This window comes from Rhipicephalus microplus, chromosome 7 (assembly GCF_043290135.1).
Source record: "Rhipicephalus microplus isolate Deutch F79 chromosome 7, USDA_Rmic, whole genome shotgun sequence".
NCBI lineage: Eukaryota > Metazoa > Arthropoda > Arachnida > Ixodida > Ixodidae > Rhipicephalus > Rhipicephalus microplus.
Window position 1 is genome coordinate 170,680,292 of NC_134706.1, and position 72,089 is coordinate 170,752,380.

At 43.9% G+C, this 72,089-nt stretch overlaps 1 protein-coding gene, 1 long non-coding RNA gene and 2 other non-coding genes across 4 annotated transcripts; 1 reads left to right on the forward strand and 3 right to left on the reverse strand.

Moving 5' to 3' along the window:
* Positions 1–16,412: 16,412 nt before the first annotated feature.
* TRNAG-GCC (transfer RNA glycine (anticodon GCC)) lies at positions 16,413–16,482 on the reverse strand. The gene has a single exon. It is a non-coding gene; the product is annotated as a tRNA-Gly (tRNA).
* A 3,732-nt stretch (positions 16,483–20,214) lies between these two features.
* Positions 20,215–20,284, reverse strand: TRNAD-GUC (transfer RNA aspartic acid (anticodon GUC)). The gene has a single exon. It is a non-coding gene; the product is annotated as a tRNA-Asp (tRNA).
* A 31,751-nt stretch (positions 20,285–52,035) lies between these two features.
* LOC142767922 (uncharacterized) lies at positions 52,036–54,387 on the forward strand. Its single transcript, XM_075870161.1, has one exon. The coding sequence runs from the start codon at positions 52,036–52,038 to the stop codon at positions 54,385–54,387; it is 2,352 nt and encodes a 783-aa protein (XP_075726276.1).
* Positions 54,388–61,267: 6,880 nt separating this feature from the next.
* Positions 61,268–62,601, reverse strand: LOC142767129 (uncharacterized). The gene is made up of 2 exons (XR_012884771.1): positions 62,369–62,601; positions 61,268–61,349 (listed from the first exon to the last, which is right to left on the reverse strand). It is a non-coding gene; the product is annotated as an uncharacterized LOC142767129 (long non-coding RNA).
* Positions 62,602–72,089: the final 9,488 nt, after the last annotated feature.

Below are 72,089 nucleotides of genomic sequence, written 5' to 3' on the forward strand. Positions count from 1 at the left end.
GAAAGTATACGAGAAGATATTAGAACAAATTGTATTGTAAATAGAAAGAAAAGTGGGTGAAAAGATTGCTTGCCATGGGCAGGATCTGAACCTACGACCTTCGAATGACGTGTTCATTGCTCTACCACTGATGTACCACGACAGCTATCCCGCCAGCCACTTTATAGGGTTTATTTGTGAAATAAACGTGGGAGTGTCAGTCAGCGTCACCAGCAGCCATGGCGGCGAGTGTGGTGCACACTTTTTGAGGCTTTTTGGCGTCACGTAGCACGTGAACGTGTTACGAATGGGCAGCTGACCAATGGTCTCTTGTATACAACCTAAAGGCACGAAGTCTGCCAGTACGAGACCCTCGTTAATAAGTAAAGAAAACGTGTATACATAGGTGCTCGTTTTTCCGTGTTTTTACACAATAATAATGAGTTCTCACAGACAATAATGCCTAGGAAATTATAGGCGAAGATCGTAGACCAAATTATAATTTAAATACGAAGAAACGTTGGGAAAAAGATAACTTGCCGTGGGCAGGATTCGAACCTGCGACCTTCGAATGACGCGTTCTATGCTCTCCCACTGATTTACCACGACAGCTATCTCCCCAGCCACTTTATAGGGTTTATATGTGAATTAAACGTTGAAGTGTCATTCAGCGCCACCAGTAGCCATGGCGGCGAGTGTGGCACACTCTTTTTGAGCCTAATTGGCGTCACGTAGCACGTGAACGTGTTACGAGTGGGCAGCTGACCAATAGCCTCTCGTATACAACCTAAAGGCACTAAGTCTGTCAGTACGAGACCCTCGTTAATGAGTAAGGAAAGAAGTGTATACCCAAGGGCTCGTTTTTCCGTGTTTTCACACAATATTAAGGATATCTAACATACAATGATGCCAAGGAAAGTATACAAGAAGATATTAGACCAAATTGTAATGTAAATACGAAGAAATGTGGGCGAAAAGATTACTTGCCATGGGCAGGATCTGAACCGGCGACTTTTGAATGACGTTAAATGCTCTACCACTGATTTATCACGACAGCTATCCCCCCAGCCACTTTATAGGGTTTATTTGTGAAATCAACGTGGGAGTGTCAGTCAGCGTCACCAGTAGCCATGGCGGCGAGTGTGGTACACTCATTTTGAGGCTGTTTTGCGTCACGTAGCACGTGAACGTGTTACGATGTTACGAGTGGGTAGCTGACCAATGGTCCCTTGTATACAACCTAAAGGCACGAAGTCTGCCAGTATGAGACCCTCGTTAATGAATAAGGGAAGAAGTGTATACCTAAGGGCTATTTTTCCGTGTTTTTACACAATATAATTGAGATGTAACAGACAATAATGCCTAGGAAAGTATGGGCGAAGATATTAGACCCAATTTTAATGTAAATACGAAGAAAAGTTGCGAAAAAGATAACTTGCCGTGGGCAGGATCCAAATCTGCGTCCTTCGAATGACGCGTTCGATGCTTTACCACTGAGTTACCACGACAGCTCTCCCCCGGCCACTTTATACGGTTTATATATGAATTAAACATTGAAGTGTCAGTCAGCGCCACCAGTAGCCATGGCGGCGAGTGTGGCACACTCTTTTTGAGCCTAATTGGCGTCACGTAGCATGTGAACGTGTTATCAGTAGGCAGCTGACCAATAGTCCCTCGTATACAACCTAAAGGCACTAAGTCTGCCAGTACGAGACCCTCGTAAATAAGTAAAGAAAACGTGCATACCTAAGGGCTCGTTTTTCCGTGTTTTTAAACAATAAAAATGAGATCTAACTGACAATATTGCCAAGGAAAGTATAGGGCAAGACATTACACCAAATTGTAATGTAAATATGAAGAAAAGTGGGTGAAAAATTAATTTGCTGTGCGTAGAATCTGAGCTTGCGACCTTCGAATGATGCGTTCGATGCTCTACCACTAAGTTACCACGACAGCTATCTCCCCGGCCACTTTATAGAGTTTATATGTGAATAAAATGTAGGAGTATGAGGCAGCGCCACCAGTAGCCATGGCGGTGAGTGGGGCACACTATTTTTGAGCCTGTTTGGCGTCACGTGGCACGTGAACTTGTCACGAGTGGGCATCTGACCAATAGTCTCTCGTATACAACCTAAAGGCACTAGGTCTGCGAGTACGAGACCCTCGGTAATGAATAAGGAAAGAAGTGTATACCTAAGGGCTTGTTTTTCCGTGTTTTTATACAATAATAATGAGATCTAAGAGACAATAATGCCAAGGAAATTATAGGGGAAGATATTAGACCAAATGGTAATGTAAATATGAAAAAAAGTGGGTGAAAAGATAACTTACCTTTGGAAGGCTCCAAACCTGTGACATCCGAATGACGCGTTTTATGCTCTACCATTGATTTACCACGACAGCTATCCCCCCAGCCACTTTATAGGGTTTATATGTGAATTAAACGGGGAAGTGTCAGTCAGCGCCACCAGTAGCCATGACGGCGAGTGTGGCACACTCTTTTTGAGCCTAATTGGCGTCACGTAGCACTTGAACGTGTTACGAGTGGGCAGCTGACCAAAAGTCCCTCGTATACAACCTAAAGGCACTAAGTCTGTCAGTACAAGACCCTCGTTAATGAGTAAGGAAATAGTGTATACCCAAGGGCTCGTTTTTCCGTGTTTTCACACAATATTAAGGAGATCTAACAGACAAAAATGCCAAGGAAAGTATACGAGAAGATATTAGACCAAATTGTAATGTAAATACGAAGAAAAGTGGGCGAAAAGATTACTTGCCATGGGCAGGATCTGAACCGGCGACCTTCGTATGACGTGTTAAAATGCTCTACCACTGATTTATCACGACAGCTATCCCCCCAGCCACTTTATAGGGTTTATTTGTGAAATAAACGTGGGAGTGTCAGTCAGCGTCACCAGTAGCCATGGCGGCGAGTGTGGTACACTCTTTTTGAGGCTGTTTTGCGTCACGTAGCACGTGAACGTGTTGCAAATTGGCAGCTGACCAATGGTCCCTTGTATACAACCTAAAGGCACGAAGTCTGCCAGTATGAGACCCTCGTTAATGAATAAGGGAAGAAGTGTATACCTAAGGGCTCGTTTTTCCGTGTTTTTACGCAATATTATTGAGATGTAACAGACAATATTTCCAAGGAAAGTATAGGGGAAGATATTAGACCTAATTGTAATGTTAATACGAAGAAAATTGTGTGAAAAAGAACTTGCCGTGGGCAAGATCCAAATCTGCGTCCTTCGAATGACGCGTTCGATGCTTTACCACTGAGTTACCACGACAGCTATCCCCCCGGCCACTTGATAGGGTTTATATGTGAATTAAACGTTGAAGTGTAGTCAGCGCCACCAGTAGCCATGGCGGTGAGTGTGCCACACTCTTTTTGAGCCTAATTGGCGTCACGTAGCACGTGAATGTGTTACGAGTAGGCAGCTGACCAATAGTCCCTCGTATACAACCTAAAGGCACTAAGTCTGCCAGTACGAGACCCTCGTTAATAAGTGAAGAAAATGTGTATACCTAAGTACTCGTTTTTCCGTGTTTTTAAACAATAAAAATGAGATCTAACAGACAATATTGCCAAGGAAAGTATAGGGCAAGACTTCAGACCAACTTGTACTGTAAATATGAAGAAAAGTGGGTGAAAAGATAACTTGCTGTGCGTAGGATCTGAGCTTGCGACCTTCGAATGACGCGTTCGATGCTCTACCACTGAGTTACCCCGACAGCTATCCCCCCGGCCACTTTATAGGGTTTATATGCGAAATAAATGTAGAAGTATGAGTCAGCCCCACCAGTAGCCATGGCGGTGAGTGGGGCACACTCTTTTTGAGCCTGTTTGGCGTCACGTAGCACGTGAACTTGTTACGAGTGGGCAGCTGACCAATAGTTTCTCGTATACAACCTAAAGGCACTAAGTCTGTCAGTACAAGACCCTCGTTAATGAGTAAGGAAAGAAGTGTATACCCAAGGGCTCGTTTTTCCGTGTTTTCACACAATATTAAGGAGATCTAACAGACAATAATGCCAAGGAAACTATACGAGAAGATATTAGAACAAATTGTATTGTAAATACGAAGAAAAGTGGGTGAAAAAGAACTTGCCGTGGGCAAGATTTAAATCTGCGTCCTTTGAATGACGCGTTCGATGCTCTACTACTGAGTTACCACGACAGCTATCCCCCCGGCCACTTTATAGGGTTTATATGTGAATTTAACGTTGAAGTGTCAGTCAGCGCCACCAGTAGCCATGGCGGCCAGTGTGGCACAGTCTTTTTGAGCCTAATTGGCGTCACGTAGCACGTGAACGTGTTACGAGTAGGCAGCTGACCAATAGTCCCTCGTATACAACCTAAAGGCACTATGTCTGCCAGTACGAGACCCTCGTTAATAAGTAAAGAAAACGTGTATACCTAAGGGCTCGTTTTTTCGTGTTTTTACACAATAAAAATGAGATCTAACAGACAATATTGCCAAGTAAAGCATACGGGAAGACATTAGACCAAATTCTACTCTAAATATGAAAAAAGTGGGTGAAAAGATAACTTGCTGTGCGTAGAATCTGAGCTTGCGACCTTCGAATGACGCGTTCGATGCTCTACCACTGAGTTACCCCGACAGCTATCCCCCCGGCCACTTTATAGGGTTTATATGCGAAATAAATGTAGAAGTATGAGTCAGCCCCACCAGTAGCCATGGCGGTGAGTGGGGCACACTCTTTTTGAGCCTGTTTGGCGTCACGTAGCACGTGAACTTGTTACGAGTGGGCAGCTGACCAATAGTTTCTCGTATACAACCTAAAGGCACTAAGTCTGTCAGAACAAGACCCTCGTTAATGAGTAAGGAAAGAAGTGTATACACAAGGGCTCGTTTTTCCGTGTTTTCACACAATATTAAGGAGATCTAACAGACAATAATGCCAAGGAAAGTATACGAGAAGATATTAGAACAAATTGTATTGTAAATACGAAGAAAAGTGGGTGAAAAAGAACTTGCCGCGGGCAAGATCTATATCTGCGTCCTTTATATGACGCGTTCGATGCTCTACTACTGAGTTACCATGACAGCTATCCCCCCCGCCACTTTATAGGGTATATATGTGAATTAAACGTTGAAGTGTTAGTCAGCGCCACCAGTAGCCATGGCGGCGAGTGTGGCACACTTTTTTTGAGCCTAATTGGCGTCACGTAGCACGTGAACTTGTTACGAGTGGGCAGCTGACCAATAGTCTCTCATATACAACCTAAAGGCACTAAGTCTGCCAGTACGAGACCCTCGGTAATGAATAAGGAAAGAAGTGTAAACCTAAGGGCTCGTTTTTCCTTGTTTTTATACAATAATAATGATAACTAAGATACAATAATGCCAAAGAAAGTATACGAGAAGATATTAGACCAAATTGTAATGTATACGAAGAAAAGTGGGCGAAAAGATTACTTGCCATGGGCAGGATCTGAAACTACGACCTTCGAATGACGTGTCACAATGCTCTACCACTGATTTATCACGACAGCTATCCCCCAAGCCACTTTATAGGGTTTATTTGTGAAATAAACGTGGGAGTGTCCGTCAGCGTCAGCAGTAGCCATGGCGGCGAGTGTGGGACACTCTTTTTGAGCCTAATTGGCGTCACGTAGCATGTGAACGTGTTACGAGTAGGCAGCTGACCAATAGTCCCTCGTATACAACCTAAAGGCACTAAGTCTGCCAGTACGAGACCCTCGTTAATAAGTAAAGAAAACGTGCATACCTAAGGGCTCATTTTTCCGTGTTTTTAAACAATCAAAATGAGCTCTAACAGACAATATTGCCAAGGAAAGTATAGGGCTAGACATTAGACCAAATTGTACGGTAAATATGAAGAAAAGTGGTTGAAAAGGTAATTTGCGGTGCGTAGAATCTGAGCTTGCGACCTTCGAATGATGCGTTCGAGGCTCTACCACTGAGTTACCGCGAGAGCTATCTCCCCGGCCACTTTATAGGGTTTACATGTGAAATAAATGTAGGAGTATGAGTCAGCGCCACCAGTAGCCCAGGCGGTGAGTGGGGCACACTCTTTTTGACCTTATTTGGCATCACGTAGCACGTGAACGTGTGACGAGTGGGCAGCTGACCAATAGTCTCTCGTAAACAACCTAAAGGCACTAAATCTTGCCAAGGAAAGTATAGCGGAAGATATTAGACCTAATTGTAATGTAAACACGAAGAAAAGTGGGTGAAAAAGAACTTGCCGTGGGCAGGATCTGAACCGGCGACCTTCGAATGACGTGTTCAATGCTCTACCACTGATTTATCACGACAGCTATCTCCCCAGCCACTTTATAGGGTTTATTTGTGAAATAAACGTGGGAGTGTCAGTCAGCGTCACCAGTAGCCATGGCGGCGAGTGTGGTACACTCTTTTTGAGGCTGTTTTGCGTCACGTAGCACGTGAACGTGTTACGAATGGGCAGCTGACCAATGGTCCCTTGTATACAACCTAAAGGCACGAAGTATGCCAGTACGAGACCCTCCTTAATGAATAAGGGAAGAAGTGTATACCTAAGGGCTCGTTTTTCCGTGTTTTTAGACAATAATATTGAGATCTCACAGACAATAATGCCAAGGAAATTATAGGGGAAGGTATTAGACCAAATTTTAATGTAAATACGAAGAAAAGTTGGGAAAAAATATTTTGCCGTGGGCAGGATCCAAACCTGCAACCTTCGAATGACGTTAAATGCTCTACCACTGTGCTACTATGACAGCTCTCCCCCCAGCCACTCTAAAAGGTTTATATGTGAATTACACGTTGAAGTGTCAGTCAGAGCCACCAGTAGCCATGGCGGCGAGTGTGGCCCACTCTTTTTGAGCCTAATTGGCGTCATGTGAACGTGTTACGAGTAGGCAGCTGACCAATAGTCCCTCGTATACAACCTAAAGGCACTAAAGCTGCCAGTACGAGACTCTCGTTAATAAGTAAAGAAAACGTGTATACCTAAGGGCTCGTTTTTCCGTGTTTTTACACAATAAAAATGAGATCTAACAGACAATATTGCCAAGGAAAGTATACGGGAAGACATTAGACCAAATTGTACTGTAAATATGAGGAAAAGTGGGTGAAAAGATAACTTGCTGTGCGTAGGATCTGAGCTTGTGACCTTCGAATGACGCGTTCGATGCTCTACCACTGAGTTGCCCCGACAGCTATCCCCCCGGCCACTTTATAGTGTTTATATGTGATTTAAACGCGGAAGTGTCAGTCAGCGCCCCAGTAGCCATGGCGGCGAGTGTGGTACACCCTTTTTGAGCCTGTTTGGCGCCATGTAGCACGTGAACTTGTTGCGAGTGGGCAGCTGACCAATAGCCTCTCGTATACAGCCTAAAGGCACTAAGTCTGTCAGTACGAGACCCTCGTTAATGAGTAAGGATAGAAGTGTATACCCAAGGGCTTGTTTTTCCGTGTTTTCACACAATATCAAAGAGATCTAACAGACAATAATGCCAAGGAAAGTATACAAGAAGATATTAGACCAAATTGTACTGTAAATATGAAGAAAAGTGGGTGAAAAGATAACTTGCTGTGCGTAGGATCTGAGCTTGCGACTTTCAAATGACACGTTCGATGCTCTACCACTTAGTTACCCCGACAGCTATCCCCCCGGCCACTTTATAGGGTTTATTTGTGAAATAAACGTGCGAGTGTCAGACAGTGTCACCATTATCCGTGGCGGCGAGTGTGGTACACTCTTTTTGAGGCTGATTTGCGTCACGTAGCACGTGAACGTGTTACGAATGGGCAGCTGACCAATTGTCCCTTGTATACAACCTAAAGGCACGAAGTCTGCCAGTACGAGACCCTCGTTATTGAATAAGGGAAGAAGTGTATACCTAAGGGCTCGTTTTTCCGTGTTTTTACAAAAAATAATGAGATCTCACAGACAATAATGCCATGAAAATTATAAGGGAAGGTAGTAGACCAAATTTTAATGTAAATACGAAGAAAAGTTGGGAAAAAGATAACTTGCCGTGGGCAGGATTTGAACCTGCAACCTTCGAATGACGTTCAATGCTCTACCACTGAGTTACCCCGACAGCTATCCCCCCGGCCACTTTATAGGGTTTATATGTGAATTAAATGTATGAGTATGAGTCAGCCCCACCAGTAGCCGTGGCGGTGAGTGTGCCACACTCTTTTTGAGCCTAACTGGCGTCACGTAGCACGTGAACGTGTTACGAGTAGGCAGCTGACCAATAGTCCCTCGTATACAACCTAAAGGCACGAAGTCTGCCAGTACGAGAACCTCGTTAATGAATAAGGGAAGAAGTGTATACCTAAGGGCTCGTTTTTCCGTGTTTTTACACAATAATATTGAGATGTAACAGACAATAATGCCAAGGAAAATATAGGGGAAGATATTAGACCAAATTGTAATGTAAATACGAAGAAAAGTGGGTGAAAAAGAACTTGCCGTGGGCAGGATCTGAACCGGCGACCTTCGAATGACGTGTTCAATGCTCTACCACTGATTTATCACGACAGCTATCTCCCCAGCCACTTTATAGGGTTTATTTGTGAAATAAACGTGGGAGTGTCAGTCAGCGTCACCAGTAGCCATGGCGGCGAGTGTGGTACACTCTTTTTGAGGCTGTTTTGCGTCACGTAGCACGTGAACGTGTTACGAATGGGCAGCTAACCAATGGTCCCTTGTATACAACCTAAAGGCACGAAGTATGCCAGTACGAGACCCTCCTTAATGAATAAGGGAAGAAGTGTATACCTAAGGGCTCGTTTTTCCGTGTTTTTAGACAACAATATTGAGATCTCACAGACAATAATGCCAAGGAAATTATAGGGGAAGGTATTAGACCAAATTTTAATGTAAATACGAAGAAAAGTTGGGAAAAAATATTTTGCCGTGGGCAGGATCCGAACCTGCAACCTTCGAATGACGTTAAATGCTCTACCACAGAGCTACTATGACAGCTCTCCCCCCAGCCACTCTAAAAGGTTTATATGTGAATTACACGTTGAAGTGTCAGTCAGCGCCACCAGTAGCCATGGCGGCGAGTGTGGCCCACTCTTTTTGAGCCTAATTGGCGTCACGTGAACGTGTTACGAGTAGGCAGCTGACCAATAGTCCCTCGTATACAACTTAAAGGCACTAAAGCTGCCAGTACGAGACTCTCGTTAATAAGTAAAGAAAACGTGTATACCTAAGGGCTTGTTTTTCCGTGTTTTCACACAATATCAAAGAGATCTAACAGACAATAATGCCAAGGAAAGTATACGAGAAGATATTAGACCGAATTGTAATGTAAATACGAAGAAATGTGGGTGAAAAGATTACTTGCCATGGGCAGGATCTGGACCTGCGACCTTCGAATGACGTGTTCAATGCTCTACCACTGAGCTACCACGGCAGCTATCGCTCCGCCACATTATAGAGTTTATATGTGAATTAAACGTGGAAAGTCAGTCAGCGCCACCAGTAGCCATGGCGGCGAGCGTGGCACACTCATTTTGAGCCTAATTGGCGTCACGTAGCACGTGAACGTGTTACGAGTGGGCAGCTGACCAATAGTCTCTCGTAAACAACCTAAAGGCACTAAATCTGCCAGTACGAGACCCTCGTTAATAAGTAAAGAAAACGTGTATACCTATGGGCTCGCTTTCCCGTGTTTTTAAACAATATATTGATATATAACAGACAATAATGCCTTGAAAAGTGTAGGGGAAGATATCACACCAAATGGTAATGTATATGAAGAAAAGTGGGTGAAAAGATAACTTGCCGTGGGAAGGCTCCAAACCTGCGACCTTCGAATGACGCGTTCGATGCTCTACCACTGATTTACCACGGCAGCTATTCCCCCAGCCACTTTATAGGGTTTATATGTGAATTAAACGTGGGAGTGTCAGTCAGCGCCACCAGTAGCCATGGCAGCGAGTGTGGTACACTCTTTTTGAGCCGGTTTGGCGTCACCTAGCTTGTGAACTTGTTACGAGTGGGCACCTGACCAATAGTCCCTCGTATACAACCTAAAGGTGCTAAGTCTGCCAGTACGAGACCCTCGTTAATGAATAAGGGAAGAAGTGTATACCTAAGGGCTCGTTTTTCCGTGTTTTTACAGCATATTATTGAGCTGTAACAGACAATAATGCCAAGAAAAGTATAGGGGAAGATATTAGACCTAATTGTAATGTAAATACGAAGAAAAGTGGGTGAAAAAGAACTTGCCGTGGGCAGGATCCGAACCTGCGACCTTCGAATGACGCGTCCGATGCTTTACCACTGAGCTACCACGACAGCTGTCCTCCAGCCACTTTATAGGGTTTATATGTGAATTAAACGAAGAAGTGTCAGTCAGCGCCACAAGTAGCCATGGCGGCGAGTGTGGCACATTCTTTTTGAGCCTAATTGGCGTCACGTAGCACGTGAACGTGTTACGAGTGGGCAGCTGACCAAAAGTCCCTCGTATACAACCTAAAGGCTATAAGTCTGCCATTAAGAAACCTTCGTTAATGAGTAAGGAAAGAAGTGTATACCCAAGTTCTTGTTTTTCCGTGTTTTCACACAATATTAAGGAGATCTAACATACAATATTGCCAAGGAAAGTATACAAGAAGATATTAGACGAAATTGTAATGTAGATACGAAGAAAAGTGGGTGAAAAGATTACTTGCCATGGGCAGGATCTGAACCTACGACCTTCGAATGACGTGTTCATTGCTCTACCACTGATTTACCATGACAGCTATCCCCCCAGCCACTTTATAGGGTTTATTTGTGAAATAAACGTGGGAGTGTCAGTCAGCGTCACCAGTAGCAATGGCGGCGAGTGTGGTAGACTCTTTTTGAGGCTTTTTGTCGTCACGTAGAATGTGAACGTGTTACGAATTGGCAGCTGACCAATGGTCTCTTGTACACAACCTAAAGGCACGAACTCTGCCAGTACGAGACCCTCGTTAATGAATAAGGAAAGAAGTGTATACCTAAGGGCTCGTTTTTCTGTGTTTTTACACAATAATACTGAGATCTCACAGACAATAATGCCATGAAAATTATAAGGGAAGGTAGTAGACCAAATTTTAATGTAAATACGAAGAAAAGTTGGGAAAAAAATAACTTGCCGTGGGCAGGATTTGAACCTGCAACCTTCGAATGACGTTCAATGCTCTACCACTGAGTTACCCCGACAGCTATCCCCCCGGCCACTTTATAGGGTTTATATGTGAATTAAATGTAGGAGTATGAGTCAGCCCCACCAGTAGCCATGGCGGTGAGTGTGCCACACTCTTTTTGCGCCTAACTGGCGTCACGTAGCACGTGAACGTGTTACGAGTAGGCAGCTGACCAATAGTCCCTCGTATACAACCTAAAGGCACTAAGTCTGCCAGTACGAGACCCTCGTTAATAGGTAAAGAAAACGTGTATACTTAAGGGCTCGTTTTTCCGTGTTTTTAAACAATAATAATGAGACCTAACAGACAATATTGCCAAAGAAAGTATAGGGCAAGACATTAGACCAAATTGTACTGTAAATATGAAGAAAAGTGGGTGAAAAGATAACTTGCTGTGCGTAGGATCTGAGCTTGCGACTTTCAAATGACACGTTCGATGCTCTACCACTTAGTTACCCCGACAGCTATCCCCCCGGCCACTTTATAGGGTTTATTTGTGAAATAAACGTGCGAGTGTCAGACAGTGTCACCATTATCCGTGGCGGCGAGTGTGGTACACTCTTTTTGAGGCTGATTTGCGTCACGTAGCACGTGAACGTGTTACGAATGGGCAGCTGACCAATTGTCCCTTGTATACAACCTAAAGGCACGAAGTCTGCCAGTACGAGACCCTCGTTATTGAATAAGGGAAGAAGTGTATACCTAAGGGCTCGTTTTTCCGTGTTTTTACAAAAAATAATGAGATCTCACAGATCATAATGCCAAGAAAATTATAGGGGAAGGTAGTAGACCAAATTTTTGTGTAAATACGAAGAAAACTTGGGAAAAAATTAACTTGCCGTGGGCAGGATCCCAACCTGCAACCTTCGATTGACATAAATGCTCTACCACTGAGCTACCACAACAGCTTTCTCCCCAGCCACTTTAAAGGGTTTATATACGAATTACACGTTGAAGTGTCAGTCAGCACCACCAGTTGCCATGGCGGCGAGTGTGGCGCACTCTTTTTGAGCCTAATTGGCGTCACGTGAACGTGTTACGAGTAGGCAGCTGACCAATAGTCCCTCGTATACAACCTAAAGACACTAAAGCTGCCAGTACGAGACCCTCGTTAATGAATAAGCGAAGAAGTGTATACCTAAGGGCTCGCTTTTCCGTGTTTTTACACAATAATATTGAGATGTAACAGACAATAATGCCAAGGAAAGTATAGGGGAAGATATTAGACGAAATTGTAATGCAAATACGAAGAAAAGTGGGTGAAAAAGAACTAGCCGTGGGCAAGATCCAAATCTGCGTCCTTCGAATGACGCGTTCGATGCTTTACCATTGAGTTTCCACGACAGCTATCCCCCCGGCCACTCTATAGGGTTTATATGTGAATTAAACGTTGAAGTGTCAGTCAGCGCCACCAGTAGTCATGGCGGCGAGTGTGGCACACTCTTTTTCAGCCTAATTGGCGTCACGTAGCACGTGAACGTGTTACGAGTAGGCAGCTGAACAATAGTCCCTCGTATAAAACCTAAAGGCACTAAGTCTGCCAGTACGAGACCCTCGTTAATAAGTAAAGAAAACGTGTATACCTAAGTGCTCGTTTTTCCGTGTTTTTACACAATAATAATGAGATCTCACAGACAATAATGCCAAGGAAATTATAGGGAAGGTAGTAGACCAAATTTTATTGTAAATACGAAGAAAAGTTGGGAAAAAGATAACTTGCCGTGGGCAGGATTCGAACCTGCGACCTTCGAATGACATTCAATGCTCTACCACTGGGCTACCACAACAGCTATCCCGCCAGCAACTTTATAGGGTTTATAAGTGAAATAAACGTTGAAATGTCAGTCAGCGCCACAAGTTGCCATGGCGGTGAGTGTGCCACACTCTTTTTGAGCCTAACTGGCGTCACGTAGCACGTGAACGTGTTACGAGTAGGCAGCTGACCAATAGTCCCTCGTATACAACCCAAAGGCACTAAGTCTGCCAGTACGAGACCCTTGTTAATAGGTAAAGAAAACGTGTATACTTAAGGGCTCGTTTTTCCGTGTTTTTAAACAATAAAAATGAGACCTAACACACAATATTGCCAAGGAAAGTATAGGACAAGACATTAGACCAAATTGTACTGTAAATATGAAGAAAAGTGGGTGAAAAGATAACTTGCTGTGCGTAGGATCTGAGCTTGCGACTTTCGAATGACACGTTCGATGCTCTACCACTGAGTTACCCCGACAGCTATCCCCCCAGCCACTCTAAAAGGTTTATATGTGAATTACACGTTGAAGTGTCAGTCAGCGCCACCAGTAGCCATGGCGGCGAGTGTGGCCCACTCTTTTTGAGCCTAATTGGCGTCACGTGAACGTGTTACGAGTAGGCAGCTGACCAATAGTCCCTCGTATACAACCTAAAGGCACTAAAGCTGCCAGTACGAGACTCTCGTTAATAAGTAAAGAAAACGTGTATACCTAAGGGCTCGTTTTCCCGTGTTTTTACACAATAAAAATGAGATCTAACAGACAATAATGCCAAGGAAAGTATACGAGAAGATATTAGACCGAATTGTAATGTAAATACGAAGAAATGTGGGTGAAAAGATTACTTGCCATGGGCAGGATCTGGACCTGCGACCTTCGAATGACGTGTTCAATGCTCTACCACTGAGCTACCACGGCAGCTATCGCCCCGCCACATTATAGAGTTTATATGTGAATTAAACGTGGAAAGTCAGTCAGCGCCACCAGTAGCCATGGCGGCGAGCGTGGCACACTCATTTTGAGCCTAATTGGCGTCACGTAGCACGTGAACGTGTTACGAGTGGGCAGCTGACCAATAGTCTCTCGTAAACAACCTAAAGGCACTAAATCTGCCAGTACGAGACCCTCGTTAATAAGTAAAGAAAACGTGTATACCTATGGGCTCGCTTTCCCGTGTTTTTAAACAATATAATGATATATAACAGACAATAATGCCTTGAAAAGTGTAGGGGAAGATATCACACCAAATGGTAATGTATATGAAGAAAAGTGGGTGAAAAGATAACTTGCCGTGGGAAGGCTCCAAACCTGCGACCTTCGAATGACGCGTTCGATGCTCTACCACTGATTTACCACGGCAGCTATTCCCCCAGCCACTTTATAGGGTTTATATGTGAATTAAACGTGGGAGTGTCAGTCAGCGCCACCAGTAGCCATGGCAGCGAGTGTGGTACACTCTTTTTGAGCCGGTTTGGCGTCACCTAGCTTGTGAACTTGTTACGAGTGGGCACCTGACCAATAGTCCCTCGTATACAACCTAAAGGTGCTAAGTCTGCCAGTACGAGACCCTCGTTAATGAATAAGGGAAGAAGTGTATACCTAAGGGCTCGTTTTTCCGTGTTTTTACAGCATATTATTGAGCTGTAACAGACAATAATGCCAAGAAAAGTATAGGGGAAGATATTAGACCTAATTGTAATGTAAATACGAAGAAAAGTGGGTGAAAAAGAACTTGCCGTGGGCAGGATCCAAACCTGCGACCTTCGAATGACGCGTCCGATGCTTTACCACTGAGCTACCACGACAGCTGTCCTACAGCCACTTTATAGGGTTTATATGTGAATTAAACGAAGAAGTGTCAGTCAGCGCCACAAGTAGCCATGGCGGCGAGTGTGGCACACTCTTTTTGAGCCTAATTGGCGTCACGTAGCACGTGAACGTGTTACGAGTGGGCAGCTGACCAAAAGTCCCTCGTATACAGCCTAAAGGCACTAAGTCTGCCATTAAGAAACCCTCGTTAATGAGTAAGGAAAGAAGTGTATACCCAAGTGCTCGTTTTTCCGTGTTTTCACACAATATTAAGGAGATCTAACATACAATATTGCCAAGGAAAGTATACAAGAAGATATTAGACCAAATTGTAATGTAGATAAGAAGAAAAGTGGGTGAAAAGATTACTTGCCATGGGCAGGATCTGAACCTATGACCTTCGAATGACGTGTTCATTGCTCTACCACTGATTTACCATGACAGCTATCCCCCCAGCCACTTTATAAGGTTTATTTGTGAAATAAACGTGGGAGTGTCAGTCTGCGTCACCGGTAGCAATGGCGGCGAGTGTGGTACACTCTTTTTGAGGCTTTTGTCGTCGCGTAGCACGTGAACGTGTTACGGGTAGGCAGCTGACCAATAGTCCCTCGTATACAACCTAAAGGCACGAAGTCTGCCAGTACGAGACCCTCGTAAATGAATAAGGGAAGAAGTTTATACCTAAGGGCTCGTTTTTCCGTGTTTTTACACAATAATATTGAGATGTAACAGACAATAATGCCAAGGAAAATATAGGGGAAGATATTAGACCAAATTGTAATGTAGATACGAAGAAAAGTGGGCGAAAAAATTACTTGACATGGGCAGGATCTGAACCGGCGTCCTTCGAATGACGTGTTCAATGCTCTACCACTGATTTATCACGACGGCTATCCCCCGGCCACTTTCTAGGGTTTATTTGTGAAATAAACGTGGGAGTGTCAGACAGTGTCACCATTATCCGTGGCGGCGAGTGTGGTACACTCTTTTTGAGGCTGTTTTGCGTCACGTAGCACGTGAACGTGTTACGAATGGGCAGCTGACCAATTGTCCCTTGTATACAACCTAAAGGCACGAAGTCTGCCAGTGCGAGACCCTCGTTAATGAATAAGGGAAGAAGTGTATACCTAAGGGCTCGTTTTTCCGTGTTTTTACAAAAAATAATGAGATCTCACAGACCATAATGCCAAGAAAATTATAGGGGAAGGTAGAAGACCGAATTTTTGTGTAAATACGAAGAAAACTTGGGGAAAAAATAACTTGCCGTGGGCAGGATCCCAACCTGCAACCTTCGATTGACGTAAATGCTCTACCACTGAGCTACCACAGCAGCTTTCTCCCCAGCCACTTTAAAGGGTTTATATGTGAATTACACGTTGAAGTGTCAGTCAGCACCACCAGTTGCCATGGCGGCGAGTGTGGCCCACTCTTTTTGAGCCTAATTGGCGTCACGTGAACGTGTTACGAGTAGGCAGCTGACCAATAGTCCCTTGTATACAACTAAAGGCACTAAGTCTGCCAGTACGAGACCCTCATTATTAAGTACAGAAAACGTGTATACCTAAGTGGTCGTTTTTCCGTGTTTTTACACAATAATAATGAGATCTCACGGACAATTATGCCAAGGAAATTATAGGGGAAGATAGTAGACCAAATTTTATTGTAAATACGAAGAAAAGTTGGGAAAAAGATAACTTGCCGTGGGCAGGATTTGAACCTGCGACCTTCGAATGGCGTTCAATGCTCTACCACTGAGCTACCACGACAGCTATCCCCCCCCCGCCACTTTATAGGGTTTATATGTGAATTAAACGTTGAAGTGTCAGTCAGCGCCACCAGTAGCCATAGCGGCGAGCATGGCACACTCTTTTTGAGCCTAATTGGCGTCACGTAGCATGTGAACGTATTACGAGTAGGCAGCTGACCAATAGTCTCTCGTATACAAAATAAAAGCCCTAAGTCTGCCAGTACGAGACCCTCGTTAATAAGTAAAGAAAACGTGTATACCTAAGGGCTCGTTTTTCCGTGTTTTTAAACAATAAAAATGACATCTAACCGATAATATTGCCAAGGAAAGTATAGGGCAAGACATTAGACCAAATTGTACTGTAAATACGAAGAAAAATGGGTGAAAAGATAATTTGCTGTGCGTAGAATCTGAGCTTGTGACCTTCGAATCATGCGTTCGAGGCTCTACCACTGAGTTACCACGAGAGCTATCTCCCCGGCCACTTTATAGGGTTTATATGTGAAATAAATGTAGGAGTATGAGTCAGCGCCACCAGTAGCCCCGGCGGTGAGTGGGGCACACTCTTTTTGAGCCTGTTTGGCCTCACGCAGCACGTGAACTTGTTACGAGTGGGCAGCTGACCAATAGTCTCTCGCATAACCCCTCAAGGCACTAAGTCTGCCAGTACGAGACCCTCGGCAATGAATAAGGAAAGAAGTGTATACCTAAGGGCTCGTTTTTCCGTGTTTTTATACAATAATAATAATATATAACAGACAATAATGCCAAGAAAAGTATAGGGGAAGATATTAGACCAAATGTTATTGTAAATATGAAGAAAAGTGGGTGAAAAGATAACTTACCTTGGGGAGGATCGAAACCTGTGACCTTCGAATGACGCGTTCGATGCTCTACCACTGATTTACCACGAATGCTATCCCCCCAGCCACTTTATAGGGTTTATATAGGGCTTAAACGGGGAAGTGTCAGTCAGCGCCACCAGTAGCCATGGCGGCGAGTGTGGCACAATCTTTTTGAGCCTAATTGGCGTCACGTAGCACAAGAACGTGTTACGAGTGGGCAGCTGACCAATCGTCCCTCATATACAACCTAAATGCACTAAGTCTGCCAGTAAGAAATCCTCGTTAATTAGTAAGGAAAGAAGTGTATACCCAAGAGCTCGTTTTTCCGTGTTTTCACACAATATTAAGGAGATCTAACATACAATAATGCCAAGGAAAGTATACGAGAAGATATTAGACCAAATTGTAATGTATACGAAGAAAAGTGGGCGAAAAAGAACTTGCCGTGGGCAGGATCCAAACCTGCGACCTTCGAATGACGCGTTGGATGCTATACCACTGAGCTACCACGACAGCTGTCCTCCAGCCACTTTATAGGGTTTATATGTGAATTAAACATGAGAGTGTCGGTCAGCGCCACCAGTAGCCATGGCGGCGAGTGTGGCACACTATTTTTGAGCCTGATTGGCGTCACGTAGCTTGTGAACCTGTGACGAGTGGGCAGCTGACCAATAGTCTCTCGTAAACAACCTAAATTCACTAAATCTTGCCAAGGAAAGTATAGGGCAAGATATTAGACCGAATTGTAATGTAAATACGAAGAAAAGTGGGTGAAAAAGAACTTGCCTTGGCCAGGATCCGAACCTGCGACCTTCGAATGACGCGTTCGATGCTTTACCACTGAGCTACCACGACAGGTTTCCTCCAGCCACTTTATATGGTTTATATGTGAATTAAACATGGGAGTGTCGGTCAGCGCCACAGTAGCCATGGCGGCGAGTGTGGCACACTCTTTTTGAGCCTATTTGGCGTCACGTAGCACGTGAACGTGTTACGAGTAGGCAGCTGACCAATAGTCCCTCGTATACAACCAAATGCACGAAGTCTGCCAGTACGAGACCCTCGTTAATGAGTAAGGGAAGAAGTGTATACCTAAGGGCTCGTTTTTCCGTGTTTTTACACAATAATATTGAGATGTAACAGACAATAATGCCAAGAAAAGTATAGGGGAAGATATTAGACTAAATTGTAATGTAAATACGAAGAAAAGTGGGCGAAAAGATTACTTGCCATGGGCAGAATCTGAACCGGCGACCTTCGAATGACGTGTTCAATGCTCTACCACTGATTTATCACGACAGCTATCTCCCAGCCACTTTATTGGGTTTTTTTGTAAAATAAACGTGGGAGTGTCAGTCAGTGTCACCAGTAGCCGTGGCGGCGAGTGTGGTACAATCTTTTTGAGGCTGTTTTGCGTCACGTAGCACGTGAACGTGTTACGAATGGGCAGCTGACCAATGGTCCCTTGTATGCAACCTAAAGGCACGAAGTCTGCCAGTATGAGACCCTCGTTAATGAATAAGGGAAGAAGTGCATACCTAAGGGCTCGTTTTTCCGTGTTTTTACACAATATTATTGAGATGTAACAGACAATAATGCCAAGTAAAGTATAGGGGAAGATATTAGACCTAATTGTAATGTAAATACGAAGAAAAGTGGGTGAAAAAGAACTTGCTGTGGGCAGGATCCGAAGCTGCGACCTTCGAATGACGCGTTCGATGCTTTACCACTGAGCTACCACGACAGCTGTCCTCCAGCCACTTTATAGGGTTTATATGTGAATTAAACATGAGAGTGTCGGTCAGCGCCACCAGTAGCCATGGCGGCAAGTGTGGCACACTCTTTTTGAGCCTATTTGGCGTCACGTAGCTTGTGAACCTGTGACGAGTGGGCAGCTGACAAATAGTCTCTTGTAAACAACCTAAAGGCACTAAATCTTGCCAAGGAAAATATAGGGCAAGATATTAGACCTAATTGTAGTGTAAATACGAAGAAAAGTGGGTGAAAAAGAACTTGCCTTGAGCAGGATCCGAACCTGCGACCTTCGGATGACGCGTTCGATGCTTTACCACTGAGCTACCACGACAGCTTTCCTCCAGCCACTTTATATGGTTTATATGTGAATTAAACATGGGAGTGTCGGTCAGCGCCACCAGTAGCCATGGCGGCGAGTGTGGCACACTCTTTTTGAGCCTATTTGGCGTCACGTAGCACGTGAACGTGTTACGAGTAGGCAGCTGACCAATAGTCCCTCGTATACAACCTAAAGGCACGAAGTCTGCCAGTACGAGACCCTCGTTAATGAGTGAAGAAAGAAGTGTATACCTAAAGGCTCGTTTTTCCGTGTTTTTACACAATATTATTGAGATGTAACAGACAATATTGCCAAGGAAAGTATAGGGGAAGAAATTAGACCAAATTGTAAAGTAAATACGAAGAAAAGTGGGCGAAAAGATTACTTGCCATGGGCAGGATCTGAACCTGCGACCTTCGAATGACGTGTTCAATGCTCTACCACTGATTTATCACGACAGCTATCTCCCAGCCACTTTATTGGGTTTATTTGTAAAATAAGCGTGGGAATGTCAGTCAGTGTCACCAGTAGCCGTGGCGGCGAGTGTGGTACACTCTTTTTGAGGCTGTTTTGCGTCACGTAGCACGTGAACGTGTTACGAATGGGCAGCTGACCAATGGTCCCTTGTATACAACCTAAAGGCACGAAGTCTGCCAGTATGAGACCCTCGTTAATGAATAAGGGAAGAAGTGTATACATAAGGGCTCGTTTTTCCGTGTTTTTACACAGTATTATTGAGATGTAACAGAAAATAATGCCAAGGAAAGTATAGGGGAAGATATTAGACCAAATTTTAATGTAAATACGAAGAAAAGTTGGGAAAAAGATAACTTGCCGTGGGCAGGATTTGAACCTGCGACCTTCGAATGACGTTCAATGCTCTACCACTGAGCTACCACGACAGCTATCTCCTCCCGCCGCTTTATAGGGTTTATAAGTGAATTAAACGTTGAAGTGTCAGTCAGCGCCACCAGTAGCCATATCGGCGAGTGTGGCACACTCTTTTTGAGCCTAATTGGCATCACGTAGCATGTGAACGTGTTACGAGTAGGCAGCTGACCAATAGTCCCTCGCATACAACCTAAAGGCACTAAGTCTGCCAGTACGAGACCCTCGTTAATAAGTAAAGAAAACTTGTATACCTAAGGGCTCATTTTTCGTGTTTTTAAACAATAAAAATGAGATCTAATCGATAATATTGCCAAGGAAAGTATAGGGTAAGGCATTAGACCAAATTGTGCTGTATTTATGAAGAAAAATGGGTGAAAAGATAATTTGCTGTGCGTAGAATCTGAGCTTGCGACCTTAGAATCATGCGTTCGAGGCTCTACCACTGAGTTACCACGAGAGCTATCTCCCCGGCCACTTTATAGGGTTTATATGTGAAATAATTGTAGGAGTATGAGTCAGCGCCACCAGTAGCCCTGGCGGTGAGTGGGGCACACTCTTTTTGAGCCTGTTTGGCGTCACGTAGCACGTGAACTTGTTACGAGTGGGCAGCTGACCAATAGTCTTTCGCATAACCCCTAAAGGCACTAAGTCTGCCAGTACGAGACCCTCGGTAATGAATAAGGAAAGAAGTGTATACCTAAGGGCTCGTTTTTCCGTGTGTTTATACAATAATAATGATATATAACAGACAATAATGCCAAGGAAAGTATAGGGGAAGATATTAGACCAAATGTTATTGTAAATATGAAGAAAAGTGGGTGAAAAGATAACTTACCTTGGGGAGGATCAAAACCTGTGACCTTCGAATGACGCGTTCAATGCTCTACCACTGATTTACCACGACAGCTATCCCCCCAGCCACTTTATAGGGTTTATATTGTAACGAACAAATACAGTGCCGGAAGCTAAAACAGCTATTTATTAATGGCGAACTTGTGCCCGTCAACTAAACACACAAAGGTCGTGAGCTCACTGGTCAAAACCTCGTCAACTTCTCTTGCGTCTCGCCTCGAGCTGCTCCTCGAAAAACCACCAGCGTTCCTTGTCCAGCGCGTGATGTGGAGACACCTGCAGCCAGCGTTGCATGGCGTGTTGGCGCGTTTAGCTTGGCGCGTTTAGCTTGGCGCGTTTGGCTTGTCAGTTGGTGTGGCAGCTCCTCGAAAAACCACCAGCGTTCCTTGTCCAGCGCGTGATGTGGAGACACCTGCAGCCAGCGTTGCATGGCGCGTTGGCGCGTTTAGCTTGGCGCGTTTGGCTTGTCAGTTGGTGTGGCAGAATTCATAAGAGCAGGAAGCGGGGCAAGACTTCGGTAGGTGCCTAACAACATGCGGCATTAGTCCCCCTCCCGAAACGCATCGTCCCGATGCGTACGCTGACGTCGAACAGTTTTGTAAAGGAGTATTTATCTGATGTTTGAGCACATATATCAGTTGTCTCGTTCAGTGCCTTTCGTAGTACGGTTTCATTCGTACTACATGTACGACTTCTGGGCGATTCCTGCGTCGGGTTGAGCACACTTGCCCTTCAGGAATTACTTCGTAGTTTAGCGTGCCTAACTGGCGAAGTACTTTGTAAGGGCCGAAATAGCGCCGCATCAGTTTTTCCGATAGGCCAGGTGCGCGTATAGGTGTCCACACCCACACTTTGTCTCCGGGGTTGTACTGTACGTCTTTCCGCTTCAGATTATAGCGACTTGCATCGGAGCCTTGTTGCAAAATGATACGATGTCTTGCCAATTGCCGTGCCTCTTCTGCCCTTTCTATGTAGTCACTGATGTGTGGGTCACTCTCATTCGAATCGTTGATAGGTAACATCGCGTCTAAGGTCGTTGTGACCGTCCGACCATAAACAAGTTGAAATGGCGTGAAATGTGTCGTTTCCTGTACTGCGGTATTAGACGCAAATGTTGCATAAGGCAAAATACTGTCCCATGTCTGGTGCTCAACGTCCACATACATCGAGATCATGTCGGCGAGAGTTCTATTGAGCCTTTCGGTTAATCCGTTTGTTTGCGGATGGTATGCTGTAGTTTTTCTATGATCGGTGTGGGTGAGCTTCATAACAGACTGCATCAAACGGGCAGTAAATGCTGTTCCTTTGTCTGTAATGACAACCTGTGGTGCGCCATGTCGAAGTACAATCTGAGTGACGAAAAACTGGGCTACTTCGTTCGCCGTTCCTTTCGCGAGAGGTGATGTCTCAGCATATCGAGTCATGTAGTCTGTTGCTACCACAATCCAGCGCTTTCCCGATGAAGAGAGAGGAAATGGACCAAGCAAATCCATTCCCACTTGCTGAGATGGCCCTTTTGGTGGCTCTATTGGTTGCAACAGACCCGCTGGTTTCGATGGTGGTATTTTACGTCTCTTGCAATCGCGGCATGACTTAACATAATGGTGCACCGAATCCCTTAATTTCGGCCAATAATACTTGCGGCGAATTCTGGCCAAAGTGCGACTACTACCCATATGGCCAGCCGATGGGTCGTCATGACACGCTTCTAAGATTTCTGCTCGCAGTGATGATGGTACAAGAAGCAGAAACGTCTCACCGGTGTTTACGAAGTTGCGCTTGTATAGGACGTCGTTCCGGACGACATAGGATGTCAAACCACGGACGAAAACTCGTGGTACCTCAATTTCGTGACCCTCCAAGTATTGGATAAGCGGGCGTAGTTCCGGGTCCTCTTGCTGAAGACGAGCCATGTCCGACACATTCAGAACTCCAAGAAATGGGATGTCTTGTTCTTGGTCAGATGATGGAGACTCAACAGGTGCGCGAGACAGGCAATCCGCGTCATTGTGCTTGAGACCGGACTTGTAGACCACAGTGATGTCGTGTTCCTGCAGACGCAGGCTCCATCTAGCAAGTCTTCCTGAAGGGTCCTTGATGTTTGCCAGCCAACACAATGAATGATGATCACTGATTGCTCGAAACGGTCTGCCGTAGAGGTATGGGCGAAACTTGCTGATGGCCCATATAACTGCGAGACACTCTTTCTCTGTCGCTGAGTAATTAGACTCAGCATTCGATAGAGTGCGGCTCGCGTAAGCAATGACCTTTTCTTCTCCATTCTGCCACTGAACGAGGATGGCACCGAGGCCAACGTTACTCGCGTCGGTATGTATGTCTGTATCGGCCTCTTCGTCAAAATGTGCAAGTATTGGAGGAGACTGCAAACGGCGTCGCAACTCTGAGAAAGCCGCTTCTTGTTCCTCCCGCCAAGAGAATGGTACACTTTCTTTTGTTAGCCGTGTCAAAGGCTCAGCGATTTTAGCAAAGTTTTCAACAAAGCGTCTGTAGTAGGCACATAGTCCCAGGAATCGTCTGACGGCCTTTTTGTCTTGCGGTTTCGGAAATTTTTCAACTGCTGCAATCTTTTCCGGGTCTGGGCGGATGCCTTCCGCACTAACTATGTGCCCGAGGAACCGAAGCTGACGAAATCCAAAGTGACACTTTTGCGGTTTGATGGTCAGTGCTGCCACGCGAATGGCATCCAGTACCATTCTCAGTCGGTCGATGTGCTGGTCGAAGGTTGAAGAAAAAACCACTACATCGTCGAGGTAGACGAGACACGATTGCCACTTGAGTCCGGAGAGCACAGTGTCCATCATCCTTTGGAAGGTAGCGGGAGCAGAGCACAAACCGAAAGGGAGCACTTTGAACTCGTATAGTCCGTCTGGGGTCACAAACGCCGTCTTCTCGCGATCTCGTTCGTCCACCTCGATCTGCCAATATCCACTTTTTAAGTCCAATGATGAAAAGAAATGAGCATTGCGTAACTTATCCAAGGCATCATCGATCCGCGGAAGGGGGTAAACATCGCGCTTTGTGACTTGGTTCAGCTTTCTGTAGTCAACGCAAAACCGCAGAGTGTTGTCCTTCTTTTTGACTAGCACTACCGGTGATGCCCACGGACTGTTGGATGGCTGGATTACATCATCGTTGAGCATTTCCTGCACTTGGTTCTTGATGGCTTCCCTTTCTTTTGGCGCTACTCGGTATGGGCGCTGATGCACAGGTCTCACGTGTTCTTCGACCACGATACGGTGCTTTGCGGCGGGAGTACGTCCGACTTTCGACGAGGTGGAGAAGCACTCGGCGAACTCTGTGATGAGGTCCGCAATCTGTTGCTTCTGAGATGACGAGAGCTCTCTGTCAATGTCTACTGACTGGAGTACGTTATCTACTGTCTCTGAAGCTTTGTCAAGAGTGCAAACATCTGAGACTTGCACGTACTCATGCAGCGATGCTACGGATGTTCCCTTCGCAACATGCTGCAGCTCATTTCGAAAGTTAGTTAATAGGACATACGCACATCCATCACGAAGGCTCACCAGGCCTCTTGCCATGCATAGTCCTTTTTCTAGTAGCAGTCCGATGTTTCCGTCAGCTAATCCGTCACAGTCACGAAGAACTTCACTCCTCACAAGAACGGTCACACTGGAACGTGGCGGCACGGTTACATCTTCGTCCACAATGCGGAGAGGTAGAACGATTGGTTTTTCCGCATGACAGAAGGCGATGGCATTCTCCGTAGAAAAGGAAACCTGGGACTCTTGCAAGTCAATGACTGCACTGTTTGTTTGCAAAAAGTCCATGCCTCTAATCAGTTCCCGGGAGCACTCAGGAAGCACAATAAAGCTGCCGACATACACAAATCCTCTTATTCCTATCCTTGCGGTGCATAACCCCACGGGGCTAACTAAGTGCCCTCCAGCGGTACGTATCTGAGGTCCGGTCCACTCGGTCATCACCTTCTTAAGCTTCTTTGCGAGAGCATTACTGACAACGGAATAGTCTGCACCAGTATCTATTAGCGCAACGGCCTCGACGTCGTCGATCGTGACTAATATCTCGGAGGTAACGTCGCTACTACTGCACTTGACCGTCGTTGCGTAACTGCCACCGTCCTGTCGGGCTAACAATGGAGGGTCTTCAGTTGTCAGTATATCAGCGGCCTCACCTCCAGAGGTCGCTGGCTCTAGTTTTCCCGCCGCGGGCTAGGTGAACGTGATCTTCGGAGATTTGATGACGGACGAGGACTCGGCGACCGATAGCGCATCGGTGCTGTCGAACGCGACTCCCGTTGTTGCGTGTCTTGAGGGGAATAGCGTGAAGACAAGTATTCTTCGATTTCGTAGGGCCGTTCACCGTTCCGTGGGCATGGTGCATTGACTGGAAAACCACGCAGTCCCGCTCGACGATACTGGCACGCCCGGTAAAGGTGACCTGCTTCTCCGCAGTGGTAGCAAAGGGGCCGCCGGTCTACAGTGCGCCATACATCGCTCTTACGTGGTCTTGCTTACGGCATGGGTAGCGGCGTACTCGGAGAAAACGTCGGAGGCATCACAGCAGTCGCAGCCGTCCGATTCATGCGTCCGAGGTCCTGTCGTACAGCTTGCGCGTACGACAACTGAGGCGGAGGCTCCGGTTGTGCGCGCTGTAGAACCTGAGGTTGTGGTTGTAGAACCACTTGCCGCACTTCTTCGCGCACAACGTCGGCAAGTGAGGACATCGCTGGATGAGCTTGAGTCATTTGTATTTTCTGAAGTTCTTCCCTTACGACAGCCCTCACCATTTCACGCAAGAGATCAATGTTACTCGTGAGGGTTGTCGACGCCGCGCTAACAGATGAGACGCTTACGTCCCGGTTGTATTGGCGCGCGCGCTGCTGCAGGGTCTTTTCTATCATGGTTGCCTCTGATCTGAACTCAGCAAGAGAGCGCGGTGGATTACGCACCAGGCCTGCAAAAAGCTCCTCCTTCACTCCACGCATCAGGTGCCGCAACTTCTTTTCCTCAGCCATGTTCGGGTCGGCCCGGCGGAACAGCCGAGACATGTCTTCAATGTACATGGCGACGCTCTCGTTGTTCCGTTGGTTCCGCGTCTGAAGAGCGGCCTCTGTCTTTTCTTTGCGGTCCGTGTTTGGGTACGTAGCAAGAAACTCTCTTCGAAAGTCGTCCCACGATAATAAGGACGCTTCGTGGTTTTCGAACCACGTACGTGCAGAATCTTGCAGTGCCACGTAGACGTAGCGAAGTTTCCTGTCTTCGTTCCAACCGTTCAGTCTGGCAACGCGTTCGAAACCGTCAAGCCAGTCCTCGGAATCCTCGAAAATATCACCATGAAATACCTCTGGTATGTGGGGTGGGTCCATGACGATATGCGATGGAAGTGAACTCGCTTGGGTGGCCATTGCAGGGGCTCCGGAACTTACGTCCTCCGCTGGTCTCGAAGAATCGAAGAGGGCACCAAACTCGGGCTGCTCACCTCGTAGCCGACGACTCGTTCGTTGGTGTACGGGAGTCAACAGCGCTGGCTCCAACCTTCGGGGTTCTGGGCTATGTTCCCTATGCTGAGATGGGCTTGGAATCATTACCCCGCACCTCCACCAGTTTGTAACGAACAAATACAGTGCCGGAAGCTAAAACAGCTATTTATTAATGGCGAACTTGTGCCCGTCAACTAAACACACAAAGGTCGTGAGCTCACTGGTCAAAACCTCGTCAACTTCTCTTGCGTCTCGCCTCGAGCTGCTCCTCGAAAAACCACCAGCGTTCCTTGTCCAGCGCGTGATGTGGAGACACCTGCAGCCAGCGTTGCATGGCGTGTTGGCGCGTTTAGCTTGGCGCGTTTAGCTTGGCGCGTTTGGCTTGTCAGTTGGTGTGGCAGCTCCTCGAAAAACCACCAGCGTTCCTTGTCCAGCGCGTGATGTGGAGACACCTGCAGCCAGCGTTGCATGGCGCGTTTGGCTTGTCAGTTGGTGTGGCAGAATTCATAAGAGCAGGAAGCGGGGCAAGACTTCGGTAGGTGCCTAACAACATGCGGCAATATGTGAATTAAACGGGGAAGTGTCAGTCAGCGCCACCAGTAGCCATGGCGGCGAGTGTGGCACACTCTTTTTGAGCCTAATTGGCGTCACGTAGCACGTGAACGTGTTACGAGTGGGCAGCTGACCAATAGTTCCTCGTATACAACCTAAATGCACTAAGTCTGCCAGTAAGAAATCCTCGTTAATTAGTAAGGAAAGAAGTGTATACCCAAGAGCTCGTTTTTCCGTGTTTTCACACAATATTAAGGAGATCTAACATACAATAATGCCAAGGAAAGTATACGAGAAGATATTAGACCAAATTGTATTGTATACGAAGAAAAGTGGGCGAAAAGATTACTTGCCATGTGCAGGATCTGAACCGGCAACCTTCGAATGACGTGTTCAATGCTCTACCACTGATTTATCACGACAGCTATCCCCCCAGCCACGTTATAGGGTTTATTTGTGAAATAAACGTGGGAGTGTCAGTCAGCGTCACCAGTAGCCATGGCGGTGAGTGGGGCACACTCTTTTTGAGCCTGTTTGGCGTCACGTAGCACGTGAACGTGTTACGAATGGGCAGCTTACCAATGGTCCCTTGTATACAACCTAAAGGCACAAAGTGTGCCAGTACGAGACCCTCGTTAATGAATAAGGGAAGAAGTGTATACCTAAGCGCTCGTTTTTCCGTGTTTTTACACAATAATAATGAGATCTCACAGACAATAATGCCAAGGAAATTATAGGGGAAGGTAGTAGACCAAATTTTAATGTAAATACGAAGAAAAGTGGGTGAAAAAGAACTTGCGTGGGCAAGATCCAAATCTGCGTCCTTCGAATGACGCGTTCGATGCTTTACCATTGAGTTACCATGACAGCTATCCCCCCGGCCACTTTATAGGGTTTATATGTGAAATAAACGTTGAAGTGTCAGTCAGCGCCACCAGTACCCATGGCGGCGAGTGTGGCACACTCTTTTTGAGCCTAATTGGGGTCACGTAGCACGTGAACGTGTTACGAGTAGGCAGCTGACCAATAGTCCCTCGTATACAACCTAAAGGCACTAAGTCTGCCAGTACGAGACCCTCGTTAATAAGTAAAGAAAACGTGTATACCTAAGTGCTCGTTTTTCCGTGTTTTTACACAATAATAATGAGATCTCACAGACAATAATGTCAAGGAAATTATAGGGGAAGGTAGTAGACCAAAGTTTAATGTAAATACGAAGAAAAGTGGGGAAAAGGATAACTTGCCGTAGGCAGGATTCGAACCTGCAACCTTCGAATGACGTTAAATGCTCTACCACTGAGCTACCACGACAGCTCTCCCTCCAGCCACTCTAAAGGGTTTATATGTGAATTACACGTTGAAGTGTCAGTCAGCGCCACCAGTAGCCATGGCGGCGAATGTGGCCCACTCTTTTTGAGCGTAATTGGCGTCACGTGAACGTGTTACGAGTAGGCAGCTGACCAATAGTCCCTCGTATACAACCTAAAGGCACTAAAGCTGCCAGTAGGAGACCCTCGTTAATAAGTAAAGAAAACGTGTATACCTAAGGGCTCGTTTTCCGTGTTTTTACACAATAAAAATGAGACCTAACATACAATATTGCCAAGGAAAGTATACGGGAAGACATTGGACCAAATTGTACTGTAAATATGAAGAAAAGTGGGTGAAAAGATAACTTCCTGTGCGTAAGATCTGAGCTTGCGACCTTCGAATGACGCGTTCGATGCTCTACCACTGAGTTACCCCGACAGCTATCCCCACGGCCACTTTATAGGGTTTATATGTGAATTAAATGTAGGAGCATGAGTCAGCCCCACCAGTAGCCATGGCGGTGAGTGGGGCACACACTTTTTGAGCCTGTTTGGCGTCACGTAGCACGTGAACTTGTTACGAGTGGGCAGCTGACCAATAGTCTCTCGTATACAACCTAAAGGCACTAATTCTGTCAGTACGAGACCCTCGTTAATGAGTAAGGAAAGAAGTGTATGCCCAAGGGCTCGTTTTTCCGTGTTTTCACACAATATTAAGGAGATCTAACAGACAATAATGCCATGAAATGTATACGAGAAGATATTAGAACAAATTGTAATGTAAATACGAAGAAAAGTGGGTGAAAAGAGTACTTGCCATGGGCAAGATCTGAACCTAGGACCTTCGAATGACGTGTTCATTGCTCTACCACTGACTTACCACGACAGCTATCCCCCCAGCCACTTTTTAGGGTTTATTTGTGAAATAAACGTGGGAGTGTCAGTCAGCGTCACCAGTAGCCATGGCGGCGAGGGTGGTACACTCGTTTGAGGCTTTTTGGCGTCACGTAGCACGTGAACGTGTTACGAATGGGCAGCTGACCAATGGTCTTTTGTATACAACCTAAAGGCACGACGTCTGCCAGTAGGAGACCCTCGTTAATGAATAAGGGAAGAAGTGAACCTAAGGGCTCGTTTATCCGTGTTTTTACACAATATTATGCCAAGGAAATTATAGGGGAAGATAGTAGACCAAATTTTAATGTAAATACGAAGAAAAGTTGGGAAAAAGATAACTTGCCGTGGGCAGGATTCGAACCTGCGACCTTCGAATGACGTTCTATGCTCTACCACTGAGCTACCACGACAGCTATCCCCCCAGCCACTTTATAGGTTTTATATGTGAATTAAACGTTGAAGTGTCAGTCAGCGCCACCAGTAGCCATGGCGGTGAGTGTGCCACACTCTTTTTGAGCCTAATTGGCGTCACGTAGCACGTGAACGTGTTACGAGTAGGCAGCTGACCAATAGTCCCTCGTATACATCCTAAAGGCACTAAGTCTGCCAGTACGAGACCCTCGTTAATAAGTAAAGAAAACGTGTATACCTAAGGGCTCGTTTTCCCGTGTTTTCAAACAATAAAAATGAGATCTAACAGACTATATTGCCAAGGAAAGTATAGGGCAAGACATTAGACCAAATTGTAATGTAAATATGAAGAAAAGTGGGTGAAAAGATAAGTTGCTGTGCGTAGAATCTGAGCTTGCGACCTTCGAATGATGCGTTCGATGCTCTACCACTGAGTTACCACGACAGCTATCTCCCTGGCCACTTGATATGGTTTATATGTGAATTAAAATGGGAGTGTCGGTCAGCGCCACCAGTAGCCATGGGGGCGAGTGTGGCACACTCTTTTTGAGCCTATTTGGCGTCACGTAGCACGTGAACGTGTTACGAGTAGGCAGCTGACGAATAGTCCCTCGTATACAACCTAAAGGCACGAAGTCTGCCAGTACGAGACCCTCGTTAATGAGTAAGGGAAGAAGTGTATACCTAAAGGCTCGTTTTTCCGTGTTTTTACACAATATTATTGAGATGTAACAGACAATAATGCCAAGGAAAGTATAGGGGAAGATATTAGACCAAGTTGTAATGTAAATACGAAGAAAAGTGGGCGAAAAGATCACTTGCCATGGGCAGGATCTGAACCGGCGACCTTCGAATGACGTGTTCAATGCTCTACCACTGATTTATCACGACAGCTATCCCCCAGCCACTTTATAGGGTTTATTTGTGAAATAAACGTGGGAGTGTCAGTCAGTGTCACCATTATTCCTGGCGGCGAGTGTGGCACAGTCTTTTTGAGCCTAATTGACGTCACGTAGCACGTGAACGTGTTACGAGTGGGCAGCTGACCAATAGTCCCTCGTATACAACCTAAAGGCACTAAGTCTGCCAGTACGAGACCCTCGTTAATAAGTAAAGAAAACGTGTATACCTAAGGGCTCGTTTTCCCGTGTTTTTAAACAATAAAAATGAGATCTAACAGACAATATTGCCAAGGAAAGTATAGGGCAAGACATTAGACCAAATTGTAATGTAAATATGAAGAAAAGTGGGTGAAAAGATAAGTTGCTGTGCGTAGAATCTGAGCTTGCGACCTTCGAATGATGCGTTCGATGCTCTACCACTGAGTTACCACGACAGCTATCTCCCCGGCCACTTTATATGGTTTATATGTGAATTAAACATGGGAATGTCGTTCAGCGCCACCAGTAGCCATGGCGGCGAGTGTGGCGCACTCTTTTTGAGCCTATTTGGCGTCACGTAGCATGTGAACGTGTTACGAGTAGGCAGCTGACGAATAGTCCCTCGTATACAACCTAAAGGCACTAAGTCTGCCAGTACGAGACCCTCGTTAATAAGTAAAGAAAACGTGTATACCTAAGGGCTCGTTTTTTGTGTTTTTAAACAATAAAAATGAGATCTAACCGATAATATTGCCAAGAAAAGTATAGGGCAAGGCATTAGATCAAATTGTACTGTATTTATGAAGAAAAATGGTTGAAAAGATAATTTGCTGTGCGTAGAATCTGAGCTTGCGACCTTCGAATCATGCGTTCGAGGCTCTACCACTGAGTTACCACGAGAGCTATCTCCCCGGCCACTTTATAGGGTTTATATGTGAAATAAATGTAGGAGTATGAGTCAGCGCCACCAGTAGCCCTGGCGGTGAGTGGGGCACACTCTTTTTGAGCCTGTTTGGCGTCACGTAGCACGTGAACTTGTTACGAGTGGGCAGCTGACCAATAGTCTCTCGCATAACCCCTAAAGGCACTAAGTCTGCCAGTACGAGACCCTCGGTAATGAATGAGGAAAGAAGTGTATACCTAAGGGCTCGTTTTTCCGTGTTTTTATACAATAATAATGATATATAAGAGACAATAATGCCAAGGAAAGTATAGGGGAAGATATTAGACCAAATGTTATTGTAAATAGGAAGAAAAGTGGGTGAAAAGATAACTTACCTTGGGGAGGATCAAAACGTGTGACCTTCGAATGACGCGTTCGATGCTCTACCACTGATTTACCACGACAGCTATCCCCGCCAGCAACTTTATAGGGTTTATATGTGAATTAAACGGGGAAGTGTCAGTCAGCGCCACCAGTAGCCATGGTGGCGAGTGTGGCACACTCTTTTTGAGCCCAATTGGCGTAACGTAGCACGTGAACGTGTTACGAGTAGGCAGCTGACCAATAGTCCCTCGTATACAACCTAAATGCACTAAGTCTGCCAGTAAGAAATCCTCGTTAATGAGTAAGGAAAGAAGTGTATACCCAAGAGCTCGTTTTTCCGTGTTTTCACACAATATTAAGGAGATCTAACATACAATAATGCAAAGGAAAGTATACGAGAAGATATTAGACCAAATTGTATTGTATACGAAGAAAAGTGGGCGAAAAGATTACTTGCCATGTGCAGGATCTGAGCCGGCAACCTTCGAATGACGTGTTCAATGCTCTACCACTTATTTATCACGACAGCTATCCCCCGAGCCACTTTATAGGGTTATTTGTGAAATAAACGTGGGAGTGTCAGTCAGCGTCACAAGTAGCCATGACGGCGAACGTGGTACACTCTTTTTGAGGCTGTTTTGCGTCACGTAGCACGTGAACGTGTTACGAATGGGCAGCTGACCAATGGTCCCTTGTATACAACCTAAAGGCGCGAAGTCTGCCAGTATGAGACCCTCGTTAATGAATAAGGGAAGAAGTGCATACCTAAAGGCTCGTTTTTCCGTGTTTTTACACAATATTATTGAGATGTAACAGACAATAATGCCAAGTAAAGTATAGGGGAAGATATTAGACCTAATTGTAATGTAAATACGAAGAAAAGTGGGTGAAAAAGAACTTGCCGTGGGCAGGATCCGAACCTGCGACCTTCGATTGACGCGTTCGATGCTTTACCACTGAGCTACCACGACAGCTGTCCTACAGCCACTTTATTGCGTTTATATGTGAATTAAACATGAGAGTGTCGGTCTGCGCCACCAGTAGCCATGGCGGCGAGTGTGGCACATTCTTTTTGAGCCTGTTTGGCGTCACGTAGCTTGTGAACCTGTGACGAGTGGGCAGCTGACCAATAGTCTTTCGTAAACAACCTAAAGGCACTAAATCTTGCCAAGGAAAGTATAGGGCAAGATATTAGACCTAATTGTAGTGTAAATACGAAGAAAAGTTGGTGAAAAAGAACTTGCCTTGGGCAGGATCCAAACCTGCGACCTTCGGATGACGCGTTCGATGCTTTACCACTGAGCTACCACGACAGCTTTCCTCTAGCCACTTTATATGGTTTATATGTGAATTAAACATGGGAGTGTCGGTCAGCGCCACCAGTAGCCATGGCGGCGAGTGTGGCACACTCTTTTTGAGCCTATTTGGCGTCACGTAGCACGTGAACGTGTTACGAGTAGGCAGCTGACCAATAGTCCCTCGTATACAACCTAAAGGCACGAAGTCTGCCAGTACGAGACCCTCGTTAATGAATATGGGAAGAAGTGTATACCTAAGGGCTCGTTTTTCCGTGTTTTTACACAATATTATTGAGATGTAACAGACACTAATGCCAAGGAAAGTATAGGGGAAGATATTAGACCAAATTGTAATGTAAATACGAAGAAAAGTGGGCGAAAACAGTACTTGCCAAGGGCAGGATCTAAACCGGCGACCTTCGAATGACGTGTTCAATGCTCTACCACTGATTTATCACGACAGCTATCTCCCAGCCACTTTATTGGGTTTATTTGTAAAATAAACGTGGGAGTGTCAGTCAGTGTCACCAGTAGCCGTGTCGGCGAGTGTGGTACACTCTTTTTGAGGCTGTTTTGCGTCACGTAGCACGTGAACGTGTTACGAATGGGCAGCTGACCAATGGTCCCTTGTATACAACCTAAAGGCACGAAGCCTGCCAGTATGAGACCCTTGTTAATGAATAAGGGAAGAAGTGTATACCTAAGGGTTCGTTTTTTCGTGTTTTTACACAATAATATTGAGATGTAACAGACAATAATGCCAAGGAAAGTATAGGGGAAGATATTAGACCTAATTGTAATGTAAATACGAAGAAAAGTGGGCGAAAAGATTACTTGCCTTGGGCAGGATCTGAACCGGCGACCTTAGAATGACGTGTTCAATGCTCTACCACTGATTTATCACGACAGCTATCCCCCCAGCCACTTTATAGGGTTTATTTGTGAAATAAACGTGGGAGTGTCAGTCAGAGTCACCCGTAGCCATGGTGGCGAGTGTGGTACACTCTTTTTGAGGCTGTTTTGCGTCACGTAGCACGTGAACGTGTTACGAATGGGCAGCTGAACAATGGTCCCTTGTATACAAACTAAAGGCACGAAGTCTGCCAGTACGAAACCCTCGTTAATGAATAGGGGAAGAAGTGTATACCTAAGGGCTCGTTTTTCCATGTTTTTACACAATAATAATGAGATCTCACAGACAATAATGCCAAAGAAATTATAGGGGAAGGTAGTAAACCAAATTTCAATGTAAATACGAAGAAAAGTTGGGAAAAAGATAACTTGCCGTGGGCAGGATCCGAACCTGCAACCTTCAAATGACGTTAAAAGCTCTACCACTGAGCTACCACGACAGCTATCTCCCAGCCACTTTATTGGGTTTATTTGTAAAATAAACGTGGGAGTGTCAGTCAGTGTCACCAGTAGCCGTGGCGGCGAGTGTGCACTCTTTAAAAAAATTGAGTGACGTACTCTCCATTTAGGTAGAAACGGCGATGTCCGCAATGTTCGTCTTCAGATGGAGCAAAATTGCTCTATCCGCCACGGAGAAACGTGTTTCTCCATCGTCAAAATCAACATGGCGGACGCCAAGCCAGTGAAGCGAGCGCTAGATTTAGGCCTATCAACGACATCGAATCTCGACAAATAAACAGCATGCGCGACTGGGCAACGTAAAAACGATACCGTTCAGCATTATATGAAATTATATCGAAAATAAGACGAAGCGGCCAGACCCGTGGTGACAAGAACCACGCGTAACAACAACGCTGATCGCGCATTTCACTCGCTCGTGCATTTACACGGCATGCAGTCACAAGAATACCGGAAATACTGCAAAATGATTGTCACACAACAAGTAAACGTAAGGCTGTCTTTATTTCTCAAAGCATCAGCCAGTGTAGCGGCGTTGTGCGCGTGTTTACGAGGGCAATTGGCGATGACTTTTGTCGACAACGAGCTGTCGAGAAGAACGGTCCCACTTTCGTGTTTCAGCTCACCTTCATTCATGCGGCTCATAATCCTTCGCAAATTTGCACTTCACATACACACGGTCGCACAGGGCATCATCGCTGCTTTCGCAGACACAATTTTCTCTAAACGTGTACGCTCCATGTGAACAACTTATTGCGCAGCAGAAATGCACCAGCACACGTATGGGTGACTACATAGATAAATGTACGTCGTTATGTATACGATGTGGATCTCCGATAGCACTATACCCTTGAAGTAGAAAGTAGCTAGCGCCACCTGGAGAAAAGTTACATTACTGAAAGGAGTAATTCACTAGATGGATGTTTCACAGTATAACATCACCACCACAGCCATGAAGTAAAATAGTAACTCGCGCCACCTAGAGGAAAATATTGATACTAAAAAAAATTCACGATGCAAACAAAGGAATAAGGTTACAGAGAATGATTATTTATCAAAGATTACATGCAATAATAGAGTTGGGTGTTATTTTGCGTCTTACAATGTAGACAGCAGTTTACTCAACCTGTTGTATATATGTACCACACACAATCAACCACACTTAGTGATAGTTTCATACATGTGAATACACAAAATTCAACACTTAATCGAAGTTGCATACACGTTAATTCATATTAGTTAAACACGACATTACAACACAGCACGCGTATACAACATAAGTACATCGAACAGCCAAGCACATTCACCAACGCGCTATATAAGTACTCGAAGCGTTCCGGTTTATATAGGCAGGAATTACGACTGCCATAAAGGAGCCGGTGGGGCGCATGTTTTGTGTCTATTATTCTTGTTTAATGAATATGTTGAGGGCAAGTTGATATCACTTCTGCCATTATTCTGCAAGTGGCACATACTTTTTAATTAAAAAGTGATTTTTACTACACGGTGTAATTGCGGAGCTGTTACATCATGTTCACGCAACCGATGGGTGAGCGCTTTATTTGAGGATAAACTATCAAGTGGATCGAGTTAATGTGCGTACTTTGAAATATGCACAGAACTAACGACATGAGCACACATAAAAGCGTTACCCTAAAAGCATGCGTACATTCATGGTTTTATTTGGCCGCAATGCGTCAGGTCGTTATCGTGAGTGAAAATGACTCACTCCCACGTACCTCGCGTGAATCCAAGCTGCAAATAGTCGCCCGCAACTCGCTACGTCGAGTGTTGCAGATCGATTCAGAGCGCTGGCTAGGCATAAAAAGCGATGTAATATCATCCGCCAGCAATGCCGATCATTTATCGAACGACTTGCGGCGCGCAGAAGGTGCTTGAAAAGCGGTACTGTGCTACTTCGACTGTGCTTCGTCATTGTTAATTGAGAGAGTTGCGAAAGTAATCGCAAAATTGTGTTACCTAGAAATGAAGGGCACACCTGTAAGAACAAATAGACGCACAGCTATAGGCGTGCGTAAGGTTTTCATTCATGGAGAACGGCGGCGAAGGTTCGTCGCAGCGTCCCTCCCCCTACTATGTCAATGTATGAGGCTGGCTTTGCACCCCCCACTGAGTCGCAGCGCCCCCGTCCCTACTACCCTACTACATAAACATATGGTGTTGACTTTTGCATCCCCCCTAGTGGGCACCCCCTCCCCCTTCTGAACCACCCCCTCCACCTGGGCGCATGCCCACGCGTACAGCTAAAACTATATCTGATCGGGCAATAATACCTTACCAGAGTATTGCACAGATTTTGCTAAGCCAATGAGATTTCAGTGAGAGAAACCAATGGGCTGTAAGATTACTGTACAAGACTGGGAGCACATTGATGATTTTGCACAATTAAGGCAAAGGAAGGCAGCTAGTAATGCGATTCTCCTTGGTCTTAAGGTCTGAAAAAACAATCCTGTACCGAAACCATTTTTTTATATATTGGGAGAAGTGGTGGGGCAGGTGATTGCATGCTGAAGAGTTACCACTTTGAAAAATTAATACTGGCTTATTTTCATGTTTGTATGAATAACAATGCTCTACATGAAGTAATTAAAAATTAATATTATTCCATTGATTATGTTAACTTACACCTAAAACTAGACGTGGAAGTGCTGACCGTGCTTGAATTATTGAATTAACTAGGAAAGCAGAAATTTAAGGGCTCATATTTTTTATTAGACACAATTAGACACAATATTAGTTCTCAATATTATTTGTTAAGTCAGGAAATTTGTAAAATCCAGAGAGAAATTTTTTGGTCCTTGTATATTTATAACTGTAACGCAGTGATGCCCAAAAGTAACCACAGCATTGCACTTGCCATCAACCCATACCTGGTGTGAAAAGTCAGTGAGGGTGGGTGGCACAGGCCTTCACATGCAGGGCCTAAAGTCAAGGGCAGCCTTGGTGGGGGGGAGGTGTATTCCCCTTCCCACTGTTAAAGAAGAGGCTCAGTCCCCCCTAGAGCTCGTCAACTGCAGCAGAACAGCACCCATTCGATAAGTGCTGTAGTTTACTTTTTTGGCAGTGGTACCTTGTGTAAGGTGGCAAAACTGTAGCTCTCCAATTTTATTAAAAATGATTTAGTCGTGATTGTTGAGCTCAGGTGATGCAACCAAAATAGGAAAATTTGTATCATCATATTTCTGCATTCATTTCCTTAAGACACTGCACATGATGGGCCACGGCCTTCCTCAACTGAGCTTCTTGGCTCACCATACTACTGTTTTGTCTGGCATATGCGTGTGAAGCTACATGTTCATAAATTAGTTTGAAGTTTCACCTTAGTCTATTAACATTACCAGTCAATTTTCATTTGGTCAATTCTGCATTAAGAGTCTGGTCTTATACCAAAGCCACACACATTTGACTAATTTTTAGGTAAGTAGGCATGGAAATAGAACATAACATTGTCGTGCCTGAGGTTCTCGACGAAGCGTGTGAATTAACATTATAGCTTCATTATTTTTTTCAAACTTGAATGTGTCTAATCCCTATCATTCCAAGTTATTTTAGGAAAAGCCATTCCAAAGTGGAAATTTTAAATTGTTTGATTGAATGCACACAGTATACAAGTGCCCAAAGAACATTGGGAGAAGTGCAGTAAAACACGTTCATTCAACCTCGAAGAAAACTGCAAGACTGCTCAAATTCAGTGAGCTCCGAATAAATGGGTGTGACTGTTCAAACGACAGAAATCGAAGAAGCCTGGATGATTTAATGAGCTGCAGCAGCACGAAAAGATGCAACCAGGAGACACTGTGGCATTCAATCATTGCATAAACTTTAATAATGCACAGCAACACTAAATGCAAGCAAAACACAGATTACAATACACGTTTCATTCAGAAATGCACCCTATTATCATGACCCATTAAATACACTTTTTATACTCAAATGTAAGTTTGCAAAAAAAAAGAAAGTACTCTACCATAACCAGTTAACAAAAATTTGATTATGAATATTTGTTCTCACAAGTCATTCTAAAGCAGAAAGCACATGAATCGCTGTCGCTGACAGCTTCACACTGTGCAGTCCAAGCACGTTCTCTAGAATAGAGTAAAACCCCTTAAAGGCAGAGTCGTAGCAAATATCTAGTACCCAGTGAAGGCAGAAGCACATAAGGATTGCTTGAATGGGGTTATCTGCCTTCAAAAGCTGGTTTTCTGTAAGCACCATGCATGGCCCCAAGTATTCATCATTATCCAAAATGACACAGGGATCTGCGCTGAACCACGGTGCCTGAAAAAGTTTAATATTGATATGTAACACAGTACAAACATATCTGAATACAAAAATATCTTTCCAATAAACTATTTAGTGAAAGGAAAGATGATGAAATGTTGATCATTGGTTCATCAATTCGCATAACACATCATGAATACTCACACTTTTGTTTTTCATAATCTTATCACATGGTACATGAATATTCTTTTTTCAGCCATAAATTCTTCATTACACACACAAACAGCAGCATGAACTTCTCTAAATACCCTAACATTTACACCTTAATTGCCGTTTCATCATATTGTCTAGCCTAAAATTGTGTATTAGATCTAGGAAATACTACCTATACAGTAGACCAAGGGGTTCTCAAGCATATTCTCAGAAATTCCGTCCAACTCAATTAAATCCCCCTTGGAACCTACCCTCTCCTCCACCTTCAAGCAATCATTCTTCTTTCACTTTCGTAAGCCCGAAATTCAAAAAAAGCAAGAGCCCACAAAAAAGTTATTCACTGACATGAACTGCACTTTCTTTCCTTTCCACATTCCACAAGAAATCGATCTTCCAGGTGGAGAATAAATTTCTCGCACATTCATGTTATGTACTGAGGTGTGCTATTGAGAGTAGGGCGTGATTAATGAAGGTTGCGTAGATGAATCACCACTCAGGTTTGCCAAGTGACTAGGCGAACCTGTAGTGGGTGGCTTGATGAGTGTAGAACGAGGAAAAATTGATTAGCTGCTCAGGAAACACAAAGGAAGCGCTTGTGCAGGAACCGTACCAAAGGTTAGGAGTTCTTTTTTTAATGTGGGGGGGGGGGGAGACGGCATTCATGACAAGTGGGTTGATTCAGAGGGGCAGGTAGGCATGAAGCTTAAGCGGTGTGCTTTGAATATGCTTGCTCTCAGGGTGCAAAGGAGGGAGGGGGCAGGCACCAATTTTTCTCCGGACCTTCAGCTAACTTCCTTCGAGTCTGCAGAATCCCATGGTTCTGTAACCACCACTTTGAGAAATCATCCAGACCCTTTTTATGATAAGTGTGGTCAGTAAAATTTTATGACAGCAGAAGTGATGCATGAATAATTTGCAACATACAAATTTCCCTTTTACGTTTGCAATTAGTATACTTCTTCCTTCTGAATTAAAACATTTTCTGCAAGCCTCAAGTGCTTAGTTGTGCAGCCCTTTAATGACTGCTCCCAGATTATGCAAAACACGTGTACACATGAAATTAAGATAGTAAGGCCTATCCAAGACCTGTACTAGACCAAGCAAAAAATCAGTATGGTGCAATTATTTCAGGGAAAGTGGCTATGACAATATTTGTTATGTTACATCGTTTGGCTCAGTATGCATTGTCTTTTATGGGTATTACGGTTCATTAATCTATATAAATCACTTATTTGCTGTGTGCCGTATAACATCATAAGTTGACACTAGAACTGTGTCGCAAGTAGTTAAATTCTGCTAGTTAATACCTTGCACGCAGACCTATCATGTCAGGCTTCAAAGTGTCTCATGTTTTCTTGTTCTAAGGTACCTTAAGTGTTAGTCCAGTAGCAGTACTCCAACAAAACTGGACGGATAGGAAGAGAGAGAGAGATAAAAAGAAGAGGGAAGAAGAGAGGTTAAACAGAAGAATTATCACCCATATTTCACGCTTCAAAGGTAATCTGCTAGCCTGACCATGCAACCGCGCCATTTAGTGACTAAGGATACAGGAACAGGATTAGACAACTGTCTTTTCACTTGTCCCTTTTCATGTAGGCTATCTCGTTTTTGCCAGCTGGACAACATAGTAGTACACCATCGTGAAGTTACTTACAGTGCAACACCAGAAAAAATACAGGACAGGGAAAGAGCAAGAGAGAAAGAAAAGACGGCGCCGTCTTTTCTTTCTCTTTTGCTCATTCCCTGTCCTGTATTTTTTCTGGTGTTGCGCTGTAAGTTCACGATGGATCCTAACCAATTGGCCCAACTTACCGTCTTACTATAGTAGTACACAGTGGGCTATGCATTGAGTGCAATGACTTTGCTTGAACATTATGAGTATGATGAGTATCAACGCACAAACTTTTACAATTCAAGCTCAGTATATAGCTGCACTTCTCTGATTAGCAGCAAAAATACCTTGACTAGTACCGGTATATGCAAATGTCAATAAGTGAATTGCACCTCAAGAGAGCAGAAAGAAGGAATGTAGCTACGCAGAAGGAGCTCAAGCTGGTTGCCCACTTTCATGAAACGCACATGGCTGTGAGAACTTGCTGTCATGCTTTTTAAATTGTTTTCCATATATGGTAAAGCTTCCTGCTCTAAAGTTGGGCAGCAGGTTCAAATTACAAGCACAATTCAAGAAAAAGTAAGTAATATTTATAGAACTATGCAATGATTAGGGTATATAAAGCAGTATTGTGCAATTATACAACACTTCAGCTTTATTATGATTGCAGAAAGTGCGAAGGTGCCGTTTCACCGTTAAATATTCATGAAAGGGGATAAAAGCTTTGGAACCTGTACAGTCCATACTCCCTATGTGGAAACTGGAACGCTTCTGGGAGCAAAGTCCACCTCAAACAATATTAATGGGACCCCATCACGGCAGGGTATTACAAACTAGAGAACTGTGGAAAGTAATATAGAGCTTTGACAATGACTTACCCTTTGTTTGAGGAATGATGACAACTTTTCCTTAACAGTGCGGGGAAGAGCCGTGAGGAATGCAAGAGTTGTCAGCACTGCAATATAAATATGTGTTACATACACTTTAAATACTTTTTTAGTGCAGGAAAGGCCCCTGTGTTCGTACATTTTTTGTCATCCTCACTGGTTCCTTCGGCCATTCCCAGCAGCTGTGAGGTTATCGGCTCCATCTTTTCCCTCATCATGTTTACTACTGTGTCAACATGCTTCTGTGCTGCATGCACAATAGTTTTTATTGGTGGCTTCCCACCAAGCAATTTGAACTCGTGAAAGATCTGAAATAAGAGATGCAGAAGAGTATTGATACGGCGAGATCCACAAAGCATCTGAAACTTGCCAGCTCAGGTCTTTCAAGTGCCGGATACTGTTGCAGCAATTCATACATTGATGGTCTTGAATCTTTCACCCAATGCCGCCGAGCATGAAATGTGCGGGTCATTGAGTCTGTGAGTTTTTCCAGAGATATTGTTGCACCCTTCATTTCTTGCTGCATTGATTTTATGTGCATTTCCACACTCTGCTCATCTTCAGTGGACTGAATACTTTTCAGATGATCCTGTAACAAAGCGAAGCATTCTATAACTCTTGAGTTGCAAACGTGTCTTCAAAACACACTTTTACTAGTAACTTCGCAGCTGCCTCCTGACGTGATCATGTAGTGCAGAACTACATGAACGTTTAAAATTTCAAGATCCATCCAGTGAAAGCAGGCTGCAAGCAAGTAAATGAACTACTTTACTCTTATGTAACAAGTGCATTTGCTCCTCAGCTTGCATATACCGTTTTTCCTGCATTAATAATATCATGAAGGCACTCGAAAAACAAGAGGAAGTTTTCTCTTTGACACGAGCACATGCTCAGATGGCTATGCTAAATTCGTTTTGCCCCATGTTACGCCAAGCGACGATGACAGCGTACGATCACAGCCTATGACAGTATGGCACTCTAATAGTGCTACGTGCTTAAAATCTAGAATGTACTGACTTCACTGTAGAGGCGTTTTGCCGATGTAGATGATGATGACGTTGATGGATGACCATGCTTTCCATATTTTTGGCGCATTTCTGCCACCTCCCCATCATTCAAAAACTTCTTCCTTTCAAATTTGCACTTGAATTTCATGCCATGGTGCCATGAATCCTGTATTTTGAAAAACAGTATATCAAGATATGGGCAAATTTGTTAATTTCCAAATTCCAGAAAATAAACATCAGTGTAACAACCATTTCCTAAAGCTAGGTTTATTTTGTTGACTTTTTGTGAAAAATTCCAAAGTATTCCAATATGTTTTTAGTACAGCTAGTTTACAGGCCTAAGCTACAATTAGAAACAGAAGCTGTGCAAAAAATGCAGGCAACAGTTACTTTGACAGACCCACTAACTTACAGAACACAATGCTTCATACATAATATGACTTGCTCATCATGAATTAAAAACGTAATATATTTTCAAAAAAGGTGTAATAGTGACCCCTTCCTTATTTATTTAAAGAATTGTGGTTGTATGTGCCTTAATAAGTGCAGAATAAATATCACAAACATTTGTACATGAGAGTTCCAAGTCTTTTGTCACTACTTTTACAATGTCACAATGGTAAGTTTTCTGTAGATATCTCATAGGTGAAAATAAATATTGGGGATCTGAAACCTACATATCCAAATCCCAGTGAGTCTTTCAAGACGGCATGGTGAAAAACAAGCTGCCGTGCAGCTTCCTCGTAAAGCTTTCCTGGATACCTGTACAGGGAACCAAAAGGAACAAGTGATGGAAATTACGTATTAGGCATGTTTGACACAGTCCCATAGATATAGGTATGCATGCCAGACCTAAGCTTCCATATTGAGATCTTGGTAAGATGCAGTTTAACTCATGGCGATTTTGGTCTAACTTTTCTGTTTCTACATTTCACCACACCCTTGATTGCTTTATATAAAGAGGAAACACTGTTATGTCTACATAACCTTCACTATTTTTGCTGTCACCACTTCTAAGGTGACATTCAGATGCAAGTTCACAAAAAATGCCATCCATGACTTAGATGTGCCTGCTTTTCCCACATTACACATGACTGCTCATGTTACATTCTCAGAGATGCATGCAGACAAGCTTCAGTTGTGCTATTTTCAGATGTTGTGCTGATACATTAGGTTTATCTCTCAAACTCCTCTTAATACTTCTTTCTGTCACATTGTAGATGTACGTCTCATATAATAATGGTCTCGTCATAAAGAATGCATTTTTAATGGATGTAAAATCTCCCATTCCACTATTCTGTGAAAAACTTGAAGCAGGGCCGTTCAGTTTAAATTCTTACATTCTATCTACTGACTCATTGTACTGTTTTGTTTCCTCACTACATATCTTATTTCACTGAAAAGTCATTTTTACTACAACTCCACAGGGATAATCACAATTCTACAACATTTTCTGTTGTCTTATGACATAAATAAATACTCGCTATATATTGACACATTGTTGAACTTGCATGAAATGGTTAGGACGGGAGAGAATGTTTACAAAAAGGCAGGAAGGTTAACTAAGGTTGAGCCCTGTAGGCTCAGCCCAAGTTAACGGGCTGGAAACTTACACACGGGGTCGGAAACTAAAGAGGAGGAGACAATGTCACTGTTGCAGCCGATGTAACAGTTACGCATAACCTAAAAGCACTACTACGCAACATCAATAAGTTTGGCAGGGCATACTGTAACAGAGCATGATGATAAGCAACAACGTACTTACATAGTGTAACGAAAAAGGTCAAAGCTGAGCCACTCAATAATGCGACGACGGAGGGTTGATGTGACTTCTGACCTTTTGGTCACCTTTGAAAGGTTATAGAGGATATCTTTGGGAACTGTGGGAAAAACATAGTTCTTGGGATCCAGTGTAGCTTCTTTTTGCACTGTTGGAACTGCAGGCCTAGAAGTATCAAGATAACCTATGAAAGCAACCTGTCTGCTCAAGAGTAAGTGACGAAAAAATCATCTCAACACCAATGTAACTCTGTTACAAATAACTGCTTCTAATGATAATATTATACCTATGCTAAAGTTATAACTTCTTTTGCTATGCCAACAGATCTGATACCAGATGATTTTCTTTATATGGGGCAGCAATATCACTGAATCATGCACGGACAAAACAAATGAGGTTGCACAGAAATGCAATTTTATGTTGTGTTCGTATTTAGGCCAACTGTTATAAACATAATTAGAATTACTGTCTATTAAAATATTTACCATGAACATGTCATCAGAAGTTGAGTATTATGGTACAGGTGGTATCTACAATAGTAAAGAGCACTAATAGACTGCATAGATCCAGAAGTAGCATGCCTGGGGATGAACCTATGCAGCTTTATTTTCATGATGTCGTTAAACAACATACTGAGTGGCACTCTGGATGTGTAGCTTTGCAGTTTCATTAACAGACTATCAAAAAGGTTCAGTGATAACGCTGCACCTTCTTGCCCAAGAATCTGCTACATTGAAGTGTGTAGCAAGTGTAAGTGACAAACTAACTATGTGATATATCACACTCAATGTTGGCACTACATATAAACAGACATTACTCTGGACTCAAATTTCACAAAACGTACCTTTAAAAACTGCTATTCTTTTTTTCTGTGTTATCAAGAACTGTTTTATCCCTTCAAAGTGTTCAACATAATTCACCATTTTTAGAAGTTACAGCACACCGTTGCACAGCTGGAATGACCACCAGAAACCCGCACTTACGTTTGTAAACTACCCATCACAGGTGGTTTGTGAATACATACTTAACTTTCGTCATTACCCCACTAAGGCCTGCTCACCTGTGCCCATACATTCTAAATTTGGCCATTAGCGGAAACAAACAGGAACTTGGACGCTTTCTACATCCCATAGAATTACTCTGCGCAATGCAAAAGCATGTTATTGCAGCGGTGCTTCACGATTTGGAGGGCGAAATTGAACTTGTAGTGTGTTTGTATAAATGAGTGCATGTTGTATGTTGTGTGCTGTGCTATTTTATTTTATAATATGAAGCTATTGAAAAATGCGCTGGTGTGGTACTCTCCTAAGTGATGAAAAGAACAATGGTGCTTAAATTGCTCACTCTAGAGCCTATTCAGGCATCTTGGTTGGCTGCCGCTACATTCTTGTAAATATTCATTAAATCAGCCTCTCTCCTTCATCACAACATTCATATATTATACCTTCACACATTTTGGGATCATATGATTCCTCATGGAATGTATTTCTTACGTTACTTCAGCCGTCACAAGTGGATGTTGTGTTGGCAGTTCTGGGGGCTCCAGCTGCACTGCTCTTATCTTTGAGCTTGGCGTCAAAATTGTGCCTTCTTCCCAGTCCAGAAATTCGCCAAGTTCAGTGTCATACACCTGCACATAAATGCCCAAGAAAGCATGCGTACATTGCCAAACAATCATTGCATGAAATATATGAAGATCAGAGCCCATGGTGAAATTTGGAAGGCAGAAATATTTACTTAAATGAAATTCAGAGGCTTTGTGTGTCGAAATCTAGATAAATATATTGTGGTGTTGAGGTCGATTGATTTCCAGATTGATTAATTCATACCATCTAAGATCCTGTAACATGCAAGTAAATGTAAACGAGGTAACAATAACAGGGAAAAAACAGCTCTTGCTGACTTTTTTCGGGGGGGGGGGGAGGCTAAATATTGACACCTTGGCTCGCATTGTAAATCGCATTAACTAGCTATAAGCACATTACAGCACTTATGAAAACATGTTAAATTGAAATACACCGCGGCTTTTTTACGAGTGCACAAAAAGCAAAAAAAAAATCTTATACGCACTACTGTGTGTTCTGTCTTGAACAGAGTGCAATAAACTGAACTTTCAAATATATATATTGTTAAAAGCTCACCAGCTCTAGCTGCTCTGCGAGAGAAAAATTAAGATTCCATGATATCATTTCAGCTATATGCCAGTAGAACACATGATTATAAAGAAAGTAAAGAAGAGTTTGCGAGCAACCTGTTTTTGACATGCAATGAAGAATACCTCACCTGGAAAAGAAGATTCTCCGTTGTTTTTGCTTCTGGGAACCTCGTAAGAAACGCGCTCTTTACTGTTTCCAGGTTGTGATCTTCTGGAATATGTAGTGGACGGCAGAATTTGCCAAAAAATGCAACGCATCTGAGCATTTTACAGCGTCTAAAAAGCAAAAAATAAGACAAACTAGCCAGTGAGGTGACCGACGCAAATTTTAACGTTAGTTATAGCGCAAGAACGAAACGACGACACAGCTGAGACAAGAAGGACACGAGCGCTAACTTCCACTGGAGTTTCTTGCGCAGAACACAGAAATATATAGAGGAGACAGTAAACCATGTAACAAAAACCATATGGCACAAATCGCGAAGAAAAGTCTGTAAGGAAACGAACCAGAAAAGTAAAGATACTATAACTACTTGCCCGCACCGAAACCTTCGAGGAACCTTAGTTCCTTCTCGGACAGAGACACGGAGGGCTTGCTAATGCAAGACACCTGTTCGCATGCCATCTGCGCGGCCTCGACATCAGGTGCACTCATCTTGTGCTTAATTGTACAGCGTCGCTGTTTTCTTGAAAAGGGGCACACATGCAATTGCACTCTGCGCCCTGCTGAGCAAGAAAACCATCTTTCCCGTTTTTAAAATTGTTAGCGCGTGTTCTGTCAGTCGATCGTTCAGACACCTTCCGGTCGTTTCGACATAACAAGCACCGCATGAAAGGGGGGTCCTCTAGACAACTTCCCGGGAGCTTACCGCATATATCTGTTTCTATGTTGAACTCTGCATTCCATTGTTGACTGCGTTGTCAGGGGGTTTGTAGATTTGCTGAGGCCGATTAATAAAAACGGTGCCGAGAACGGGACACGAACTCCAACTCGTTTTCCGATTTTCTTGAGCCTGAGTGATATCTGGTGTTTGTATGGAATCACGGCTAACCTTTCACGCTCTGTATCCGTGTTGCTCGGATTATGTCGCTGCTTCTGCTCTGCCTTATTAGTCCGCATGATAGTCTCAGCAGCGGAAGCAATAAACGCCTCGGGGAAACCCGAAACCTCAAGCCGGGAAACTTGAGCTTTGAAGCTCGCAGTGATATTGTGGGCACACGACTTATTTAAGGCATTCTCAAGACAGGTTTGTGCTATGCCTCGCTTAACTAACTTGCTGTGAGCTAAAAAACAGTCTTAAATCCAAAAAGCGTAATTTTCTCATTCTCGGGCATTTCATGTCTCAACACAAGATGCTCTAAACAATCTTCAAACAACCTATCGTTTGAGTCGCAATCGAGTGGAGCATAGAAGGGTTACAATTTAGAAGAACCAAGAAATCATCCACGTATCTGAATACTTTGACGACATGCGAGCCTTCTAACTTTTTCTGCAGTTTTTTTTTGCCCATTTTTGCCAATAGAAGATCACTGAGTAGAGCTGCTATACATGAGCCGATTGAAACACCCCCTTTTTTAGCTCACAGCACATCTGTTGGTGTTTGCTTGCTTGCTTGATCCTTTCCTTTTTGTCTTTCACCCACTAAGGGGGATTGGCCAAGAGGCCGGTGGTTAATGCAAGTCAATACCTTTAGGTTTTTTAGACTAGGGGAACAGGATTACTTTGTTTTGACTGTGACGAAATTAATTTGGCGCAATGTATAAAAAGGGGGGGGTGAGGAGAGAAATAATATAATTTGTTGAATAGTATCTGAGGTGTAATCGTTATATGAAATTCTTCTGAAGGTTAAATCATTGCAGTGTAACAGCTATATATTAAATGGTAGATTGGCTAGTGAAAATCGAGAGCTGATCAATGACTCAGCAAACATGAACCACGTGTTTAGAAAACTTTACTTCTATTTCTTCCGCTCACAGCAAGTTAATTAAGCGAGGCATAGCACGAACCTGTCTTGAGAATGCCTTAAATAGGTCGTGTGCCCACAATATCACTGCGAACTTCAAAGCTCAAGTTTCCCGGCTTGAGGCTTCGGGTTTCCCCGAGGCGTTTATTGCTTCCGCTGCTGAGACTATCCTGCGGAATAATAAGGCAGAGCAGAAGCAGCGACATAATCCGAGCAACACGGATACAGAGCGTGAAAGGTTAGCCGTGATTCCATACAAACACCAGATATCACTCAGGCTCAAGAAAATCGGAAAACGAGTTGGAGTTCGTGTCCCGTTCTCGGCACCGTTTTTATTAATCGGCCTCAGCAAATCTACAAACCCCCTGACAACGCAGTCAACAATGGAATGCAGAGTTCAACATAGAAACAGATATATGCGGTATGCTCCCGGGAAGTTGTCTAGAGGACCCCCCTTTCATGCGGTGCTTGTTATGTCGGAACGACCGGAAGGTGTCTGAACGATCGACTGACAGAACACGCGCTAACAATTTTAAAAACGAGAAAGATGGTTTTCTTGCTCAGCAGGGCGCAGAGTGTAATTGCATGTGTGCCCCTTTTCAAGAAAACAGCGACGCTGTACAATTAAGCACAAGATGAGTGCACCTGATGTCGAGGCCGCGCAGATGGCATGCGAACAGGTGTCTTGCATTAGCAAGCCCTCCGTGTCTCTGTCCGAGAAGGAACTAAGGTTCCTCGAAGGTTTCGGTGCGGGCAAGTAGTTATATTATCTTTACTTTTCTGGTTCGTTTCCTTACAGACTTTTCTTCGCTATTTGTGCCATATGGTTTTTGTTACATGGTTTACTGTCTCCTCTATATATTTCCGTGTTCTGCGCAAGAAACTCCAGTGGAAGTTAGCGGTCGTGTCCTTCTTGTCTCTGTGTCGTCTTTTTTTTCTCGCGCTATAACTATCGTCAGACCTTCCGGTCGTTCCGACATAATAAGAACCGCATGAAAAGGGGGTCCTATAGACAACTTGCCGGGAGCATGCCCCATACCTGTTTCTATGTTGAACTCTGCGTTCCGTTGATGACTGCGTTTTCAGGGGGTTTGTAGATTTGATGAGGCCGATTAATTTGAACGGTGCCGAGAACAGGGCACGAACTCCTACTCGTTTTCCGATTTTCTTGAGCCTGTGTGATGTCTGGTGTTTGTATGGCATCACGGCTATCCTCTCACGCTCTGTATCCGTGTTGCTAGGTTTCTGTCGCTGCCTCTGCTCTGCCTTATTAGTCCGTAAGATAGTCTCAGCAGCGGAAGCAATAAACGCCTCGGAGAAACCCGAAGCTTTAAGCAAGGAAACTTGAGCTTTGAAGCTCTCGGCTTTTCCCGTCGTAGGGCTTAACTACTGTGAGCAGACATCAACAGTATTCAGGCTAAGAAGGTGTTTTTCAGCTATAGTAAAAACAAGAAAGTCATGCCCACGCCCCACTCTCAGGTGTTACTATAGCCGTACCACCCCACCCCCCACCCCGATAGGGGAGAGGTCTGTGAGGGGTAGGCGCCTCGAAAACAGGATCTCGCATCCTATATGTATACACGCGAATTAGCCGAGTCACACAAGCAGACTGAGCTGAAAACTGGACTCTTTTTAAATCTACTACTGTTTGAGTCATTTAGTTTCTTGTTGCGACCGTGGACACTGCATTTCAAGTGCTTATTCATCACAGGCTGAGATGGTAATAGCCTGTTATCATAAATTGCAAATAATTTGACACTTTACGTCCGTTCGATTCGCCTGCATCACGTGAACCAGTTCACGGGGTGCTGCACTTTGCCATTCGTTTCAGTGGTGCAGCATCGACGACCTCTGAATCCTGTTCGTTTCAAAAGGTGCAGAAGAGGTGCAGCACTGGTTCACAATTTTCGTGCACCTCCCACGCTGATGGTGCCGGCTTGGTGCAGCCGTGCATGCAACTGAGCAGACGACGCAGCACTTGGGCGTATGCGCCGTATCTGCCTCTACCAACGCTGTGTGTTTTGCCAAGATGTTTGCGCCTCATAAATTCTCCGCATGTGCGTCGCCACCATTCAGTGTTAGCTGAACGGTGTAAATTAAGCCAACAGAAATAAGGTCTGCACCTTGTTGGCACATCGTCATTTGTTTCGGGGGTCGTGCTGTACCTGCACCGCTGAATGCACGCTGCACAATTTCTGAACTTCGCGTGCACAGCCATGAACCAGTTGCAATTGTGGCAGGTGAATCGAATGAACCTTTTATTTCGATACTGCATATTTTGGGTGAGCTTTTCAAGCACCTGAGGGAGGGGAGCAAGCAAGAATTTTGGGGAAGGCTCCAGTTCAACAGTGCCCTCCCTCCTCGCCACCCCTGCATGACGCACGCTGGCTACGTTCATTCAAGTGCGCCGTAGCGGAGAAATCAGCCTGGAGTTCCTTTGCTGCCATCTTGCGAAGAAAAATGGCAAGTTGAGCAACTAAGACACGCGCGTTCCTTTGGCAAAACAGATCACCGTGGCCACGCATATAAGCATATCAAAAACAATCGTAGAAATGTTCTTCCTTTGTTTTTATTTTTTTCGCTGCAGTGCATTATTTACGAGCTCATTGCGGCAATGGCAGCAATAGCAGGAATGCGAAACTGCAACCGAAACAGCCATACGCGATCAGCTGGAAAGCAACGTCGATCAGCTGACTGCCATGAGGGATTCGTTTTTTTCGACAAATTAACGGTTACTGCCGCCTTAATAGCTTCCGTCACTTTGCAAATCTCGGTCAACGATTCAGTCAGTTCAGCGGTCATCGATCACGACAAAGTGAAACTGACATCACGATAACAGCAAACAAACATACCAACTTGCTGCGCGTCGAGAGTTTCACGATTACTATTGTGTGCCTGTGTTTCGTTCACAGTTTGGAGCTGGTACATCTGTGGCTGTGTGTGCTGTCCCTGTTTTCAGTGTGGGACGTCGATCGCTTTACTGCTCGTGCGCCGCAAGTGGAACATATGACACACATACTTCATTGATTGTGGCAATACGAAACTGCAGCCGGAGCAGTAGTATGCGGTCAGCTGACTGTCATGAGTGACGCGCTTGTTCCAGCAAATCGGCTGTCACAGCCACCTTAGTTGTTGCCGTTACTGCACCCATCTTCGCTCAACGATTGCGTCAGCTCGCTGGCACGAATACACTCGACGGTCATCGATCACGAGGAAATAAAAGTGTATGCACGTCATCACGACAACAGCCGAAAAACATATCGACTTGCTGTACGTCGAGGGCGAGGGCAATTTTGTGGTTACTGTTGCGAGTTTCTGCGCGCCGGTAACAGATTCGTGCTGTTATTTCGGCTGGTTTGTGTGCCGTTCGCGTCATCAGCACACGTGAACTGCTCTGCTACTCAAAGTGTATGTATATAGCGAGCTATACCCGAAGAGCTGGATTGATGCTGAGTGCACTGTAACTATATGCGATTTGCAGCGTGATACAAGTTGAGCAGAAAGAAGAAATCACAATGCCAGTCACGCCGTGCCCAAGGTGCACATTCTGGGGAACTTCCGTCAAACGGGTCGTTAACCACATGAGAGTCCACAGCATCGAGCCAGATTTTCACGTGTTGTGTGGAATAGACGGCTGTGCGGCATCATTTCGGCGTTACTTCGTCTACAAGAAACACGTGTATCGAGTGCACAGAAATGCTGCTGGCATTATAGTCAACGAACTTGCACCTTACTGCGACTCAAGCGAACAAGCTGAAGATATTTCTATTCCCATTGTTACAAACTTGTCAGAGGCACACAGTCATGATGCTGCCTCAAACATTTGTTTCATCACCAAAATCAAGAAACAGCTGGCAATGTTCTATGTCAAAATAACTGAAAAGCTAAAACTGGCATCCAGCACCACTGATGAAATTTTTTGCATCGTGAAATCTCTGATACAAGATGTCATTGATGGTTTGATGCAAAGGACAGTGAAGCTCCTTATGGAAGGAAGTGTGGTACCAGGCACAGCGGAAAATGTGGTGCGTCAGCTGCATGCTGCTGATATAGTGAGCATCATGTTTTCTGATTTGGAAAGCACCCACATGAGAAAAAAGTATATATCAGAACACTTTAATTACACCGAGGTTAATCAAGTTCCACTGCAGACTGCCAATTACAGAGACATCGAATGCTACGTTCCTATCTCAAAGCTGCTTGTGAACTTCCTGAAATCTGAAGACTTGTTGGAATGCATTTCACAGCCTACTGCGAAGCCTCAAGAACTGTTGTGCGACTTCACCGATGGTGATGCATTCAGCAGGTACGACCACCTTACTCGCGACAGCAGTAACAACACGATATTTATGCTGTTGTACACTGATGAACTGGAGCTTGTAAATCCACTTGGTGCTGCAGCTGGACGGCACAAAATTTTAGCTGTCTACTTCTCTGTTTTGAATCTGCATCCCCGACACCGCTCAAAACTATGCTCAATTCACCTGCTTCTGGTTGTGGAATACCGCGTCGTGTTACGACATGGCATGGAAAAGGTGCTGCAGCCACTCTTGCAAGACTTAAATTTGATACAACAAAATGGAGTGCATTCTGGGAATCTGCACTTTAATGTTGCAATCGTGGCTTTCATTGGAGACAACCTTTCAATGCACCGCTTAGCAGGCCTTCAGTGCAGCTTTAGCAGAGGCAGAGTCTGCCGTTACTGCTTAGCATCGCACAAACAACTGCGAATGCTGCACAGATTGGATGACTGCGTCGAAAGAACAAGTGAAACATACAAGAGCCATCTAGAAGCATTTGCACTTGACCCAACTGTGAATGGGCCCATATACGGCATCGCAAGTGCTTCACCACTGCAAACTCTTGAGAACTTTGACATCACAGAACAACTTCCTCCCGATGCCATGCATGACATACTCGAAGGCGGTATGGAGTGTGTCATTCGACATGTTCTGGGTAGCTTAGTTGGTGACCAAGTGATCCGTAAACAGGATCTTGAAAGGATATCATCATTCAAGTATGGCTTTCATGACAAAAAGGCCACACCTCTTGCTGTTACGATTGCATTTCTTAATGGCAAAGCCTCCATGATGGGATCAGCTAGCCAGAAATGGTGCTTGTTTCGGCTGCTTCCCCAGATATATGCTGAAGTTGTTCCTGAAGGCAATTCTCACTGGGAGGTGTACTTGGCATACAGACACATTGCTGACATTAGTTTGGCCGAGAAAATCCCAAGGAGCTGTGTGCCATATCTACAGGTGAAGGTGGAGGAGTTTCTCGAGCTGTATACAGTGCAGTACCCAAATGCAGCAGTGACACCAAAACTGCACTTCTTGCTACACTATCCAAAGTATATTCTCAAGTATGGCCCACCGCGCCGCTACTGGGGCATGCGATTTGAGGCTAAACATTCTTATTTTAAGAGCATTGCATCCAAGACCAAGAACTTCAAGAACATCTGTCTTACACTTGCAACACGTCACCAGCTTCTTCAGGCATATGAGCTGTCGGGCAACATGTTGAACTCGGATCTTGAAACAACTGGAGCAAAGCAGCTTAATCTAGGAGATCTTCCAGAACATCAGCAGTTGGCTCTTCGTGAAGTGTCTGAAGAGGAGTTCATCTCCACAGCTACAACCGCTAGCGTCAGTGGTTACTGTTATCGCACAGGTGACACGTTTGTCCACAGTGTGCAGGATGGTGAGCCGCAGTTCATGCAAATTGAAAGAGTCCTTGTTGTTAGCGGTTCATTAGTGCTCCTATGCAAGCCCCTTGAAACTCTGCAATGTAGTGAACACAGATCCTCTTACATTGTCAAGCCATCTGCTGCCTTAGTTGTAATAATTCCCGATCACAAACAGGGTTTCTACCCGCTTGACCTTTATTCCAGCCATGGATTTTGTGAAGTTGTGACGCACTATGCTGTTCTCTAGACTAGCTTTGGCAAACTTATTTTACAAGCTTCACGGATAGGGGCCAAGGTTGCCTGCATATTTTTGGCTTACGAGTTAACTTACTATTTTTCTGCCTATTTTTTCTATTATATATTATATTGTGCCTATTTTTTCTTCTTGTTCACTCACACATCTTTGTTACGCTGTAACCAAGTGCCAACCTTCTGACAGAGTAACAACTAAAAAGTGTCATGCAACAGAAGCTACAATGCACAGTTAGGAGTACAGTACTTCAATGTCTTCACAAACTTCAGTGTAGATTATCATTAGGTGTGAGGCATTCTTTCAACAGGTTCGTTAAGCTGTGTTTCTGCAACTCTAATATGAAGATTCTATATGCAGAAATTTGTCATTATTGTACATGCTTGGTTGTCAGTCTCTACTAACTGCTTTTAGGTTCACTGTTTTCTTTCATGTTCATTGATAAGCATGGGCACTGTCAGGGGGCTGCGAAAAGCGCACTTGCCCCCTTCAAGCCACACACTTAACCCTCACCCAAAATACACCACCAATTTTTCCCTCCCTCTGCTGCAATGCAGCAGAAGTTTGCACCCCACAAAATCCTGCCAGCTTCCATGCGCTTAAGTGTGCTTTTGTGAGGTGATAGTATATTGGCTATAGATTTTGTTTTTGTACAGTAATTCACCACTTTATTAGCTAGTACAAAATGACAAGCTTTTTTTATGTGGTAACTTAAGCTTGTTCATAATCTATAAAAGCACTGCATGCATTGTACAGCCACATATAAACCATCGTGTACTGCAAAGCCAATGTAGAGCTCCATGTTGAACTCGGATCTTACGACAACTGGAGTTCAGCAGTTCAATGTAGGAGATCTTCCAGAGGAGCAGCAGTCAGCTCTTCAGAAAGTGACTGAAGAAATTACCCCAGAGTTGACAGTTTTGTACACAGCGTGCTCAATCACACATCACAGCTGGTTCATGCAAATTGAAAGAGTCCTTGTCATTTATTTATTAGTGCTCATATGAAAGCCCCTGAAAACCCTGGAATGCAGTGAACAAAGATCCTCTTAAAATGTCAAAGTACTTGATGACTTTGGACTAATTATTCTGGGTGACATACAGGATTTCTACCCACTTGATGTTTACTCGAGTTGTGAAGTTTGTGAGGTTGTGACACATTGCAGTATTTTTTAGAATAGCTTTAACAAGGCTGACTTCACCAGTCCTGCTGACATTTTTTCTTTATTCTTTACTCAGCAGATACCCCGCAGCACCCGAAGGGGTTATAGCAGGGGGGTTACATCAATAAATGACGTACATCTCCGTTCACACACAATACAACTTTGTTCACACATAAATAACTGAAATACATTTTCGTTCACACATATAGTAGAATTTCGTTCACACATCAATACATCTTCGTTCAGGTTACAAAACTGGTTTACAGCAGTGAATAAAATATACCTTCGTTCCCACTATGTACTTGCATTTCAGTTAGCTTGTTCCACTGTTTAATCGTTCTAGGAAAAAATGAATTGGTATACATGTTCGTTTTAGCTGAGTATTCCCAAATTTTCCATCTATGATCAAAACGTTTCGAAGTGTAATGAGGGTTGTGTAGGTATACTTCTCTATTAATTCCAGTTTTATTGTAGTAAATGCAGTAAAGAAATTTTAATCTCTGCTTCTGGCGGCGGTCAGAAAGACACTCCCGTCCTAGCTCAGCCTTCATTGCAGTGCAGCTCTCCCCCCTTCCGCACCGTCCCAAGACGAACCTGGCAGCACGATTTTGTAATTGTTCCAGAGCAGCAATGAAGGTTACCGTGACGGGGTCCCACACGACACAGCGGTATTCTAAGATAGGTCTGATACAAGTAGTGTATGCCATACGTTTTAAATTCACATGCGAACATCGCAGGTTTCTTTGAATGAAATTTAAGGCCTTACCAGCTTTGGCTATGAGAGTGTCAACCTGAGGCCTTTATGAACATTCAGATGATAGTATTAGACCTAGGTACTTATATGTACTCTCTTGTTTCAACTGTACATTGTTCAGATGGTACTGTGACTGAAATGGTTTCATCTTTTTGGTAAGTGAAATACGTACACACTTTGTTATATTCAAATTCATTTTCCATTTGGTACACCAGCTATAAATGAGCGATAAGTCTTTCTGAAGTTCTAGTACATCATTGTGATCAAAAATTTTTCTGTACACAACACAGTCATCCGCAAACAACCGTATAGAAGATGAAATTCCTGCAGAGATATCATTAACATAAATTAAAAACAATAGCGGACCCAGGACGGAGCCCTGTGGGACCCCTGAGGTAATATCGGCGTATTAGGAGCATTTTCCATTCAGTACTACGGTTTGTGTTCTTTGGGAAAGGTAACATTCGATCCATTTAAAAACAGTCTCATCAATATTCAGGGTGGTAAGCTTAAACAGTAAGAGTGAATGTGACACCGTGTCAAACGCTTTCCGAAAATCCAAGAACACACCGTCAACCTGTCCTACAGTATCTACGCCTGATACTACATCATGATAAAATTGGACTAATTGTGTTGTGCAAGACAGCCCTCTGCAAAATCCATGCTGCTCGTTGATTAGTACCTTATGCTTGTTTAAATGAGTTATTATTTCTTTGTATAAAATATGTTCGAGTATTTTACACGGGATAGACATAAGCGATATTGGTCTATAATTACCAACGTCTTTTTTGGACCCACCTTTATGTATCGGTACCACGTGCGCAATTTTCCAGTCATGTGGTAAGGTACCTGTCGCTAAAGATCTTTCAAAAATTGCATAAAGATACATAGAAATTGGCCCCGCACAACGCTTGAGTACACGTGGAGAAATTCCATCTGGACCACTAGATTTACTCTCATCAACGTCCTTCAATAGTTTTTCAATTCCATTAACACTAAGCTCGACAGGAAGCATAGGCGAAATGCTCATAATAGTTTGATGATAATTACAGCTGTGTTTGGGTAAGAATACCGAGTGGAAAAAGTTGTTTAGGCATGCAGCCTTATCCTCGTAATTCGTAATTACCGTGCCATTATAATTTAACTCCTGTATTTCAAAGGAATCTGAGCCACACTGTTTCAAGTACTTCCAAAACATTTTAGGATTTGATTTCATTTTGTTGCTCAGCTCAGTGAAGTAATCATCTTTAGCTTTTTCTATCTTTAGCTTATATTCGTGGGTAATCGACTTCAGTTTTTCAAAGTGAGCAACTGATTTGCTTTTCTTGAATGCGCCTAATGCCCTCTTCCTTTTGTTGATAAGTTTTAATACATGTGCTGTTACCCATGGTTGTTTGTGCTTTTTTAGCCGTGATGAATGAACACTGGGGTAATGTATATTTGTTAACTCGGAAAGTATATTCTTAAATTTGTCCCACATATCATGCACATTGCCCTCCTCAAAAAGACATTCGAAAACAGGGAACGAATTAAGAAGTTTTTCAGAAATTGCATCGTAGTCACCCTTGTCATAAAAGTAGATCCTTCTACTCGTAGGTAACTTCACACACACTTTTTTCTTTCGGATACAAGCAACAACAGCAAGATGATCACTAATTCCTGGAATCACAGTCACGTCATTTACGAAATTTGGCGAGTTACAAAACAACAAGTCTAACACAGCGTCATTGCGAGTAGGGGTGGTAACGTACTGCGTCAAACCAAACGTGTTGACGATATTTTTCATCGCAAGGTTCATGCGCCCGCTTATACTTATACAGGAACCATTACCCCAGGATAAGCCAGGCAGATTAAAATCCCCCCCTAGGAGTATTGTCTGGGCTGACGCTTCAGAAAGAATTTCATCTAATGTTTTCATTATGCTACTATCTGAGCTCGGCGAGCGATAAACCACTCCGACCACAAACGCGAAGTAATCAGGCAGTATTATCTTGCACCATACAGACTCCAGTGTGTCGCACTTATAATCAACTTCAAATGACTGTAAGCAAGAACAAACAAGTAAAAAAATACCACCAGCTGCTGTGAGCCTATCGTTGCGATAGACGACGTAATTTTGCGGAAACACCTCACTATCAGCAATCGAGGGCTTTAGCCAAGATTCTGTACCAAGGACTATATCTGCGTTAACACTCTCAATTAAGCCCAAGAGCTCAGCAACTTTGTTAACTCCGCTTCGGCAGTTCACGATGACGGCAACAAGTTCTTGACATCGGTATTTCTTCTTTTTTCTAGTTTGTCATTGCCTGCGTACTGGGACGACCTCTTCTTTTTCGTCATCCCACCTGAAGGCCCTGCCGTTAATAATCAGTTTGTCAAAATTCAGCTTCACTTTATTGTTCTTATCCTCTCTTTTTGTCTTAGCATATTCCCACAGCTTATTCCTGATACTTCTTGTCTCATGTGAGTAATCTTCGCTAACGTTGTACTGGGAATTCTTGAATCTTTTGGCACTGAGAAGCACTGCCTGACGCTCTTTGTACAATGAGAATTTAACAATAATGGGCCTCTTCTTATTCTTATTATAGCGTCCTAAGCGATGTGCCCTTTCCACAGATTCGAGTTCCATTCCAAGGCTCGTTTTGCAAATATTCTTTATTATAGCTTCGGATTCATCCCAGGATTCTGAGGTTTTATCATCAACGCCATAGAAAACAAGATTTTTCCGGCGACTTCTGTTTTCGAGGTCATTTGTTTTCTTTTGCAGATCTTTCACCTGTTGCATGAGTTGCCGTACTATAGCTGCCTGTCCCGTTACAATCTTGCTGATGTCCCTTATCTGGTTCTGAGTTTGGCTAAGATTATCTTTTACTTCCATCAGTATGTTCTCATTTTTTTCAAACCTGGATTCAATGACGTTTAATTTTGAAATTAAAGTTTCCTGCCCACTCTGCAAACATTTCAGCACTTCCATCTCCGGTGTCTTAGCAGGACCTGGGTTCAGTTCAACATCCCGCGCGAGTATTAACAACAAAATCAAATACAGCACTCTGTTAGAAAATATTCGGAATCTCTTCAGACGCGACGTATGCATCATGATAAAATTGCCATATTCATTCTAAAAGGTCCAGTCAAGGACACACGAAAGATGTGTAGACACCGCACAAATGTCTACACTTTCTTCTTGTGTCCATGTTCGCATTCTCTGTCTTTTAGAGTAATTACTTACTAACTAGCTCAGCTTTCCTGTTATGTGCCATATTGTGTACATCTTTTTGCGAGTGAATATCATAAATAGAACCTTTGTGTGCCTACTTTTCTTGCTTTGTTCCTTGGGGTATCTTCTTCGTACTCTCAACAGATGCATAATACGTTTTTCACAAAGAATAAATGAAACATTAAAAACAAACAATGGGAAAGCGTTTGTTATTCAAAGAAATTTCCCAACTTACAATTGCAGGGATCATTCTAAAAACAAAATGGTAGATTGAATGAACACTTACATCTTTTCAATTTGAATGTTTTCTGTTCAATGGATCATGCCTTTTACCCTAAACAAAAAAAATTTACAGTCGAACCCCTTTATACGATACATGCGTTGCGTAGTAATTCTCTTATATTAGGTGTCTCATATGAGCAGTGTACAAAGCATGCATTTTCCTATTAACACTTATTTTGATTTGGGCACGCTGGTGTTCCTTATGGCAGTCAGTCTTACAACAGTGTCTCTAATGGATTAATTCAGCAGTGCAGTAAAATCTCATTAATTCGAACTATAACCTTGTTCAAATTAGGCAGAGAGAGAGAGAGAAGAAACTTTATTGAAGTCTCCCTGCTGGGGTTAAAGGTGACGGGGGGCCGGGAGACGACCGCTCTATAACTCCCTTTCTCAGCAGCGGCCAGACCTTGGATCCTGGCAGCGTCTTTAGCCAGCCGGACAGCCCAGCTCTATAGCTGGTCCTCCGGGCACGTGCTGAACAGCAAAGCCTCCCACTGCTCGGCCGTGGTGATTGTGAATGTAGAGTTCATGCTGTGTTTAACTGAGTGAGTACCAGTGGGGCAGGCCCATATAATATGGTCGAGCTCAGCGTTAGGCACACCACACGCTTTGCATTGCGCCGTGTGAACAGCGGGGTAAATATGGCTGTACAGTGACGGACAGGGGAAAGTGCATGTCTGTAATAGACGCCAGGTAGTGGACTGCTGCTTACTAAGGCACTTGTCTGGTGGTGGGTATTTAAGTCTGGCCTTGTGGTAATACATGCATTAGGATTTCTCCAAAGGTAACCATTCTATCCCTCGCATTGTCGCGAAACGAGGAGACCGTCTCTCGCTCAGCCGCGTCAGGTTGCGAGGGGTGGTGCTCTGTTGGATGACGCGCCCGGTGGACGAGAGCTCTGGACAATACATAAAAAGTGAAGACAGTCCAGAAAAACCCGGGACGATTGGCAACCTTGATTGCACTGCAGTGAAACATAGCTCACCCTTATTGAGACCCCTGCGCATGATTATGGCTGTTCTTTTGACATGTGCATGTTATGAATATTTGACACAACCTTAATGAAAACCTTTAGAAGATATAGTGTATGAAAAGACAACTTGTCCTCTCAGCAGCGAATTGTCTTTTCAACCACTTTTTTTATTTTCCTTTCTATATCTAATTTATTAAAACACACCCAAAAGCAGTACAATTAATAAATCGTATAGCTTTCTAGGTTCTATTATCAGCTGGTTTTCATTATGATTTTGTCAAATAAAGAGAATTGAGCCCTAAGAATTATATTGCTTCATTTATACAAATATATTTAGTGAGTTATTGGAGCAAAGATGCATCACATCAGAGAGTGGCCATATTGACAGCTTCACTTTGAATCAATTTTGAGAAGACATTTATGGATGGCTGTGATGTATCCTTTTAACGTGTGATGCATAACAACAACAACAAAAAACAACACTGCAAGTGCTATTTGATTTGCTGTATTTCTTTAACATTCATGGTACACATTCCAAAACGTGGGTGTGCTCTTGTAACCAAGACATTTCCTGGAAGAAACAAAAGAAAAGCATTACAAAAGGCCATATTCAATTGCAAAAGAATCCAACAAAATGAAAATAGACAAAATGATATCTATTTTCAAACGAAGGATGGTGCAGCATGGTGTCTTTGAAGGTGAGCATATTGGACAGAGATCTGTCTGGATGAATAAAATTGATAGAAGCAAAATAAGTTCTCCAACCACATTTAGTGCAAAGTTTCTAATGTTAGAATTAAAAACTAAAAAGTGGAGGTCAGTTCTCGGTTGTTAATTTTAACATGAGAAACTTTGGACTATAAGCAGCTGTAGAACCTTTTTTATACACGTGCATGTTGCAACAAAATACTACAAAGTGGCATATTTTCGCATGGCACAGTTTGCATACTTAAAACTGCATTAGAATGAAAGTTATGCAATGCACACGAAAACTTAATTGTGTGCAAGACATCTTGTAAAAAGACCACTGTAGCCTTCGCAGTCTTCCGCTTTATGAACCAAGTTGCCACTGTGATGATAAGAACAACAATAAAAACTCACGCACGTGCGTAAAGTACGCTTAGAGCACCCCCCCCCCCCCTGTTGCATCCGAAAAAAAAAAACGCCCCTGCTACAGTTGTCACAGTAAGACACGTCTGTGTGACTCGGCAAGATTGATTGAACGAAACTATCGGTCAGTTTGCTTAATGAGTCCGATCAGGATCCAATTTCTCAGCAGTGATAGGCTCACTTCCGCAGCTAGCGTATGAAAGCCAATTGCTACGGTTAAATTCGATCGTGATCATAGTGACCGTGCAACACCGGTATTTTGAATAACGTACGCAAAGACAGCGGTGTATTATCAGACGTGAATGCGATCAAATCTGACCGTGCAGCCACGTATAGAAACAACATAACCGGCAAATGTAGCTTGCAGCTTAGATCGTTTAAGTTATATAATGCTGTCCACATGCACTCTTAAAAAAAACAGAATATTGCTGACAGGAGTAGGCAAGGGCGTACCGATTATCAACCAGAAAATGAACTTGCCTGTTTTGCGATCACCTGTCTTGATCGGCGTCAACATCGCACACAGATCGTGAAGAGGCGTTGCTCGCTGAATCGTAAAAATGACGGCACTCAACAGCAGTGTCTCAGCAGAGGATCGCCTTTTGAAACCGCAGATGATAGGGAGTTGCACACAGCTTATAAAATCAATAAATCACTATGAGCAGCTTGCACGATGCAGGATGCATAACCCAGCTTACGCACGCGAACGAGAAACTGGAGAAACAGTGACGTCTGGGGTAGGAAAGTTACTCCATCTCTATTTGCCGCAAGAGGGCGCGACGCGTGAAGTTTGCGAGAAGGAGAAACTCGCCAGCCTCGAGGAGGAACGAAGGCCGTTTCTCCTTTCTCGCTCCCTTTTTTTAGAGTGTGGTACGCTCTTTTTGAGGCTGTTTTGCGTCACGTAGCACGTGAACGTGTTACGAATGGGCAGCTGAACAATGGTCCCTTGTATACAACCTAAAGGCACGAAGTCTGCCAGTACGAGACCCTCGTTAATGAATAGGGGAGGAAGTGTATACCTAAGGGCTCGTTTTTCCGTGTTTTTACACAATAATATTGAGACCTAACAGACAATATTGCTAAGGAAAGTATACTGGAAGATATTAGACCAAATTGTACTGTAAATATGAAGAAAAGTGGGTGAGAAGATAACTCGCTGTGTGTAGGATCTGAGCTTGCGACCTTCGAATGACGCGTTTGATGCTCTACCACTGAGTTACCTCGACAGCTATCTCCCCGGCCACTTTATAGGATTTATATGTGAATTAAATATAGGAGTATGAGTCAGCCCCACCAGTACCCATGGCGGTGAGTGGGGCACACTCTTTTTGAGCCTAATTGGCGTCACGTAGCACGTGAACGTGTTACGAGTGGGCAGCTGACCAATAGTCCCTGGTATACAATCTAAAGGCACGAAGTCTGTCAGTACGAGACCCTCGTTAATGAATAAGGGAAGAAGTGTATACCTAAGGGCTCGTTTTTCCGTGTTTTTACACAATAATATTGAGATGTAACAGACAATAATGCCATGGAATGTATAGGGGAAGATATTAGACCAAATGGTAATGTAAATACGAAGAAAAGTAGGAGAAAAAATTACTTGCCATGGGCAGGATCTGAACCGGCGACCTTCGAATGACGTGTTCAATGCTCTACCACTGATTTATCACGACAGCTATCCCCCAGCCACTTTATAGGGTTTATTTGTGAAGTAAACGTGGGAGTGTCAGTCAGTGTCACCATTATTCATGGCGGCGAGTGTGGCACATTCTTTTTGAGCCTAATTGACGTCACGTAGCACGTGAACGTGTTACGAGTAGGCAGCTGACAAATAGTCCCTCGTATACAACTAAAGGCACTAAGTCTGCCAGTACGAGACCCTCGTTAATAAGTAAAGAAAACGTGTATACCTAAGTGCTCGTTTTTCCGTGTTTTTACACAATAATAATGAGATCTCACGGACAATATTGCCAAGGAAATTATAGGGGAAGATAGTAGACCAAACTTTAATGTAAATACGAAGAAAAGTTGGGAAAAAGATTACTTGCCGTCGGCAGGATTTGAACCTGCGACCTTCGAATGACGTTCAATGCTCTACCACTGAGCTACCACGACAGCTATCCCCCCTGCCACTTTATAGGGTGTATATGTGAATTAAACGTTGAAGTGTCAGTCAGCGCCACCAGTAGCTATAGCGGCGAGTGTGGCACACTCTTTTTGAGCCTAATTGGCGTCACGTAGCATGTGAACGTGTTACGAGTAGGCAGCTGACCAATAGTCCCTCGTATACAACCTAAAGGCACTAAGTCTGCCAGTACGAGACCCTCGTTAATAAGTAAAGAAAACGTGTATACCTAAGGGCTCGTTTTTCGTGTTTTTAAACAATAAAAATGAGATCTAACCGATAATATTGCCAAGGAAAGTATAGGGCAAGGCATTAGACCAAATTGTACTGTATTTATGAAGAAAAATGGGTGAAAAGATAATTTGCTGTGCGTAGAATCTGAGCTTGCGACCTTCGAATTACGCGTTCGAGGCCCTACCACTGAGTTACCACGAGAGCTATCTCCCCGGCCACTTTATAGAGTTTATATGTGAAATAAATGTAGGAGTATGAGTCAGCGCCACCAGTAGCCCTGGCGGTGAGTGGGGCACACTCTTTTTTGAGCCTGTTTGGCGTCACGTAGCACGTGAACTTGTTACGAGTGGGCAGCTGGCCAATAGTTTCTCGTATACAACCTAAAGGCACTAAGTCTGTCAGTACGAGACCCTCGTTAATGAGTAAGGAAAGAAGTGTATACCCAAGGGCTCGTTTTTCCGTGTTTTCACACAATAATATTGAGATGTAATAGACAATAATGCCAAGGAAAGGATAGAGGAAGATATTAGACCTAATTGTAATGTGAACACGAAGAAAAGTGGGTGAGAAAGAAGTTGCCGTGGGCAGGATCTGAACCTGCTACCTTCGAATGACGCGTTCGATGCTTTACCACTGAGCTACCATGACAGTTGTCCTCCAGCCACTTTATAGGGTTTATATGTGATTTAAACATGGGAGTGTCGGTCAGCGCCACAAGTAGCCATGGCGGCGAGTGTATCACATTATTTTTGAGCCTATTTGGCGTCACGTAGCACGTGAACGTGTGACGAGTGGGTAGCTGACCAATAGTCCCTCGTAAACAACCTAAAGGCACTAAATCTGCCAGTACGAGACCCTCGTTATAGAGTAGGAAAGAAGTGTACACCTAAGGGCTCGTTTTTCCGTGTGTTTACACAATATTAAGGAGATCTAACAGACAATAATGCCAAGGAAAGTATAGGAGAAGAAATTAGACCAAATTGTGATGTAAATACGAAGAAAAGTGGGTGAAAAAATAATTTGCTGTGCGTAGAATTTGAGCTTGCGACCTTCGAATGACGCCTTCGATGCTCTACCACTGAGTTACCACGACAGCTATCACCCCGGCCACTTTATAGGGTTTTTTTGTGAATTAAATATAGGAGTATGAGTCAGCGCCACCAGTAGCCATGGCGTTGAGTGGGGCGCACTCTTTTTGAGCCTGTTTGGCGTCACGTAGCACGTGAACTTGTTACGAGTGGGCAGCTGACCAATAGTCTCTCGTATATAACCTAAAGGCACTAAGTCAGTCAGTACGAGACCCTCGTTACTGAGTAAGGAAAGAAGTGTATACCCAAGAGCTCGTTTTTTCGTGTTTTTACACAATATTATTGAGATGTAACAGGCAATAATACCAGAGAAAGTATAGGGGAAGATATTAGACCAAATATTAATGTAAAAACGAAGAAATCTGGGTTAAAAGATAACTTACCTTGGGAAAAATCTAAACATGTGACCTACTAAAGACGCGTTCGATGCTCTACCACTGATTTACCACGACAGCTATCCCCCCAGCCACTTTATAGGGTTTATCTGTTAATTAAACGGGGAAGTGTCAGTCAGCGCCACCAGTAGCCATGGCGGCGAGTGTGGCACACTCTTTTTGAGCCTAATTGGCATCACGTAGCACGTGAACGTGTTACGAGTGGGCAGCTTACCAATAGTTCCTCGTATACAGCCTAAAGGCACTAAATCTGCCAGTACGAGACCCTCGGTAATGAATAGGGAAAGAAGTGCATACCTAAGGGCTCGTTTTTCCATGCTTTTACACAATATTAATGAGATGTAACAGACAATAATGCCAAGATAATTATAGGTTAAGATAGTAGTCCAAATTTTATTGTAAATACGAAGAAAAGTGGGGAAAAGATAACTTGCCGTGGGCAAGATTCGAACCTGCGACCTTCGAATGACGCGTTTGATGCTCTACCACTGAGTTACCACGACAGCTATCTCCCCCGCCACTTTATAGGGTTTATATGTGAATTAAATGTAGGAGTATGAGTCAGCGCCAACAGTAGGCATGGCAGTGAGTGGGGCACACTCTTTTTAAGCCTGTTTGGCGTCACGTAGCACGTGAACTTGTTACGAGTGGGCAGCTGACTAATAGTCTCTCGTATACAACCTAAAGGCACTATGTCTGCCAGTACGAGACCCTCGGTAATGAATAAGAAAAGAAGTGTATACCTAGAGGCTCGTTTTTCCGTGGTTTTATACAATAATATTGAGATCTAAGAGACAATAATGCCAAGGAAAGTATAGGAGAAGATATTAGACCAAATGGTAAGGTAAATATGAAGAAAAGTGGGTCAAAAATAACTTACATTGGGAAGGATCCAAATCTGTGACCTTCGAAAGACGCGTTCGATGCTCTACCTCTGATATACCACGACAGCTATCCCCCCAGTCACTTTATAGGGCTTATATGTGAATTAAACGGGGAAGTGTCAGTCAGCGCCACCAGTAGCCATGTCGGCGATTGTGGCACACTCTTTTTGAGCCTAATTCGCGTCACGTAGCACGTGAACGTGTTACGAGTGGGCAGCTGACCAATAGTCCCTCGTATAAAACCTAAAGGCACTAAGTCTCCCAGTAGGAAACCCTCGTTAATGAGTAAGGAAGGAAGTGTATACCCAAGGGCTCGTTTTTCCGTGTTTTCGCACATTATTATTGAGATGTAACAGACAATATTGCCAAGGAAAGTATAGGGGAAGATATTAGAGCTAATTGTAATATAAATACGAAGAAAATTGTGTGAAAAAGAACTTGCCGTGGGCAAGATCCAAATCTGCGTCCTTCGAATGACGCGTTCGATGCTTTACCGCTGAGTTACCACGACAGCTATCCCCCCAGCCACTTTATAGGGTTTATATGTGAATTAAACGTTGAAGTGTCAATCAGCGCCACCAGTAGCCATGGCGGCGAGTGTGGCACAGTCTTTTTGAGCCTAATTGGCGTCACGTAGCACGTGAACGTGCTACGAGTGGGCAGCTGACCAATAGTGCCTTGTATACAACCTAAAGGCACTAGTAAGCAAGTACGAGACCCTCGTTAATGAGTAAAGAAAACGTGTATACCTAAGTGCTCGTTTTTTCGTGTTTTTACACAAAACTAATGAGATCTCACGGACAATAATGCCAAGGAAATTATAGGGAAAGATAGTAGACCAAATTTTAATGTAAACACGAAGAAAAGTTGGGAAAAAGATAACTTGCCGTGGGCAGAATTCGAACCTGCGACCTTCGAATGACGTTCTATGCTCTACCACTGATTTACCACGACAGCTATCCCCTCAGCCACTTTATAGGGTTTATATGTGAATTAAACGATGAAGTGTCAGTCAGCGCCACCAGTAGCCATGGCGGCGAGTGTGGCACACTCTTTTTGAGCCTAATTGGCGTCACGTAGCACGTGAACGTGTTACGAGTGGGCAGCTGACCAAAAGTCCCTCGTATACAAACTTAAGGCACTAAGTCTGCCAGTACGAGACCCTCGTTAATAAGTAAAGAAAACGTGCATACCTAAGGGCTTGTTTTTCCGTGTTTTTAAACAATAAAAATGAGATCTAACAGACAATATTGCCAAGGAAAGTATAGGGCAAGACATTAGACCAAATTGTACCGTAAGTATGAAGAAAAGTGGGTGAAAAGATAATTTGCTGTGCGTAGAATTCGAACCTGCGACCTTCGAATGACGCGTTTGATGCTCTACCACTGAGTTACCACGACAGCTATCTCCCCCGCCACTTCATAGGGTTTATATGTGAATTAAATGTAGGAGTATGAGTCAGCGCCACCAGTAGCCATGGCAGTGAGTGGGGCACTCTCTTTTTGAGCCTCTTTGGCGTCACGTAGCACGTGAACTTGTTACGAGTGGGCAGCTGACCAATAGTCTCTCCTATACAACCTAAAGGCACTAAGTCAGTCAGTACGAGACCCTCGTTACTGAGTAAGGAAAGAAGTGTATACCCAAGAGCTCGTTTTTCCGTGTTTTTACACGATATTATTGAGATTTTACAGGCAATGATACCAGAGAAAGTATAGGGGAAGATATTTGACCAAATATTATTGTAAAAACAAAGAAATCTGGGTTAGAAGATAACTTATCTTGGGAAAAATCCAAACATGTGACCTACTAAAGACGCGTTCGATGCTATACCACTGATTTGCCACGACAGCTATCCCCCCAGCCACTTTATAGGGTTTATATGTGAATTAAACGGGGAAGTGTCAGTCAGCGCCATCAGTAGCCATGGCGGCGAGTGTGGCACACTCTTTTTGAGGCTGTTTGGCGTCACGTAGCACGTGAACGTGTTACGAATGGGCAGCTAACCAATGGTCTCTTGTATACAACCTAAAGGCACGAAGTCTGCCAGTACGAGACCCTCGTTAATGAGTAGGGAAAGAAGTGTATACCCAAGGGCTCGTTTTTTCGTGTTTTCACACAATATTATTGAGATGTAACAGACAATAATGCCAAGGAAAGTATGGAGGAAGATATTAGACCTAATTGTAATGTGAATACGAAGAAAAGTGGGTGAGAAAGAAGTTGCCGTGGGCAGGATCTGAACTTGCTACCTTCGAATGACGCGTTCGATGCTTTACCACTGAGCTACCATGACAGTTGTCCTCCAGCCACTTTATAGTGTTTATATGTGATTTAAACATGGGAGTGTCGGTCAGCGCCACAAGTAGCCATGGCGGCGAGTGTGGCACATTATTTTTGAGCCTATTTGGCGTCACGTAGCACGTGAACGTGTGACGAGTGGGCAGCTGACCAATAGTCCCTCGTAAACAACCTAAAGGCACTAAATCTGCCAGTACGAGACCCTCGTTAACGAGTAGGAAAGAAGTGTACACCTAAGGGCTCGTTTTTCCGTGTTTTTACACAATATTAAGGAGATCTAACAGAAAATAATGCCAAGGAAAGTATAGGAGAAGATATTAGACCAAATTGTAATGTAAATACGAAGAAAAGTGGGTGAAAAGATAATTTGCTGTGCGTAGAATTTGAGCTTGCGACCTTCGAATGACGCGTTCGATGCTCTACCACTGAGTTACCACGACAGCTATCCACCCGGCCACTTTATAGGGTTTTTTTGTGAATTAAATATAGGAGTATGAGTCAGCGCCACCAGTAGCCATGGCGGTGAGTGGTGCACACTCTTTTTGAGCCTGTTTGGCGTCACGTAGCACGTGAACTTGTTACGAGTGGTCAGCTGACCAATAGTCTCTCGTATACAACCTAAAGGCACTAAGTCAGTCAGTACGAAACCCTCGTTACTGAGTAAGGAAAGAAGTGTATACCCAAGAGCTCGTTTTTCAGTGTTTTTACACGATATTATTGAGATGTTACAGGCAATGATACCAGAGAAAGTATAGGGGAAGATATTAGACCAAATATTAATGTAAAAACGAAGAAATCTGGGTTAAAAGATAACTTACCTTGGGAAAAATCCAAACATGTGACCTACTAAAGACGCGTTCGATGCTCTACCACTGATTTACCACGACAGCTATCCCCCCAGCCACTTTATAGGGTTTATATGTGAATTAAACGGGGAAGTGTCAGTCAGCGCCACCAGTAGCCATGGCGGCGAGTGTGGCACACTCTTTTTGAGCCTAATTGGCATCACGTAGCACGTGAACGTGTTACGAGTGGGCAGCTGACCAATAGTCTCTCGTATACAACCTAAAGGCACTAAGTCTGCCAGTACGAGACCCTCGGTAATGAATAAGGAAAGAAGTGTATACCTAGAGGCTCGTTTTTCCGTGGTTTTATACAATAATATTAATATATAAGAGACAATAATGCCAAGGAAAGTATAGGAGAAGATATTAGACCAAATGGTAATGTAATTATGAAGAAAAGTTGGTGAAAAATAACTTGCCTTGGGAAGTATCCAAATCTGTGACCTTCGAAAGACGCGTTCGATGCTCTACCACTGAGTTACCACGACAGCTATCTCCCCCGCCACTTTATAGGGCTTATATGTGAATTAAACGGGGAAGTGTCAGTCAGCGCCACCAGTAGCCATGTCGGCGATTGTGGCACACTCTTTTTGAGCCTAATTCGCGTCACGTAGCACGTGAACGTGTTACGAGTGGGCAGCTGACCAATAGTCCCTCGTATAAAACCTAAAGGCACTAAGTCTCCCAGTAGGAAACCCTCGTTAATGAGTAAGGAAGGAAGTGTATACCCAAGGGCTCGTTTTTCCGTGTTTTCGCACATTATTATTGAGATGTAACAGACAATATTGCCAAGGAAAGTATAGGGGAAGATATTAGAGCTAATTGTAATATAAATACGAAGAAAATTGTGTGAAAAAGAACTTGCCGTGGGCAAGATCCAAATCTGCGTCCTTCGAATGACGCGTTCGATGCTTTACCGCTGAGTTACCACGACAGCTATCCCCCCAGCCACTTTATAGGGTTTATATGTGAATTAAACGTTGAAGTGTCAATCAGCGCCACCAGTAGCCATGGCGGCGAGTGTGGCACAGTCTTTTTGAGCCTAATTGGCGTCACGTAGCACGTGAACGTGCTACGAGTGGGCAGCTGACCAATAGTGCCTTGTATACAACCTAAAGGCACTAGTAAGCAAGTACGAGACCCTCGTTAATGAGTAAAGAAAACGTGTATACCTAAGTGCTCGTTTTTTCGTGTTTTTACACAAAACTAATGAGATCTCACGGACAATAATGCCAAGGAAATTATAGGGAAAGATAGTAGACCAAATTTTAATGTAAACACGAAGAAAAGTTGGGAAAAAGATAACTTGCCGTGGGCAGAATTCGAACCTGCGACCTTCGAATGACGTTCTATGCTCTACCACTGATTTACCACGACAGCTATCCCCTCAGCCACTTTATAGGGTTTATATGTGAATTAAACGATGAAGTGTCAGTCAGCGCCACCAGTAGCCATGGCGGCGAGTGTGGCACACTCTTTTTGAGCCTAATTGGCGTCACGTAGCACGTGAACGTGTTACGAGTGGGCAGCTGACCAAAAGTCCCTCGTATACAAACTTAAGGCACTAAGTCTGCCAGTACGAGACCCTCGTTAATAAGTAAAGAAAACGTGCATACCTAAGGGCTTGTTTTTCCGTGTTTTTAAACAATAAAAATGAGATCTAACAGACAATATTGCCAAGGAAAGTATAGGGCAAGACATTAGACCAAATTGTACCGTAAGTATGAAGAAAAGTGGGTGAAAAGATAATTTGCTGTGCGTAGAATTCGAACCTGCGACCTTCGAATGACGCGTTTGATGCTCTACCACTGAGTTACCACGACAGCTATCTCCCCCGCCACTTCATAGGGTTTATATGTGAATTAAATGTAGGAGTATGAGTCAGCGCCACCAGTAGCCATGGCAGTGAGTGGGGCACTCTCTTTTTGAGCCTCTTTGGCGTCACGTAGCACGTGAACTTGTTACGAGTGGGCAGCTGACCAATAGTCTCTCCTATACAACCTAAAGGCACTAAGTCAGTCAGTACGAGACCCTCGTTACTGAGTAAGGAAAGAAGTGTATACCCAAGAGCTCGTTTTTCCGTGTTTTTACACGATATTATTGAGATTTTACAGGCAATGATACCAGAGAAAGTATAGGGGAAGATATTTGACCAAATATTATTGTAAAAACAAAGAAATCTGGGTTAGAAGATAACTTATCTTGGGAAAAATCCAAACATGTGACCTACTAAAGACGCGTTCGATGCTATACCACTGATTTGCCACGACAGCTATCCCCCCAGCCACTTTATAGGGTTTATATGTGAATTAAACGGGGAAGTGTCAGTCAG

Coding starts and splice junctions, on each gene's coding strand:
- LOC142767922 (XM_075870161.1), top strand. CDS start 52,036: ATGAGAGTCCACAGCATCGAGCCAGATTTTCACGTGTTGTGTGGAATA.